Here is a 72,089-nt window from a genome sequence, read left to right on the forward strand (position 1 = left end):
AAATCATTTTCAAATGCATCATCCTTAGGTAAAAACGAAGATCTGTGATGGAGATCCTCCCATGGTAGATCATCTACACTTAGGATTTCGCGAAGTTGTTCGTCAGATGACACGACTTCGGGAAACGCTATCCGTTCTAAGGTTGAGGTGAAAAGTGACTCTTCACTGACCACATTCATTTGGTCGATTTCGGTTGAATGCGAGTCGGTAAAAGACATGACAGCTTCATAAGCAATTTCATATGGACTCAAAGGCATAGCATCACCGAATGAGTCTATCTCAGAGTCAGATGGGACAATCCAAGGATCGTCATAAACAATGTTTTCTGATGTAATCATATGAATTGTCGCAAATGAAGGGTCTACGTTGAGTGGAGGGAGAGGAAAAGTTCCCAGTAAACCAGAATCCTTAACTAAACCTACACCAACGTCCCTATAAGGGATTGTCGTCTTACTGACATGCTGGATACTCTCTGAAGAGGCTGGGTCGGATGAAAAGTATGTCAGCTGATCAATAGTCACGATCTTACCGTTATGTGGAAACTTGATTATTCTGAAGACCGATGAAACAACCGCTGTCATAGCATATGACCAACTTCGACCCAAAAGAAGGTTGTAGTCTAGAGGGGCATCAACCACTTCCACATCCAGACTAACGGTTTTACCTTCTACCCCTATGGGCAATTCTTGTAGAATACCAAACGGACGAAACCCACGGCCGTCAAAGGCCTTAAGGATGGTGGGGGATTGGTTCAACGAAGGAGAACCAAGGGATCTCCAACATTGAATCGACATAATACACGTAGAAGCTCCCTCATCAATCACAGTCCGATGAATAGGTCTGTTTTTTACTATCACTGGAATTTGGAAAGCCATTTGATGGGGGAGACGCGGTGTACTATTTTCTAGATCGAAGATCATTAGATTTGGATCCTGAACATCAACAGCTCCGATAGCCGACAAAAGCAATTTTCGTTGTGCTGGACATGATTGCAGCACTTCTAATGCCGACATTGCTGAGGGTGAAACAGCTAAGTCCTCAACAATGTTGTAATTCTGGGCTGCTCTCGCATGTGGATTGAAAGCAGACCTTCGAAGTACACCCTTGGCGGGCGGCTTAATCACTAAGTCTGGGTTAGGTTTTTCGATCTGTAGTGGATCGGAACCAGGAGCTGAGGTTGATGGGTTAGAGTGAGAAGATTCTGCTTCCTTACCATCAACAGGATTCTTACTACCATAATCTTGCGATCGAGTCGCAATCCTCACATGAGACATCATCAAAATGGGTTCTTCATTGGCATTCGAAGAAGAACCTATCATCTTATTCTCCTGCTCCGGAAATGGATTTTTTAACACAGCAGGAGTGGGAGCACCTTTGACTATTTTCACAACGTCGGCCCGATGAGGGCAATCTCTCGTAAAATGATCCTCTTCACAAATAAGACAAGGATATCGAGGTTTGCGCTTTTCGTCATTGGTTTCCGACTTTTCTGTTTTCTCCTTCGGAGCCTTGTCTGCTTTAGCCTTCTTCTTTCCTTTCTTCTTTCCACCGTTTTTTGATTTGGCTGTAGATGTTTCTACAGCGTGAATATCGGCGGTAAGTTCAGGAGGAGAAGACTCTCCTGTCGGAGAATCAGGCAAAGTGATAATTGGAGTATTCGAAGCCTTGGAAGACTTCTTCTTATTCTTCGTAGTCACGATACCAATCATACCATCAGCGGCATGAGATCCCGAAGGAGCAGCAGCGATTTGATTCGACTTTGGAAGATCCGGAATCTTCTCGTGTAATGTACCCGACTGAGTGTAAACTAAGTCAAGGTATTGTGCCTGAGCAATGACTTGCTACTCAGTAACTACTCCGGCCTTAGCTACATCTTCAGTAATCTTCGGTAATAATGATTTGACAAACCATTCAGCTAAGATTTGGTCTGGGATAAAAACTTTCACTAACCTCCTACGACGTCTCCACTCATGAATGTGATCAGAAATATACGTGGACGTCGATTGTTTTAGTGAAGTTAATAACTCCGTGCCGTTATCGTATCTGACCGGCAACTGAAAGTGAGTTAAGAACGACGTAGCTAACTGACTAAAGTTGTAAAAAGAGGCCCGTGGTAACTCAATGTACCACTTGGCCGCAAGACCAATGAGTGTACGTTGAAAAAGACGTAAGCGGATGGAATCATCTGAGATAGAATTCGAAGCACACCAGAGGTGGTAAGTCATCACATGATTGGACGGATCCTCTCCAGAATTACCTTCAAACTTGGGTATATCACTGGGCAACTTGTTTGGCATTGGCGGCCAAAACGGAAGATATTGAATTGGATCGTTCGTTAGGCGCGTCAAGTCTGGTAAATCCAAAGTTGCGATAAACGGTAACTGTCGGTTAGGATCTCTAAAACTCTGGGCCACAATACCAGCCCCAGGAGGAGGATATCCAGGATAACTAGGAACAGGAGTCGCATTTGGGATATTATATCCTCCTGGAAAACCAGGATTAACCGGACCGTACTGGGGTTGTTGAGGTTGTTGATAAGTATACCCAGGATACGGTTGATACTGGTAAACCGGTTGTTGGACAGCTTGCCCATGTTGATACTGTCCCTGGTACGGAGGTTGAACAAATTGAGGTTGAGTAGTAACAACCGTACTTATACCAGGCTGACCTATAGGCATCTGGACCATGGTTTGAATCGTAGATCCAGACAACGGTAAAGATGTCTGAGGTGTGGTAACAGGGACAGTAGAAACTGGAGCCGTCGATACTCCAGAAGTAAGTATGGTAGATGTAGCGGTAGTTGCCGCAGCCATTTGAGATGGAGTGCTAGGTGCAATTGGCGGCTGAGTAACTACCGAAGTTACAGAAGTTTGAACATTTGTCTGGACAGGTTGCGGTTGCTGGGTTGGACCAGAAACTACGGGTTGTCCAGCTTGAGGAATCATCTGTACACTTGGCTGCAACACCTGTTGACCCTGTGATGGATCCCATACTAACATTCCAGGGTATTGACCCGTAACAGGTTGAGGATACTGAGATCCATAACCGGATTGAGGGTAGGATTGATAATTGTAAGGTGCAGTTCCCATACTTGGAACATATGACTGACCTTGAGGCGGTTGATAACCTTGACTCGAGTATTGACCTTGAGGTTGATAACCTTGAGGTAAATACTGATACTGGGGTGACCTTGACCTTGAGGTTGGTACCCTTGAGGTTGATAACTTTGGGGTTGATACCCTTGAGGTTGCCATCCTTGAGGTTGCCATCCTTGAGGTTGATATTGATACTGAGGTTGACTCTGGGGTACATATTGAGGCTGGGGTTGACCTTGAGGCGCGTATTGCACCATAGGTGCATACTGACTTTGAGGTTGCCCCCCAGACACGATTTGTGTACCTTGAGGTTGCCCCCCAGGCGTTAACTGCGGTTGCCCCCCAGGCGGTAATTGGCCACCTTGAGGTTGAGAAACGGGAACTGAACCTGACATCATGTAAATGTCTCCTACACCCAATGGTACATTACCACTGTTTCCAATTAATAACCCACGATCAACGGATTGAGGAGATGCCCCCGCAAAGGTACCAGAAAGAGATTGATATCCAGTGGGAACAGAAGGACCGTCGTGTAAAAAAGATTCAGGACTTTGAGTAAACACGGACGACTGACCAGTCATATTTACAGGAGTGTAAATACCTCTAGGTGGAAAAGGAGTACGAGGTGGAGAAAAACCTACCCCTGAGTTGTCCAAATAATTGGTTAACGAAACGTACCAAGTAGTACTTCTAGGAGGACTGTAAAAGATGGATTCACGCTCCCTTAGATCAATAGTAAGTTGACCTTCAAGGTTAGAGACACCTATATCCTCCTCTGGAGCAAGTTCTTCTATAGCAATCAAACCAGTAGGAAGATTTTCAGTGATAATTCTTTCTATTCTTGGTGAATCTGGAACACTAGAAGTTGGAGTAACAGGTTCGAAAATTTCAGGTTCCTCACCTGTTTCACTGGCAGATGAAAAACTACCAGCAAGCTCGGAAACTGTAACAGCTTCGGGATTATAACCTGTCTCTAAACTTTGGTAATCTGGATGGACTACCAAGGAAGATTCTCCCTCTTCAGGTGAACCTACTCTACTGTCACTAGGAGGAGTTACAAGGACCTTAAACCTTCTAAATTACCCGGGTCGTCTCGAGGAGGTGATCCCCTAAGTCTACGGGATCTTCTCAACAATTCGGCCACAGAAACAACTTCAGGAGACTGGCCCCGAAGTCTACGGGACTGTCTCGGTAATTCCGCCACAATTAAAGATTTTTAACTACAACACACGAAAACAAAGTAAAAATTTCAAATCAAACCACCTAAAGTCTTCTAAAGAAGCAAACAAATTTGAAGCACACGCCTAAAAAATCTAGAGCGTCAAACCAAACACAAACAGTAGTCTTCCGGACCAAAAGCGCTAGTTGGTGATGAAATCCAACCTCGCTGGATTCAGTACAGAAATGGCGGGTGGAACAGTTACCCCGGCAACCTGCTTAATGAATAGACCGGCACAAGTTCCTCCACTTTAACCGTCTCGAAGTGAAGTGAACCCCCCGGAAAATCCAAGTGAGTATAACCGACGTCTGCTCCAGGTACAGTGGGACCTTCCCTCCACCGTCACCTCGGTAGAACCCTAAAGATTATGGTCACTAAAGTTACCAATCACAACAATTACACCTGGGGGAACAGTCTAAACTCCGACAACATGCAAGGGCAGAGTAACAAGCTCAATCCCCTTACCGGCTCCTTGACAGTAATCCAAGGTTTACCGATAAGTGACCCTGGCTCCTCGACAATGGTTAATCCGAGGTTTACCGTTTTTAATACGTACTGTCTGGCGTCGTTCCCAACGAGGGGGGAATGATCCCCTCACTGGTTCGGACACGAGCTCGTGCTTCTCCTTTAAGAGGAGCTTTCCCAGAATGCAATTGAAACAATTGGATTTATTCTACTCAAGATAAACTATCTGTTTGGTTTTGTAGTCTTGGAGAGTTAAGCACTCACCTACTCCAAGACCCTAGCCTAAGCTATGTTGGTGTTTCAGAGCCCTAGAAAAATAAAAATTACTAGATTGATTTTAATTTAAGCGTTACTTTTAAGGTTGTTTCTTAAGTCAAAAGGTGATGGAAGTGAAACCAGCGGTGTGTTGACTCGACTCGAAACCACTACAAAATGCACCTAGGATGATTTACCCACTACTTTACTTTTTCGATGAATTGCTTAACTAAAAAGTTGAGAGAATGCACTTTTTATAAAAGCAACTTCTTAATTAAGGACAATCAAAGAAACAATTCGTTTGTCTTTTCCAAGCATAAAAAAATGACCACTCTTTACTTGCACGAAAAAACTCTTTTTCTCTTTCAAAAACAAAAAGCTACTTGAAACAAGACTTTTAAAGAAGATGTTTTTGTATTTTTCCTATTTAACGAAAAACATAAATCTACTTTAATAAAAATCAATTGCAAACTATGAGATCTATGAAAATTCACTCAAAAAAACAAAACAAATCAAAAGGAAATTACCCTAATTAATCCTAATGAGGCAAAGCCAACAATGATTATTCTAAGGTGTTTTACTTGATCATAATCAAATCAAGGACTAGCTTATTGCAGAACCAAAAACTAGTCAAAACAAAACTCTAATCTTTTTGTTCTTTTGTAAAATGGAAATCAACACTTTATAAACAAGTAATTCGAAATTTGACCCAAAAGACAACTTAAATGGCAAGCTGCTCACACAAGGAGACTTTACGACAGGCCCGACTTCTAAGAAGGCTGACAAACCAGAGAGATCTAAGGTTGGACAACTTTCTACCGTCAAAGTCACTACAGGACCTATTCAAAAATCAAACCCTAGGCCTAAACTTCGTTGAAATCCACTAAAACACTCAAAGCTCACAAAACAAGTTCAGGTGAAAAATTTGACAAGGTACTAAAGGATCTGGGCAGAAAACACTAAGAAAAAACAAAATCTAAAAGCAATTAAAGCAAAAATGGAGTTTTCCTAAATTCTACAGGAAGACGCAGGAAACCCGTTATAACAGGCGCGGGCCCGCTCTGTGCAAACGGCAACAGCACGTCCAAAGACGCACTGTGCAGCACTCAGAGGGTGCGTCTCTCTGGAAAAGTTAAGAAAAACCAAATCTAACTAAATCTAAAGCTAAGCCACCCAAATACTAATTCTCACAGTCAAAAACCAGAAAATAAAAATGATTTTCTCAGAGCAAAGTTCACACAAAGGAAAAGACTTTCTCATTAATGGATTCCCCAGTGGAGTCGCCAATTTGTCGTGGCGGAAAAAGTCGTTTGTGCGGACACAACGGACCTCCCTAGGAGTCTAAACTCTCTAGCGACAAACAAGACAAAATGGAGTGATCTTTCTCTAAATATACCTTTTAAAACATGAAAACTACAAGTGTTTAGGCTTACCTTATTCCAAAACGCTGTTGTTGTAGTCCGTCCTTGCCGATCCGGATGAGCTCCTCCTTCACATCAATTCTGCAACCACAAACAATCAAACAATTACCAAGCACTTGCATCTCATATAATAAAACATATATTCAACATGCAGACCAAGGAACACATGAAATAACTCATTAACACAAGCTATTGAGAAAAATAAACCAGTTTGTATTAATAACGAAACAAAGAAACTCTTACAACCTGGCCTTGGTGTTGTGCAAGTTCCTCCCAGGGTCCATCAAGGGTTTTCCTCTACTTTGACAAAGCCCACCCACTTCCAAGTAGAATCAAGCAAAGACAATCTCTCCTCACAAGGTTCTAAATGGGAGTCCTAATTCCTGCAGCATTTACCCAAAGAAAATGTATAGCTTCAACCTCTCCTCCCTCTGGCTCAATGCCTTTATTTATAGTGCTGTAAAGAGGTTATTCAGGTCCACCATCAATGGGATAATCCCCTCTTTGGGTGGGATAGCTCCCTTATTGATGGGATAAGTTCCCCCTAAATAGAGATACATGAACCAACTGGAGGCGCATCCATTTCATCAAACCGACCTCTAGAAAGTTCTAGAAGTAACCACAAGTAACTTTTTTAAGATGAAACTTGCGCATTTTGCCTTTTACAGAAGGACGCACCTGTCCTTTGACATACAGAGCGTCCAAAGACGCAGACTTTGTGAACATTGTGAGCGTCCCCGCAGCTAAGGCTTGAGAGAACCTGCGTCCCCAGAGATAAACACATTTTTTGCAAGACTTTCTCTCTTCTTTGAGTTTGAGATGGATAGCAGAGGCATAAGACTTGCCTAAAAAGGGTAGTATGACTGTTGATTTGAGCCATACTAACTGTAAGTAGTCATGGTGACATTTTTTAGTGTAACAGTGTCTAGGGTGCACAAAGGTGCAGAGTACACCTCATATTCTTCTCCTTCCTCCAACCAAAGTGGTAAGTCATGCTCTAATAAGGGTTGGGCAGGAGGGTACAGGACTAGCTGCTTGGACATAGGACCATTTTTGATGGTCATGTTTCCTGCACGGCAGCTTATGTAAGCATCTGCAGTGGCTAACCAAGGCCTTCCCAAAATGAGAGGGTATCCAGTAAGCTTTGCCTTTGGTTGCAGAACCAAGAAGTCTGCAGGGTACTCCCAAGAGTCAACAGAGATCAAGACATCCTCTACGATCCCTTCGAGAGTCACGGTGGAGCGATTTGCTAGTTGTAGGACTGTCGAGGTCTTTCTCAGGGAACCCTGAAGGTTGAGTTTGAGCATGGTATCTCTGGTCATCACATTAATGGCAGCCCCCAGATCAATCAATGTGTGAGGTCTGATGGTGCCATTGATGTGTACATCCACTACAGGACTCCCAGGATCTAGATACTTTGGGCAGATGACCTGCCCTAACATAAGATCAGACAGTTGTCCTATGACATTGATGGTTGAATCATCTCTTTTTCGCCTGCCTGGGTGTCTGAAACACTTTTCCTTAACCAATTTGTTGTATATCGGTACATATTTGATGGCTTGGAGAAGTGGTATTCTCACGCACAACTGTTTGAGTTCCCCCAGAATCTCATCCTCCTCTGAGTTGGGTTGTGTGGTGGTCGTAAGTCTCTCAGGAAAGGGTGGAATAGCCTTTGGTTCACTTTCCTGTTTATCTTCCTCGTCCTCTGGGGGAAGAGGTTGACGATCCGGGAGAGTCTTCCCCGATCGCAGATTGATCTCCTGGATCTCCACAGCATATGTAGGGCATGATGTTTCCCCAGTATATACCTGTTGGGCCTGTCTGTTGTTGGGGTTCGGGTTCGGTTGAGCAGGCATTTGGGGCTGCCTTGGAGGAGCAGGAGGTAATGGTTGTGGTTGAGCTGGTGGTGGAGGCAAAATGGCAGGAGGAGTATTGTACTGGGGCCTCCACCCCGGTTGAGGTGCATTCCACTGAGGTTGTGGCTGGGCATGTGAGTGAAACGAAAGAGTAGTGGGCTGAGTATGGTACTGAGGTGGGTAAGACCATGGAGGAGGTATAGACCAGGAAGGATGAATAGGGGGTCCCCAGGAAGGCATAGGAGCAGATTGGTTGGGGCTGTAATAGGTTTGGGGTGTCCCTTGCATCCCCTGTTGGTAAGGTCTAAGTCCATGTGGCCTTCTTTGGTTGAGGAAATAGAGAGGTTCAGTGGGCGCTTCTGTCCCTTGATACATGGCTTTAAGCCCAGGTAAGGTTGGACACTGGTTTGTGGGGTGGTCCTCCTCACAGACAAAACATACCTCAACCGAATGTAATGGGCACTCATTCTTAGGGTGTTTCCTTGTACACCTAGGGCAGAAAATAGCCAAAGCCCTCTCAGCTTCCTCTTTCTTCTGCTAGATTCAGAATGTATCAAGTTGCATGGTGATGGTCTGTCTCACCTCACTCTTGAGATCCTCTAATTGATTTGCAAACTCATGTTTGGAGAAAGGAATACCAGCTGAGAGGGGGTTTCCTCTACCTCTTTTTCGGGCTGCCCTAGAGTGGTTTCTAAACACAGTCTTTATGTCCTCATAAGGCAGTTGGTAAATATCTCCTCCAACTAGCATGTGAAGGGTATCTAAGAGGTCTTCAGGGACTCCTCAGAGCAGGACCAACTTGAGGGATTCAGGGTCAAGTGTGCACCTGGCCCATTTATAGCTGAGTTGGAACCTTTCCTCGTAATCTTCTAAAGACTCATCATTCCCCATGGTCATCCGAAAGATTTCTCCCTTGGTTTCCTTGGACCTACAGTAGTCCCGATATTTGGTATTGAAAGCTTGCTGCATCTGGGCCCAAGTGGTGATACTATTCCCAGGTAAGCCCATGAACCTGCGTAATGCTGCATCCTTAAGGGTAGAGGGGAAGAGTTTCAGTTTTTGCTCATCCTCGGTATAGTCATAGGTTCGACAAAGGACGGCAAACTCAAACAGGAAGGTATCAGGGTCTTCAGTAGTCAGTCCATGGAAATGAGGTAAAGCGGAGGGACTGATGTTCTTCATTTTCATGTCTCCATTGGTCTCTCGGATGGGGAATGCACCTTCAATTCTCTCATCTTCTCCCCTATTGTCAGCCATAGCTTCAGATCGAGTGGTCTCTAACTCTTCTTCTGCTATAGGATCTTCGTATATCTCAGGAGGTTCACGTATAGGTTCTTCTGGATCACTGTCACCAAAGAAGAGAGAAGGGTAACTTAGTGATGTGGTGGGGGTGTTGGGTAAGAATTTGCCTGTTTTATCTCGGTTTCTACGAGGCATGAAATGAAAAGACTTCTGATTGCTTTTGTTTTTTTCTTCTGGTACCTGCAAAACTAAAACAGATTGAACTGCAACTAACTATCTTGCTGAAATGGAAATGCGGAATTGAAATGAAAGCATGAAAGAACTAATCTATTTTGCTCAAATGAAATTGCAGAAACGAAATGCTAAGCTACGCTTGCAGAATTGAAATGCTAATCTACACTTGCAAAAATGAAATTGCGGAATTGAAATGTTAATCTATGAAAGTAGGAAATGTCTATACTACTTTTGCAGAAAGGCAATTGCAGAATGGAAATGAAATACTACTTAGCAGAAGGCGAGAGTAGGAAAGTAGAATAAAAGCAACAATCACTAATACTCTGACGCTTCCCCGGCAACGGCGCCAAAAAGGATGGTGGGCTCCAGTATTGTAGCAATCATGCTACAACTCCTGGAGCTTCCTTCTCTAATTTTATCAACCCGGTAGTTCGTAACAAACTTGGAAGCGACGGTGCTGTATGCACAAGTACTAGCTCTTGTCGCAGCTGTCACTTGGTCAGCTGGCACAAGTCCGCTAGGGGCTCAAGCCAACTTCTATGAGCTCTCAGAAGAAGCTTTTTAACTGATGGACAAAAGCTAACTCAAAGGAAGCTAATCTATTTGCAAAAAGGAACTGAAAGCCAACAAGAAACGCAAACCCTAATTCTGCCAACTAGTCCTACTGATGCAAAGGTGGGAATGCAAATTACTGAAAGAGATGCCATTACTTCTAGGAAGGTGAGGTGCATGTGTCTAGACTACTTTGATCTGAAGAGAACACTTTTTGTATTTTTGTTTCAATTTGTTGGAATTATTATGCATGTGCTTCTAACTGGATCTTTACTGTGCAGGGGTAGATCAAGGGGGGAAATGCTTGGAAGAGGTCAGGAAGGCTCAGAGAGGGTCTAAGGAGTCCCTAACATCCTTTCAGAGAGTTCCACAAAGTTTGGATGCCAAGCAACCGTGTTTATGAGCTTCTACAGGAAGTCTGCAGGGGTTCTACAGGATGTTTCAGAACTTCTACAGGATGTTCAGTAATTCCTACAGGATGTTCTACAATCGGATTTTTGGGTGATGGGTGAGTGGAAGAGGCTGCATGGGTGGATAGGGAGGTAGGAGAGGGATTTGTAATGCCTTAGTGACAGAGAGATGAGATGATGAGGGGGTGTGCTAAGCTGGTTTGTCTAAAGGAGGGTAGAGGGAATGGAAGGCCGAAAAGGTAGAATAACGAGGGTAATAGAATAGTTGAGAGACAAGGGGTCTAGTTGGGAGATGAGTAGTTGGCCTGGGCACGACTTAGAAGGACAAGAGAGTGAGGGAGTAGCGCTGCACAGTGTAAACGAAACAAATCATCCACGTCCTGCACATAACCGAAATATTATTAACCTATTCTAACTGTTTAATAAACCAATGAACAACAACGTTATTTCTAAGGAGAATCATGCATGGTACCAAAACAAAGAAACATTCCAAGAGATCTGAACGCATGGACACTTCTACAAACGAAAATATTACACCACAGATTGCATGAACGTGTAAACCAATGGTTTTGGTGGGTAGCACTGTCTGCAATTCCAGCCCCTAGAAAGAGGTGAAAATGAGTGTGCAAGCAACCCTTTTCTGGAACCTTTATCAACTCTAATCTCTTCAATTTATTCTAAACAGCTAAAGTAACTCTATCTTCTACCAATGACCTACTTAACCACACCAAGAAATCTGATTCAACAACTGTGTTTCAAATGCATGTAGATAAAAACCATAATGCTGAAAGAAAGATAACAATACAAAGGAAGGAGGCCTTAGGCTCTCAGGTTGGGCCCAACCCGAGAGCTATGGCTCCTTTAAGAACTCAGAACTGAACTCAAATCTGCCTGCTTTCCATTAAAAGATAATAATCATAAGTCAAATAACATGCCAATAATGGCTACAAAAGAGTAAAACAAAGCTAGCAGCTCATAGTCCAGAATGTGCAACAAGGTTTCAAAAGTCCTTTTCGAAGGCTAAAGCCTCATCATTTATACATCACGAGGCCCCAAGCTGGCCTCCGAAATCAGTGGGACTTGGCTGACCAAACTAGGAGTGAACTGCTGCTTCCTCAAAATCTGTTTGGCTGCCTTCTAGATCCGGTTGTGGTGGCTGTCAGAGTTCGGAGTTGGGGGTGAAAATCCCGAGGAAGGCCATTTAATGCTGTGGACAACCTTCCTACGAATCCTCAACCCCATCTTGGCTGTCTCCTAGCCCTCATCTGTGTGGTTTTGCTCCATTAAATGTCAAAAAACCTGAAATAAGCATGTGTTAGCCACCTAGGAATAGTGACTGCCCTTATTCGTACAAATGACATAAATACACTAAAAAATGATGCATAAGTTATGAAAAATGAAGGGTTGATCAAGGGTAGTTAGGCCAAATGAGCCCAAAATGTTACCAAATTTGGGGCTCATCAAGGTTATCAAGTCAAATGCCCTTATTTTTTACCTTGTTAATCCATCCCTCCTCAAATCTAACTCTACTAAAAAAATCCAATGGTAAGGTATATATATAACCATACTTACCATGAAGGTAATTCTTGGTGCCATCACCCATTATTGCAGCAAAGGGATGTTTTTTATACATTAATATGTATAATTGTATGTGCATATCTTGTGTGAGAGTGCAACCATACTAACAATGGCTATTAAGCCACTCTTGTTCATGGCCTATACACCCAGAATACAAGGTTGAATGAATATATACTCAAGCATAGGGTTGAGAAGTAAAAGTACTACTCTAACAATCTTGAATATGCAAGTTGGAAATGCATTCCATGTTTGCTAAAAAATGAAAGGTTTGGAGATGCCATTATCAAGGATGCAATAGCCAACTTTAGTCAAGCTCAAAATATGGCTACTAGAGATAAATATTTGCTATTATAGATATATTTTAAGGGTAAGAAAATGAAGTTTTATTAATATGATAATGATTTTAGTTGTTCTATAATAGAGAAATTATATCGATTTAAAATTATTAAGTATTGAATTATTTTAGTTTTATATCTATATATATATATATATATATATATAGATATATATATATATATATATATATATATATATATATATATATTAACCTTATTTTTTTTTGTTGAATTAAGTGTTAGACCTTGTATTTAAATTGATAATACAACCATATTACAAAATGTACAAAAGAGATGAGGGCCACCTATAGCCTAGGAAACCTAGCCTAAGGCCCACTTTTCGGGTCTAGGGCTTGCAAAAACATGACAATGCAGCCAAAAAAGATAATCGGAAGCCTGGACCATTCAATCTATCATCAGAGATCTAATGGTCATTAATGATATCAGGCCATTAACAAGCACTCCCTTTAACTCTTGAATCGGACCCGATGAGCCTATAGAGACCGCTCTATAAAAATTTCGGGTCCGTTTTGGCTGATAACCCTCGCGCATGTAATCCGCCCAAAATCCACCAAATGCATGCGATTCCCACCAATCTGCGTAGCTTGCTTGTTGTTTAACACTGCTTTCGGACCCGAAGCTTGATAAAGCTACTGTTAAAGTTGATTTCAAGTCTGATTGGCTTGGTAACCATCTTACTGTTTGCAATGTGGAATTGATACGGTTGCTCCTATTTTTCCTACCTGCTCGTACTTTAACCAAGCTCCTTGCATAGCCAATGAAAAGGCTTTCTGTAACATGATTCAAATTCATGTAAATACTTTTGCTATTAATTAACACTAGCTCAAACTTGGGATTATAGAATTCTGGGCACATATTCTGGCCTAAGGACCGGCCATTCTTTTCATTTCTATCCCTAAACTGTTGTTTCATGTGGACTAACCTTCAAATGTTTCCTGAAGACTACAAACTGCTAGTATCCCCTACTCTGATAAAGCTCCCAGTCCATGTTCGCTTGTCTGAGACACTCTTCCCTCAATCTACCCTAGGGGATCTCTATCCATTTATATTTATTGTTGCTTTTAGCACAGAGTACGCCTTCATTAGCTAAGATGTCTGCTAATTTGTTGGTTGTTCAACGCACATGAGTGAAACTCAGGGTTTTCATGTTCTACAAGTGGGATTGAATCCTTTGATAGATTTGCAGAAGCCTCCAATGTCTCGAAACTTTTTCCAGAGCTGAGCCATACAAAATTCTCTTGCCTGAATCGATAATCAATTCGGAATTGGCTTCAATTATAATTTTATGAATATTTGAGTCCCTCAGGATTTCTAAGCATTGCTCCAGGGCCATGAGCTCTGCCATATTGTTTGTGGCTTTCCTCAAATTACTATGAAAGATGATTTTTATACAACCCTTTTCATCAGTTATCACTCCTCCATAACCAGCCATGAGTGAGTTTCCTTTTGAGGCCCCATCAATACTACATTTCAGAAAACCTTGAAGAGGGGGGGGGGGGGGGGGGGGTGCGGTTGTTGCTAGAAATCCTTATCAGCAATTATATGAATTTCATTTTTGTTTTTACCCTTTGGGGTGAGCCCCTGCATACCCAACTGAATTAGTCTCTACACATCAGTATCTTTATGTTGGTTCTCAGGGGGGTTTTTAATGAGAGTTCCTACCGTCTCATTAAGCTGTCTTAAAATCTGTTCCATGATGCACTGGGAAGAACCTTTCCTGTTTTTGAATATTCTGTTGTTGCATTCTTTCTAGATATCCCATATTAGAAAGCTTGGAGCTAAAGCCCAAGCTTTGTTGACTATTTCATTATCAGAGAAATTTTTCCTCCACTTCTTTAAGGTGCTGGTAATACTCCCCATGTCTCTGTCTGTTTGTCTGAATATTGAGGCAATCCGATTCTGCAATGTGGATGTGAATGGACAGAGGTTGAGAAGGTGATCCATAGTTTCTTCTTGTACTTCACATAGCTAGCATTTAGATGGACCAGCTACCCCTCTTTTCCTTAGTTTTTCCCAGGTTAGAATTCTTTTATCTTGTACTAACCACATGAAAAGTTTGATCTTTATCCAGCTTTGGTTCTGCCATAGGTCCTTCCATACCCAATTAGGGTTTGGAAAGTCAAGCCCAATGGCTATGCACTTAGCCTCTTTGAGGTTAAAGTTGCCTTCATTGTTATTGCCCCATCTTAGCAGGTTTGAATCTGCTGATGTCAAAATATTTCTCTGTTCTAGGACAGCTGTTAGAGCTTCTGCCTATACCTTCAAGGAGGAGTCATTGCTGTGTTCCAAGCCCTTCCATATCCTCCATTTTCCTTCACCTTTTTCCTGATCCTAGAAGTCATTTAATCTGAATAGCTTTTTGTTGTCAATATCATTCTTGAGATTTGCAAATTCTTCTCTTAACAATTTGGGTTCCTGTTGCCACTTATCCTCCCAAAACCATGCAAGCTTTCCATCTCTAATTTCCTAGAAACTGTGTTTCTGAACAATGTATCTATTCTCCCAAGCTTTGTTCGAAATGTGGGTGCCTTTGATGATCCCAAACATTCTAATGTGATCCCTGTCTTGCCAATTATTTGCATATTTCTGTTTCCAAATTTGGGCCCAAGGGGAAGCTAAATCTTTTAGCCATCTCCACCATAGTTTTGCCCCCAAAACTTTGTTTAGCACTTCAGGATCATCCAGTCCCAAACCTCCATGTGACTTAGGTTTACAGATCTTTTCCCAGGCTACCAAGGCCCATTTTTTTCTCTTCCCCTTTGCCCCAAAGAAAATATCTTTGGATATTTCTGCATAGTTGCATGACTCCTTTAGGAGCTGGAAGGGCTGAAAACATAAAGATGGGGACAATTTGTAAGACAACTTTTGTGAGCACTAGTTGTCCTGCTAAGTTCAAATACCTACTTGTCCATTTCCGTATTTTGTCTTGTAGCTTATTAATCACAGGCTCCTAAACCATCATGCTTAGAGGTTTGTCAGTTAGCGGTACTCCCAGATATTTGGAGGGTAGCATATCTCTTTAAAAGCCTAGAATTCTAGATATATTTCTCTGAATAGCAATGTCAGTATTAAAAAGAAAATATCTTTTTTGGTAAGGCTTACCTCTGTGCTCGTAGCCATTGCAAAGTCTTTCAGGATTTGTTTGTAGGCTACAACTTCCCTAACCAAAGGTGTTCCTTGTAGCATAATATCATCCACAAATTGTTGATGGGTCAAAGCATCTCCGTTCATGGTGAGTTTGAGACCCTGGATTTTACCTTCTGCTTTGGTAGATTTGATAGCTTTGCCTAGCCCTTCCATCATGAGAATAAAGAGGAAGGGTGAGAGAGGATCTCCTTGTCTGAGACCTCTCGTCGGATTAAAGGGCTTGGATGGTGAACCATTTACCAGGATTGAAAAACTAGAGGTAGTTACAAGGGCCATCACCCATCTTACCTAGTTATGGTCAAATCCATATGCTATAAGAACTCTCCTTATGTAAGCCCAACTTATCTTATCATAAGCCTTTTCTAGTTCAAGTTGCATAATCATTCCCGCTTTCGTATTACTTATAAGTGAGTGAACCAGCTCATGTGCTTGAATGATATTGTTTAGAATTTGTCTGCCTTCCAAAAACCCAGTTTGTTCCTCAGATACGAGAGTTGGGAGAAGGGGTTTAAGCCTGTTGGCAATAATTTTGGAAATTATTTTATACACCACATTGCATAACACTTTTGGTTTGAATCTGTCTGGTGTCATAGCATTATCCTGTTTTGGAATTAAGGATATGAAAGAGGTATTGAGCACCTTCAAAACAGTTCTCTTTTTTCTCGAGTCCTCCACTACATCAAGGATATCCTGCTTGATTATTCTCCAAAATGCTTTAAATAAGTCAACATTAAAACCATCTGGACCTGGTGCCTTCCCATTTTGCATTTCTTTGATGACTTCGTTGACCTCCTCTTCATTCACAGGCCTATTTAGATTGTAATTGTCTTCTCATGTCACAAGCTTAGGAATGTGCTTTGTAAAGTCACTGATGAATTGTGATCTGTCCAAGAGAGTTTCCTTTACGATGCCTTGGAAATGTTTAACTAGCTCAACTTCTATTTCTTTGTGGGTATCGAGTTGATTCCCTTGAGAATCTTTGACTTTTGAGATCCTGTTATGAGACTTGTGATCCATGGTAGATTTGTGAAAAAAAACTTGTGTTCCTTTCTCCTTCTTTTAACCATTGTACCCTTGATTTCTGTTTCCAGAATATCTCCTCTTGTTTGCATAATTCTTCCCATTCCTGTTGATGGTAGTCAGCTTGTTCCTTTCTTTCCCCGTTGAAGCCATCTGTAATGAGGATCTGGTTAATTGCATGTAGCTTTTGTTTTGCCACTTTTTTGGCTTCAAAAATGTTGCGAAGCTCATTCTTATTCCTATCTTTAAGCCTGACTTTGATATGTTTCAATCTTTTATGGAGGAGGAAAATTTTAGTGCCTTGAACTTGCATATCCTCTGTCCACCATTTTTCAATATTGCTGATAAAGTCCAAATGGGTGAGCCAAATGTTTTCAAACCTGAAAGGTCTTCTTCATGGGGTTCCTATAAATGATGCTTCAAGTTGAATAGGCCAATGATTCGAGCGACCAAAAGGGAGTATCATCACTGATAGGTCAAGACCTGTTAGGATAAGGTCCTCCGAGATAATAAATCTGTCTAGTTTTGAGGCCACCTGAGACTCTCCTCCCCTTTTGTTATTCCAAGTAAAGATGCCATTACTTGTCTCTGTGTCTACTAGCCTCATATTGTTTATAAAATTCTGAAATGCTATGGAGTCTCTGCCTACTGATTTGGTTCCACCTTTTTTTTCTGACAGTTGCCTAATCATATTAAAGTCCCCTCCCAAAATCCAGGGGATGCTCGAATGTGTGTCTCTTAGATCCTCCAGTGAAGTAAGAAGTCTCAGTTTGTCTTCATGCTTCTGTGGACCATAAACACTTGTGATTAAATAAACTTCCTTGTCCCCCAAAGGTTGAATAACCACTGATAAGTAGTTCCTAGATGCTTTAGCATCTAGGATTCCTATTTTCTAAGGTTTCCATAGTGTGAGAATTCCTCCTGTTGTTCTGTCTGCTTTGACTTCTAGATATTCATATTTAGTCAGCTATTTGTTGTGAATTTCTCTTATTTTTTCTACTGAAATTTTTTTTTCTACTGAAATTTTTTTTTCTCTTATTTGCTGTGAATCATAACTGGTTTTTCTTATTTCATTCTATTGCTAAGATTCCTTTGCTTCCTTTTACTCCCTAGACCCCTAATATTCCATGTTGTGAGCTTCATTAAGAAATATTTTTAAATGAGTAACTAGTTAGGTCTTTCATCTTACCTGAGTTGATCATGAGTTTTCCACACTCTATCAGCAGCTCACTCTATTTTTTCCTACCTCTTTTCCTGCTTGGGTTCCTAGGAGCTAGTCCCAATGCTACCTTCATTATTTTCACCCCTTCGTTGTCCTGACTATCATGGTTTCTTTTGACTCCCGAACCTTTTGCCTGAGTTCTCAATAGGAACAACTGTTGCACTTTGTTGAACTCCTCTTGTGGTAGCGAATCCATTTCTTTGGTGGTTCCCTGCTCCAGGAACTTTTCCATATTTAGATGCTCCCTATCAAGAATATCCTGTAGTTCATGATCCTCTATTCCCACCTCACTCAGGGTCATCTCTTGGTCCCTATCAAGTTCCATAGTGTTCAGCAGATCCTCCTTTTGTTGGTTTTTGTCATGTATGTCCTACATACTCTCTTCCTTTTCCTTCTCCATAGGGCTTACCTCCATAGTTTGAATTATGTTATCGTGCTCCTCTTCTTCTTCTAGTACCTTGTACCTATTCTAACTTAGCTGCTTTTCCTTTGGTACTTTCTCCCTCATTTACCTATGTTTCCCACTTTGCTAAAGCTTTCAGTTTCTTTCCCTGAGGTAGCTTTAGTTCTGCTTTCCATTTTGTTTAAGGGACAATCCCTGAATAGATGTCCATGTTCATGGCACTTGCGGCATATGAAAGGAACATGCTCATAGTCCACCGCTTGTACCCATTCTTCATCAAAAACTTCCAAAATTACTTCATCCGGTAGAGCTCTAGAGAGGTCCATCTCTATGCAAATCCGGGCAAAGGAAGTATACTTTCCTCGCCTAGTGGCCTTTGATATTTTAACAAAGTGCCATAGTTTATTTCCTATTGCTTTTAATGATTCTGGCTACTAATAATCTACTGGTAAGGAGTAGAGCCTTACCCAAACCAGGACCGAAGTGAATGTCTCACGCTTCAGGACAAAATTCATTACCCAAGGCCGCATATAGAGGCCTGCAACAACATAGAAGTAGGGCCCTCCTTCAAACACCCTGTCTTTATCCTCAATGTTCGTAAAAACTACAGTGAAGAAACCCTTTGATCCAAGGTGCAAATCTATATCCCCCTTAGGTTTCCAATGATTCTTTATCCATGCCTGTAAAGCCTTCTCTGTTGGCCATAACCCCATGAATTTACAAATGACTGCGTAAGTCGCCATGTGTTCCCTATGCGCCTGTAGCGCTGGATCACTTAACACCACTCTGGGTGTGATAGTTGCCCTAGGCTTACACGGTCCAGTTCGATTTCTGGTATCCGCATTCTGATTTTCTCCTTCTATTCTTTTTTCTTTTCTGACTTCTTCCTGTGTATTTTCCTGCCCCTGTGTACCTCTGTTGTCCTGTTTCCCTCCTCCTAAAATTCTGGTTTCAACCTCCAGAGGTTTCTTGAATCGATTGGAGACTGCCTGACTGTAGGAGGTAGTGGAACCCCGCACCCCCCTCCACCCCTCTCTCGCCTCTCCATGATGCCCAACACTTAACTTCTGCTGCAAACCCTAGCTCTCTCTGCTAAAAAAAAGTGAAGCGAAGCCCCTGTGTACTTTTGTTTTCCTATTTCCCTCCTCCTAAAACTCTGGTTTCAACCTTTAGAGGTTTCTTGAATCGATTGGAAACTGCCTGACTGTAGGAGGGAGTGGAACCCCCCTTCTTGCCTCTCCATGGTGCCCAATGCTTAACTTCTACTGTGAACCCTAGCTCTCTCTAATAAAAAAAAGGTGAAGCAAAAAAGATATATATATTAACCTTAACCTTAGAAAACAAAAGTTTATTAAAAAAATATTATTTAAATTTTTTAATTGATTTTTAAAATTTATCCAATAACTTTCAAAATCTAAAAAAAACATAAACCAATTATATTTTTAAGAATTTAAGAATATAATTTTGATATATAAAATTATAATTGTAAAAATTTGATACATAAGATTATCTAAAAGAATAATCACATTGTAATTAGGAACTCTGTGCTTCAAACTTTGATCTAGAACACAATCAAATTGAGCTTAAATTTAGGGAATAAAACTTTACTGAAAAATAATCAGATTGAATAATAGATCTCCGACATCATTTGAACCATTAAAAAGGTGTAAAATTCTAACCTGAAGCATTATTATTTTATCTTAATTTCCTGAACGATTTTGATAAAGCTTTCCAGGATACCTCTCATGACCGCATAGCTGGCCATCATAAATAATCTTAAAATAAACAGTACAGAGATCACGTGAAACACGTAGATTCGTGGGTTATCCCGAAGAAATGTCTTTCATCAATATTTGCTTATTTTAAAGTCGGTTAGAATATGGAGAAACAATATTTGTTAATTATAATTTTTTATTAGAATATGGAGAAATAATATTTGGTTAATTATATTTTTTTATTTAAAATATAATTTTAAATGTATAGATAAATTTAGTTTTGTGAAAAAAATGTGAAGGGTTAAAAAATTAATAATTGCAATTTTTAATTTTTAATTAAATTTTAAATAAATTTATAAAAAATAATTGCAAAAAACTTCCAAAATTTTAAGGAGGTACACAGCGATTGAATTAGTGCAGGGAAGGCGAGCCATATTTCCCATGCTATCGGGCCATTAATGAAGGGCGGGTATATATGCCCGCCGTTCGATTTCGACCTTAGCAAAATCGAACAGTGGGCATATACACCCGCCGTTCATTAATGACCCGATAGCATGGGATTTATTGGTCCCCACATGTATTTTTGCTATAGCTGGCGGATACTTTTGACCGTCCAAAGGAATGTTACGACGGTGATAACGGTATCATAGGTTTGAACTTTGAAGTCCATGATGTGGAAGATGGATACTTTTTCGTCATTGGTTGATGTAAGCGCATATTCCTATGATTACGTCATTGGTTGATGTAAGCGCATATTCCTATGATTACGTGCGAATCCAGCTCAGCATCTCTCTTTTCTTGTGCGTGTTGCGTCGGGAAATGACTTAGAATATGCTATTTTTCTTTTAATTTGTTGGGGGGTAATGTTGGTCTTTGATCAGTAGGGTGAATGGTTGGGATTAGAGTTTGTATCATTATAGATTTATTTGAAGGGTTACAATTAGAGTTATTAATATGTGCGGGAGTATATGTTTATCGTTGAATAATAAAAGTATAGGTTTATTGTTGAATAATGTATTTGTTTTAATTTAATAGTAGATATATATTGTTTTAGTGTATTTATAGTTTAATAGATTTGGAAATATTGATCGTTTATTTGAAGTTATCAAATTTCTTCACGTGTAAATTTTTCTAAAGTATAAAATATAATGTGATATTTTTCATTGTTTAATTTGTATTTTTGAATGCTAAGTACAGTATATATAGGACCAAATAAATGTTCTAACCATAAAACTTTATTTTTTTGTGATATATACATAATTTTTTAAAAATGATATATATATATATATATATATATATATATATAAAAGAAGAGTTTATGCGTAAAATCACATGTAGAAAACCTTTGTCCACGCGTTTCAAACGCGTCGACAAAGGTTTCTACATGTGATTTATGCATAAACTCTTCTTAAAAATGTTATGGATTACAAAAGCCTCAATTCAACAATATACATATAATCAACATTAAAATATTTTACAAATATAAATGAATTTTTTTTTACTAATATATTTTTAAGTATATGTAAATATTAATTCATAATAAAATATTTTATAATAATCCACATTGAATTTTTTTATATAACATTAAAATATTTAAATGTAAACTAAAATATTTAAATATTATTATTATTATAGTTATATATATTTAAATAAATTATAATATATAATTTGTTAGAATCTATTTTAAAATTAAAAATTCAAAATAAAATAGACTAAAATAAAAATAAAAATTAAATGATTTGATTTTGGTTTTGATCTTATAACATTTACTTGTTTTCATTTTTCAATTAATCTTTTTCCTTATCCTGGTCTTGATGATGAACTTAAATTTAGATTCGAAATGTGATTTTTCTGAAAAAAATTTAAAATATTTTATTTTCACAATTTTTTCTTTTATATATAAATTTTATATGAGCATAAATATTTAAATATTTTTGAAAAATATAAAATTTAAACCTTTTCATCACAATTTTTTTTGAATTACTTTACATTTATTTATTTATTAATTTTTATTTTATTTTTATTTTTATTTTAAAAAATAAAAAACAAAAAAATTTATACATCCTCTCATACCAAATTATACCAAATTAACAAGAATAAAAAGCGTCTCACCCAAGCATTCAAACCTGTTGGCCCAAAGAAAAAAAGGCATCCTTGGGACGAGTCAATTCCAGAGAGAGATATATAGCATATCAGGAAATCTAATCTCACCTTTATTACCTTACCGTCCAAGCTAAGAAAAGTGGCCTACCCCTAATTAATTCCAGCTCTCCCCCACACATACAGCAGTATCACTAAATATTACATATTTGTTTCCAGTTGTATGCATAGGCCGAACTGCTTTCAGACCCAACCTGTGGAAAACGCCTCCACCTCAGACCCCAATAAGCGTGGCCCATAATCAAAGCTCCTGCCCACTGCGTCATTTTCGTGGCCGCGATTCCTTGCCCTGGTGATGGCCCGTGTTTACAGGCTTCTCATTTACTTGTGCATGGACTACGCCATCGTTCTGCTGTCCCTCGTGCTCTGCACCCTCTTACGGGAGATATTCTTGTTGCCGTTGCTCGTGGCGGCGGTCGTCGCCCCGTGCGTGTTGTATTCCGAACAAACCCATCTTGCCATGATCCTCAACCTGAGCTTAGCGCGGGGGCAAGTGTTGGCCATGGGTCTAATGTTCCTCGCGATCTGCAGCTTCTCCCGGGAGCTCATCTCGTTGCTCTTGCTGCTGGCGGCGGCCGTCTTCTGGTACGTATTGTACTTGTCACAGAGGCTTCTGCCCCAGATCTTCAACTGGCGGCGCTAGCCTGGTTGGGTATGCTCACAACCCCGGTGCTCCTGCTCACGGGGTATAAGGAGATCATCTTCGTCTCACTTGCAGTGGGGTTTGCGATCGTTGTCCTCGACGCAGCGTTGCAGGGGTGCGACTACCTCGTTTAGAGTTCACGCCCACATCTCATTCCCTTCAAATTAGGGTAAATTCACGCCGACATATCATTCCCTTCAAATTAGGGTAAGCGTGTCTTGAGTTATTCCCTGAATATTGTATTTTATTACCGCCTAGTCACAGGTGGAGAAATTGTTTGGAAAGTTATGGAAATTCTGATTATATTTAGAAAAAATCTGGTAAGGAAGAATTGCTTGGAAAGTTATAGAAATTTCGGTTATATTTAGAAAAATCTGGTAAAGATTTTTGAAAATCCAAGTTATAGTTGTTAAATTTCCAAATTTTAGGTGTTTTAGAGGTTTTTTATGGTGCTGAACCCATTTCCACCGATTCAAAGATTGCCTCTACAAGATTTTTTAAATTTTTTTACCAGGATTCCGACCACTTTTGGCCACAATTCCTCTGCCTGACTCCTTTTATTACATATCGATTTATTCAATTCAGTTTATTTTTACGAATATAAAATTGAATATCGTATTTATTTTTTCAATGCACAAGGTCCATTAATTCAGTTTCACGTTAACCTTGTTTTTAATACTTAAAAAAAAATTAATAATTTGATTTTTATTTAAATTAAAAACTGAAATTACACTTATTTTGTGTTTTAATCAGTAAAAAAATGTTATTGTCGAAATATAAACATTTGTTTTTTAATCAGTAAAAAAATGTTATTGTCGACATATAAACTTGCGAATATAATTTTAAGTTTAAATATAAAAGAACCAAAAATTATTTTATATGAAATTTTATAAAATTGTTTTATAATGATTATGGAAGATTAGAGGGTTTTTTAAAATTGTTTTTAATTTTAATTTTAATTATTGATTTCTATTAAAGTGAAGATGGGTTGACTATTAAGGGATCATATTAATTAGTGATTTATTCAGAGGGAGAGGTGTGAATATCTTTTTCGTGTAAACCTTTATTAGAATGCACAGCTTTTTATCTCAACAAATTTGATTTTTTTTATTGGAGCTTTAATAGAATTGAGGTTAAATGGATTTATGTATTGGTTGAATAGGGAAGGAATAATATATTTTCAGTTTTGAAAAACCTAGTTTTAAAATGTTTTAATAATAAGAATTTTTATTTTCACTTTCTTTATATAATATATATATGGTTCATGTTGAAACATTTCAGTCTTTATATAATATATATATGGTTCAGGTTGAAACATTTCAGTTTAAATGGAAATATAAATATTTTATTTATGGTGTATAATGTTTATATTGAAATATTTTTTTATCATTAATATAATTTTAAATTTATGTTTCTCTTAAATGGATATGAATCACTTTTGAATTTGGGAGTTAGAAGGTGTCTCATAGTATTCATTTTAGATAGTCTATATTTTGAGTTTACAACAAGGCTTATCATCAAAACAAGAAAAAGCAAAAAAAAAATAATTAAATAGTGAAAATGCTCATTGAAAAATAATGCACTTAAATTAAACTTTTGTATTAAAATTATATATGTATATCTATATAAAGTGGTATATTAATTTTTGATTTTTTTTTATAATATAAAAATGCTTTAAAAGTGTATTAAAAGAATTTTCATAAATATATATAAATATATATAATTTGAATACTTAATCATTTACTTTGAATACATTAATATATTTAAATAAATTAACTACATTAATATATTTGAAATAATTTTAAATATATAATATATTAATATATTTAGATTAAGTTAAAGTTGATATAAGTTGAATAATAATGAAGTAATCAAATTTTTAACTAAAATGTATCTGGAATATATTTATTTTATTTATTTAAAATTTTTAATTGTTAATATATTGATTGTATTAATATATTACAAAAAAATTAATCTTTATTGTATAATTAATATTATTAATGGAGTTAATGGCTATTGTTTGTTAAATTATGGATTTGAAGGGTTAGAGGTGGTTAGTGATGCAGGAGTGCTAAATGGTTGGCAATTGTATCTTTGTGTGAGCAGGGGTGTTAGGGCCATGAGTTGAGTAAGGCACGACCATGTGCGACGGGTTCTTGAACTCGATTATGTACAGTGGTGGGAAGACTTTCTCGATTTTTTGTGACGGACGTGCTCATGTGCAATGGGCAGGCACACCCTTATGTGCGATGAGTCATGTGGAGAGCGCATTGGTTAAAGGTGACGGGCGCGCACGCGCCCATGGCAACCAGTGAGATCGATGAGCGCTCGATGAGACATGTGAAAGGTGTGCGACGACAGAGGGCGACACGGGCAACCCGTAGATGGAAAGTGCAATGATTTGGCAAGTGCGAAGAGGGAAAGTTTATAGGCCGTCTAGGAAGTGTGATGGGTGGAGGTCGACTAGACAAAGTGGACCCGACAGATATATTGGAGTGGCTGGGTCGACATGTATAATGGGCAGGTCGACCCATACTTGGGTGGACAGTCGTGTCACTTGGATGTGGTAGTGTGGGTATATATAAACACTTGGAGACGACATTCAAGGCGATGAAGGATCCAATTGGGGAACTTGTTTTGAAGTTTCGTAGGATTTTGGACAAGCAAGGGAGACATAAGAAGAAGAACCGAAGATTGGGCAAGTTGTAGGCCGAATGGGTGCAAGAACCGGCAAGCGGGTAGTCTAAACGACCTGAGGTTGCGGCAGGGTGACCCAACCCGGGTGAGTTGATTACCCGAGGGCACAGCAGGGCCACTCGAACCGGGTGAGTTGAATGACTTGACGGTGCTGAAGGGTGGCCCAACTTGGGTGAGTTGCATGACAGGCAGGATTGAATGACCGACATGGCTGAATGACTGACAAAGGTGACCGACAGGCAGGGCTGAATGATTGACAGAGATGAACGACCGACATGGTTGAACAATAGTGAAACTGCAAAATCATTCTGATGTAAGGAAACTTGGGGTTTCCTCATAACTTGTGTAGGAAATAGGCAGTCGAGTAGCTACAAGGTTGTGACATGACACTTGGTGGATTGTGTAGGCCAAGGGATTTGGTAGCACATGAGTGTTGTAAACTTGTAATTGTAAGATATTGTACATTACAGTTGTATATTATACTGCAAACTTTACAAGAGTTTCCCCTCCGAATTATATGTGCGTTATACTGATATGGTTTATAATTTTCGCTGCTTAATGACGATGAATGTTAATTGAAGTAAATGTTATTTCACTGCATTGATAAGAACACTTGATTGGAAAATTGGCTAAGTGTTGGAGTTAGGTGTAGACCATACACTCTAGTATTCGTCAAAAGAAAAAGTGTAGTGGTGTTGCACCTGCCTATGTGTGGTTGAAAGACTACCACTGGGATAAGGGTGTGACAGATGGTACTAGAGCTCTTTCCGCAAAGCTTTGTAGATTGAAGATTTGAAGCATAAATACGATGGCAGGGTTACAGTTGGTATTGAAGCTTGGACACTTTGGATTTGAACCAAGTGCGACATGTTGAGCAAGGGTAAAGCATTATGCTTGGGCCAAGTTGAACAATAATATATGAAAATTTTGGAAGAATATCATGGGAGGCTCTAGCTGACCTTATACAAATTAAGGCGTATGAAAAAAGAGAACCCACAGATTTGAGATGAACTTCAGGTCTTGGAAAGAAACGTTGAAGAAGAGCCTCTTCGACTTGGTTGGGCAATGGAGTAGGATGTAGCTGCAAATTGCGATGAAGAAGAAGAATTTGTGATATATGAGGATGTTGTTGCTGTGGCAACGATGGAGGAAGAACTTGGTGTGATGACACTTGACCAAGTTGGACCAAGATCGTACATATTGCAAACATTAATGGATGGAGGCACTCACACAGAGGAGCCTCATGATGAAGTAATTATTATTGTTACTTGTGTTTCATTGAAGCTTTTGGAGGATGGGCCATATGCAGGGATGAGAAGAGGGAGTTTTTCAATGCAATGGACAACCTTACCATGGATGACTACGATGAGACCTTGTGTTTTGATGAAGCAAGGAACATTGATTGTTGCAAAACTCGTTGGGGCAATTTGTGACCTTATGATAGAAGGTGCAAATTATCATGACAAGGGAGGAACACGATGATGATTGCGGAGGATCAATCGTGCTTTATCCATACGGAGAATTGGCTAAGTGCCGGACATGACTCATCGGCATATTAGAGAGGACACACCGAAGTTTTGATGATATGATGCTTGGGTGGACTTCTTCTTGGTTGTGACCAAGAGGAAGACTTGGTGGACCTTTAATGGGCGAGGAAAAAATTATGGAAGGAACCTGTGACATGATATGATATGATGTGATATGTGATTTGAGTGATCGAGGGCACTAAACCTGGTTAAAGACGAAGATGTAATGACCGATGTTGTAATGAGTCTACTCAAATAGACAACATGGGCAACTTGAGTCATGGACTTCAAGTTGGATAGATGGAGCATGGCAGACTTCTTGTAGGGGTTTATGCAAAAGCATTTATAGAGATGTCATTTATGGGCATCCAATGAGGAGTGACAAGGTAGGGATGTTGTATAGATAGACTTGATGGTGCGACACAGAGAGATTTTACGCATGAGCTGATGAAGATGTAGTGCAGATTTGTACAACAAGGCCATGGACTAATTGGTTTTGTGAGAAGCCTATGGAAGTATCCATACTGCATGGAGGGAAGATGCATATTGCAGTGGAACTTAAGACTGAGACATGTATGCTTTCCGAAGGTGTTGGTTGGCGATGATGCATAGGTGTTCATGAGGACTTGAGAGAGTTGCAACTAGTGGAGACTTCATGTTATGGTGGTCTTGAAGTATCTGTTCATTAAGGAGATGAGGTCATAGGTGTACGTAAATTTGATGTAGTATGGGATGCATACCTTTGGGCACATTTATGGGGTGTGTTCAGAGGGAGTGACTTGATGGATGTGATCGAAACGAGACACTTTGGAGTTGATGGAGTTACAACGATGGAGATGCCTTGGTAGTAGAACTTGGGAATGAGTTGAGTTGATGAGACTTCACCTCTTTTGATAGACACGGTGGCTGATTGGTTTATGACCATAGGTAGCACAAGGATGATGAGGTAGTTGTAGACTTACCCCTTTGACAGGTTTGAGGGATGGCATATTGAAGATGAGATGGAGGTTGCTTCATGGACCTGGATATGGCACATTGAAAATTGGTTTGGTGAGAGGATCTTTTCATTTTGAGGAGATGAACCTCACACATATAAATGATGATGCTTGGATAGATACAACTGATTGATATACAACACATCAACACCAACAGCATGGACAACATGTTGCATACAAGATGGAGACTACTTCATGGACTTGGGCATGGCTTACTTTACACTTTGATAGATATGGGATAGATTCTTGATTGAGTTGATGTTGTGATAGGATGCTAGAGAAATGAATGACAATAGCATGAAGGTGCATTCTCATGGTTTGAGCGTGATAGCTGGACTGGTCACCCAACTATTTCAAGTCGTGAGGGTCGATAGTAAACTGAGATATGTTTGAGTTGAGATGGAGTATCATGGCAGTAGTTTGCATGATTAGAATACTTGATGGGCTGACACGATATATGTTGCAGTGATAGCATGTAGCTTGAGTTGGAGGGATCAACCTTCCATGGTGGGGCAGCATGTGGAGATTGCGATGGATGTGGTTGATGATCATGGATTGATGAGACTTTCCCATTTGATGGAGTCATGAGCCTTGATGGTTTGTGCGATGATGGATCAAAGGTGGGCAACATGGACATTTTGGAAATGTTGGAGCTAGCAACACTTTGCAATGATATATGATGGAGTTTTCGAGGACGAAAACCTTATTTAGAGTGGGGGAGAATGTCAGGCCCACGAGTTGAGTCGAGCACGCCCATGTGCAGTGGGTGCCTGAACTTGGTTATGTTCAAGAGTGGGAAGAATTTCTCGGTTTTGTGCGATGGGCAAGTGCGCCCCTATTTCCAATGCATCGGTTAAAGGTGACGGGTGAGACCCATGAGTGCTAAGTGAGACGTGCGGAAAATGTGCAACGACGGAGGGCATCACGGGTGACCCGTGTGACCCACATATGGAAAGTGCGACGAGTTGGCAAGTGCAACGAGGGTGATTTCATAGGCTGCCTAGGAAGTGTGACGGGTGAAGGCCGAATTGAAAAAGTGGACCCCACAGATATATTGGGGTGGCTAGGCCAATGTGTAGAATGGGTTGGCCAAACCATACTTGAGTGGATGGTCGTGCCACTTGCATGTGGTAGTGTGGGTATATATACACGCTTGGAGAGGACGTTCAAGGGGAAATTGCTCTGAAGTTTGTAGGAGTTTGGATGAGCAATGGAGACATAAGGAGATGAACCAAAGGTCGGGCGAGTTGTAGGCTGAACAGGTGTAGGAACTGGTAGGCGGGAAATCCAAATGACCCAAGTGCGCGACAGGGCGACCCGACTTGGGCGAGATAAACGACCCTAGGGCATGACAGGGCGACCCAACCCGAGTGAGATGAACAACTCGAGGGTGCGACAAGGTGACCCGACCCAGGTGAGATGAACGATCGACAGCATTGGCCGACCGATAGGGCCAAACGACTGGCAGAGCTGAATGACCAGCAAAGCCAAACGACCGGCATGGCTGAACAATAATGACACTGTAGAATTATTTTGAGGCAAGGAAACTTGGGGTTTCCTGATAACTTTTGTAGGAAATAGGCAGCTGACTAGCTACAAGGTTGTGACACGACACTTGGTGGATTGTGTATGCCAAGGGAGTTGGTAGTACATGACTGATGTAAATTTGTTTTTAAGATATTGTACATTACAGTTGTATATTATCTTGAGCAGACTTTACATGAGTTCCCCCTCCCTAGAATATGTGTGTTATAATTGTATGGTTTATAATTTTCGCTGCATAATGATAATGAATGTTAATTGAAGTAAATTTCATTCCAATGCATTGATAAGAACACTTGATTGGAAAATTGGCTATGTTGAAGTTAGGCATAGTCCATACACTCTAGTATTGGTGAAAAGAAAAAGTGTAGTGGTGTTGCACCCGCCTATGTGTTGTTGAAAGACTACCACTGAGATAGGGGTGTGACAAGGGGGATCCAACTTTTGCTAACTTCAATCCCATTGTCTTTGTATCACTCTCTCTCTTTATATGAAATTGTCGTATTTATTTATTCTATAATAGAACTGGAAATACTATATTTCAAATATTTTTACAATAGATACTGGATATATATATATATTTCAAATATATATTTATATATATATATATATATATATATATATATATATATATATATATATATGATCTAGATTGAAATATTTTCTAAACATGTTTCTTACTTTATATTAAAAATTTGATGAATTACATATTATAAAATTTTGGACATTGAATTAATTTATTTATGGTCAACCTTAAATATATGAACTTGATATTGAAATATATTAATTAACATGGATATTCATTTTTTTTTCAAATCATATTAAAATATTATTAAAAAGTAAAGAATTTCACATCTTCATAAAAATATAATTTTCTTCTTCTTTTAATTTTCAATCATTGAATCTATTGAAATATTAAGTGGTTTGTAATATTAATAATGCTTTTAATTAAAATTAACCAATATGTATATATATGTTTTGTTTTACTATAGATAACATTGTTTTATTTAGTGAATATTTTATTTATTTTTTAAAAGGAACATGTCTCAACTTTAGTTTGTGAATAAACAGAATTACACATCTCTCTCATACAGGCTTGGACATTTCCCCTCTCGACCTAATAGAGATAATACGTAATATCTTTATCCCTAGAATTAGACATCATGTATTTAATAATATAAAATTTATTATTGATTAATATGTCAATTTAATTCGACGAGTCGAGCTGAGATTTAGTTAGGATTGAACAATTTTTTAGAGCTACACCTATCATGCTACAGGAAGAGGTTGGTTGTGGTGTGTCCATTATGACGAATATATTTGAGATCAATGGGAAATATTTGCTATGCAAGATATGGGAACATATGCAGGTTGAAGAAATGTGTATCAATTTGATCCTACAACAATTGTGACCTCCAAAGTACCATTCAATGGATAGATTCATTGCTAGAGTGTATCATTATTGGAATGTGACCGTGCAATGGAGACTGACATGATGAATCGTATCTTTGTTGGAGCCTGGAGCTTATTGTGGTGACGTTTGAGCATGTAGTGCAGAGTTTGAAGTTGTGTCAAAGCCAAATGTTGAGGTCATTCTAAAATAAAATGATATGTGTGGTAAATCAAATACTACTGGTCCAACCTTCCAACCTTGTAGAGATTTGTTGTGGCTACCTGTGCAGATGAATAGTCGAAATATCACAGTTTGAAGAGAGGTAAGTATCCATGTTTTCCTTCTTGAAAGAAAACATCACATAATTTTTTTTTGAAAGTATCCATGAATCATTTGAATAAAAGGAATGCATATGAATATCGTTTGCATAAAATATTATCCACGTTGTTTTCTTCGAAAGATTGCATGGTAAATGATAAATTAACTGTTCTAATCTTTTGGGAAAAAATGCATATGAATCTCTTGCATAAAATATAAGTAACCATGTTATTCCTTAAAAGATTACAAATGAATTCTTGTGCATGGAATGATAAGAGTCAATATTATTTTCTTGAAAACTTGCATATGAATTTTGTGCATGAAAGTGGTAAGAATCAGGGTTATTTTTCTTGAAAGGTTGCATATGGATCTTGTGCATACAAAGATAAGAATCCATGCTACTTTTCTTGAAAAATATATGTGTTTGTATACACAGAAGTAATGGCTATCATATTATATTTCTTGGAAAATAAATATGTATTTTCATGCACAAAAGAATAACTATTATAGTAGAGAATTATGTGTTTATATGCACAAAGATAATGACTGTTGGGTTAGTTTCTTTCAGATAAATATTATGTATTTGCATGCACAAATATACCAACTAATGTGCTAGTTTCATTTAAAAGAATATTTGGGTATTTGTAGAGGTTTTTTTTTTTGAAACAAGTTTTTCTTATGCAAAGAACATAATAGCAGTTGTGGTGTTTAGCTCATGGAAATATGTCCCTCTTCTTGTGCGAAGAGATAGGGATAACCATGGTGATTCTTTTAAACATTACTATGATAACCATGGTGATTCTTTAAAATATTACAGCCTTCTTGAGAGAATGGGTACATATGCATGCCTTGGTAATCTTATGTACTTTAATTTACACATGTGAGATTTGGATCGATATACTTGTGTCATAGTCATACACATATAAATATCAATCGACAGGTTTTGGTAGCTATGTGATTTCAATTAATGCATTTGCGGTGTTAATAAAATAGACATATATTGATACTTTGTATATATTTCATTTATGCACATGAATGGATGTTTTAAGCATAACTAGTAAAAGAAATTTATTTGGTTTGATAAATATTCTGATGTCAGATTTTGCTGACATTAGTAATTGCAGGAATGGATTGTGACTTATGAAAAGGATGGATTATATTTAACATTATGGCATATAATGTACTAATGGCCCATGCAGATTGAAGGATTAACAAACATAGGATAATCCACTATAGGGAACAACCACGCCAAAAAGACACAATGCTTGAGGAATTTAGGGGGCATGTAAATGATATCATGATTAATGTAATGACCTCTAGCTAGTTATGTTGAATTTAAGATGACATTTCTTTGTATATTTTTTAACAATGGCCTAGGGATGGTCTCCCTCATTTCCATTATGTGAGGGGTGAATGCCCTCATGAAAGGTTTAATAAAATAAATGTTTGTAGTTTTTCCCTACGTGGTTTCACCGGTATATCAATTTCCATTTATGTGTTTCCTACTTTGTTGCTTTGATGATATTGCTACCTTGCATGACAATGGCATTTATATGATCAAATTTGTGATTAACTAGCCTAATTAAATGAACAATAATAATGAGGTAACGTTACAACAAGGAGTTTTATGTTAATACGATGTAAAAATGATTTTTATGTTATGATACTTGTTATACTCCATTTCTAAAGTTACATTAGTAATGATGATAATTGTATCTGATGGTCAATTAAGGAATATGGAATAAGTGATTGGAAATTTTACATGTTAGTAAATCCAACATAAATTTTTTAATCCTATGTATTTTTACACAAGGTTTACTAAGGGATGTTACAAGTGGTATTAGAGCAAAAGGTTGTAGCACTAGCACCTTTTGGGAATCTATAAGCAGGGAAGAAGTAGAGGTATGATGCTTTTGTATATAAGATCAGTTATGATTCTAATGAAAATTACATGGCAACATATGCATTAGATTTCATTTTACATGAGATGCATGATGGTGTTAATAACCATATTGAAGAATGATAAGTGTAATGTTTTTTCTAAGGAATAACTATGCTCAAAACATTTGATTCTTTATACAGATAAAAGACAATAAAATTTTTGTTGCATTGTTTGTAGCTAAATCATGAACAATTTTGAATACTCACAATGTAATTAGTGATGGTATGGATTAACTACCAAACTTTGCATTCACACTCTTATGATAATGTTTAATGGTTCATTTCAAAAAAATGATTACAGTTACAATGTACTACTTATAAGAAAAGAATGAATGCATGCATTGTTTTGTGTGATAGAGAGAGAATGTAGAAGGTGGGGGTTGTCCTTGAAGATTACAATAGAATGTTTTAAAATAAATTGAAAGAACACCTTGAAATGTTGAAACTAAAGAATGAGTCAAGTAGTAGGTCTTGACTATCATGAAAACTTGTTGATTGAGTCTGATCGTGGATTTTGATTGGGTTATGATGATTAGTAGCATTGATTATTTAGTATATTGCACTACCTTTCATGAATTAATATTTCATGACAACATTGTTATTAATTCCAATGTTAATATATTTTAGGTGATCAATTGACAAACTATATTGGAATATGCATCATTCAATTCTTAATTTAGGATTATTGTTAAAATGGTAAACAATGTGATCCTCATGGATTATTCTTATGGTAAGAAGAAGTTGTTTGAATTTGGGGTTTATTGGCTTCTAAATTGTTACCATATGTGTTATTGAAACTCATTGAGTAATAATGGTGAATTAGTGTTTTTGTATGAGTAAATTTTTGTATAAGATTTTGTGCATAATAATAGAGTATACAAGAAACTACAATTATTACGGAAGTGGATACTTGTTTAACAATTCATACACATGACTATCAGTTCTTGAACATTACAAATAACTTCAATCATGATAACAATAGAGTCTCTAAAAGTGAATGATAAATAGAAATGCATTGTTATAATAAGACATAAAGGAAAAGGATTGTGGCCTTTCATATCATAAATAATAATTGATAGGATGAGGGAAACCAAGATTATTCGATTGTTTAATAATGTACTAAAATGCATGAGATGAAATAGATGATGTATTTTCAAGCAACTTAACAATAGAAATAATAGTAATAAGATGTTGTTTATTACATTGTTTGTTCAAATTTTACATCTCTACAACTTGATGATTTAATGATGATGTTAACTGATATGCATCATATATCTAATAAATATGTTAATTTCATGCCTTAGTAATTCATCTTGTGTGTGTAAGTAGTGCGTTGACATTACATATTAAACCTAATTAGTTAACTCTGTTGTGGAAATGTGGTGTCTTCATTTTCATTGCTAAACAAAAATCTGAATAGTATTTTGAATTTGTTGGCATTACTAATTTGTTTAATCAAGGAAAGTCTATGTGATTAACTTCAATTTAGTAATGTTACATAATGATTGTTGATTAAATACATATACATAAATTAAATTTCATTTTTCATGGATTAGAATTATGGAAATGCCAATGATTAAGATTTTATTCCCTTAATTGTTGTTTTGTAAAACAACGTCATGGAAGCTTGGCTTCAATTTTATTATATATAGTTTAGAAGAGGTATTCTAATTCTCTATGCTTACTCATAATGCATGGAGATGGTTTATGAAAAAAAAACCACACCAATACCTTTCTAGATTATTAAAATCTTGAGAACATTGAAGCATGTGCAAAGTAAAAATGACAAGATATTTTGTAAATACGAGTATTTTGTAGAAGGTACAGTTTTATCAAAAGCAGTTGTGACTAATGTTTCTATTGTGATTAAACAAGGGTAGCTTAATAGAAACATATCAATGCCACTAAAGCTCTAGTAGCATGGAATATAAGAACCAATGAAAGGTAAAACATTGCAATGTGATTTACAATTACAAATTATAATGTTTACTATTATGATATGCAAGATTGTGCGTAGAAAATATAGTAATGTTTATTCTAAATTGCATGTTGTTTATTATATAGAAAATTTGAAATCAACACCACTCATGTGACATGAGATGTTAGTCATGTTTTTCTATAAAATTTACTTTTAAATACTTTGAGGCCCATGTTGAGGTCAAATATGAACACATGATGTACATAAATGTTCTTTCTTCTTTAATATTAATATGCATATTGTTAGCCATGTAAATTGCAGTGGGAAATGGTGCTAAAGAGAATTTCACATCCCAGATAGTTATAGGACAGTTGGGAAAGGCCCAAGGATGGCTAGGGGCAGAGGTAATTGCATGCCCGAATATCCTCTCCCATGAGATAGTTGATCTTAGTAAGGGAAAAGGGTTGGCTAAGAAGGTGAGAGGGGAAAATCCCGAGGCAACCCTCTTGGTCTTAGAGCCTATCAGAGGAAGCCCAAAAGAGGTATTTTTTGAACTAAAATTCCTCAAGATAAGACATTGTCATAGGAATATGAAGGGCGTTGCCAAGAAGAATCCTGTGTTGGACCAAGTTTGGTCATTTTCAAGGAATTTTCTTGGACGTGAAATTGGCTCAATTTGGTTGGTGAAAACCGGTTCTCATTAGATGGGAGGAGCACTCTTTTTCCCACTATGGTTTTCGTGGAAAATGAAGTTAACTAACCAAGTAAGTGATTTGCTAAAATGAATTTTTGGCATGATTGTGTAAGATTTTTTTTTTTACGTCGTCAGAGGAAAGGAGCCTAGTGCTCAGGAAAGAACTACCTAAAGTGTAGTCCCACTATTATATTATGAGTATTTCTCATGTCTTTAGCAAGGGCTAACACAATATGAACTTTGTGCAGTTATGATAACTTTGATCATTTCGATGAATAGAGAACTAGGTGCTCTTTAAGTACTTGTAGAAGTACTGAGATAAAAATATCACCAGAAATTGCATAAATAATTGATAGTTGAAAATGTTGTGATTAAAATTAATGTGATTATGACTAAGTGATACTAATTGGATTTGTTGGTCATATACTATGGGGTGCTTTCCATGAAGGTTGATAAACTACACTAGGTGCTTACTGTTGGGTTGATAAACCACTCTTAGAGTGCTTGCCACAACTAATAACACCACTTGTAATTAAAATGATTTCGTGAAGTGGTTATCATTTCCAATATTATTGACAAATAATAATAAGTTTTATAAATACTTTGTTTTTGTTTTCTTTCCAAAATTAAATAATGGCTAAATGGTTGAAAGTAAAAATTGAATATTTTGTAGTTGTAAATGTTTATGATTATTGATAAAACATTATTGATTTTACTTATTAGTATTTCTTGAAATAAAATCTTTCATTTTGAAGGGGAAAGATCCCCTTTTGGTTGTTCTAAGATAAATGTCATGATTGAAATATGATCTAAAAAGTAGATTGCAAGAGATAAAAGAAATCTAAATAAAAATACAAAATCTAAATAAAAATACAAAGTTCAAGTGGGAAATAAAGACTATGAAAAAACATAATAATGATGAAAGAAGAAAGAGATGGACACCGAGGATAATGTTATCTTTAAGGGATGAAGTATGTGATATATCTATCCCTAGAATTAGATGTCATGGATTTAGTAATATAAAATTTATTATTAATTAATATGTCAATTTATTTCAAGCGGTGGGGCCGAGATTTATTTAGGGTTGGACGATTCTTTGAAGCTATACCCATCATGATACAAGTAGAGGCTGTTTGTGTTGTTTCCACTATGATGGATAAAGCTAAGATCAATGGGTAATATTTACTATGTGGGATCTAGCTGTATCGATGTGATCCTGCAAAGATTGTGACTTGCAATGTACCATTGATTTCTATAAAAAAAATGGCCAAATTTTATGAAAATAATACCAAAATTTCCTTGAACAAATTTACTGCTTATTAAACAAAATTTCGCAAATTTCGAAGAAACTTCCATACATGTATTTTCCCTAGTATAGGTGGTGGATGCTTTTGACCGTCCAAAGTAAATGTTACGAACTTTGAAGTCCATGATGTGGAAGATGGATACTTTTTCGTCATCGGTTGATGTAAGCGCATATTCTTATGATTACGTGCGAATCCAGCTCAGCGTTTTCTTTTCTTTTGCGTGTTGCGTCGGGACATGACTTAGAATATGCTCTTCTTCTTTTTATTGTTGGGGTAATGTTGGTCTTTGATCATTAGGTTGAATGGTTGGGATTAGAGTTTCTATCATTATAGATTTATTTGAAGGGTTAGAATTATTTATTAGGTTAATGAGTTATTAATATGTGCGGGAGTATGGGAGTATATGAGTATATGTTTATGGTAAATTTAATAGTAGATAGATATATTGTTTTAGTGTATTTACAATTTAATAAATTTGGAAATATGATCGTTTATTTGAAATCATTAAATTTCTTCACGTGTAAATTTTTCTAATGTACAAAATATAATATGTTATTTTTCATCATTTAATTTGTATTTTTGAATGCTAAATAGAGTGTATATAGGACCAAATAAATGTTCTAATCATAAAACTTTATTTTTTTGTGATATATACATAATTTTTTAAAAATGATATATAATATGATGATGATGATAATGATGATGGTTAACTGTTCAGTGAGACATTAAAATATTTACAAATATGTACATCTAGACATTTTATCATGTCAATTAAAATGATTTTTTTTTACTAATATATTTTTAAGTATATGTAAATATTAATTCATAATAAAATATTTTATAATAATCCACATTGAATTTTTTTTATACAACATTAAAATATTTAAATATAGACTAAAATATTTAAATATTAATATTATTATAGTTATATATATTTAAATAAATTATAATATATAATTTGTTAGAATCTATTTTAAAATTAAAAATAAAATAGACTAAAATAAAAATAAAAATTAAATGATTTGATTTTGGTTTTGATCTTATAACATTCACTTGTTTTAACCGTTCAATTGATCTTTCTCCTTATCCTTTGACGATGAACCTAAATTTAGATTAGAAAAGTGATTTTTCTAAAAGATTTTAACAATTAAAATATATTATTTTAACAATTTTTTCTCTATATATAAATATATACAAATTTTATATAGACATAAATATTTAAATATTTTTAAAAAATATAAAATTTTAATCATAATTTTATTTTTATTTTTTTATTTTAAATTACTTTACATTTATCTTTTATTAATTTTTATTTTCTATTTTTATTTTAAAAAATAACAAACAAAAAATACTTATACATCCTCTCATACCAAATTATACCCGCCTTAATAATAATAAAAAGCGTCTCAGTCAAGCATTCAAACCTGTTGGTCCAAAGAAAAAAAGGCATCCTTGGACGACTCAATTTTAGAGAAAAAGATATATAGCATATCAGGAAATCTAATCTCACCTTTATTACCTTACCTTCCAAGCTAAGAAAAGTGGCCTTCCCCTAATTAATATATATTTGTTTCCAGTTGTATGAATAGGCCGAACTGCTCTCAGGCCCAACCTGTGGAAAACGCCTCCACCTCAGACCCCAATAAGCGTGGCCCATAATCAAAGCTCCTGCCCACTGCCTCATTTTCGTGGCCGCGATTCCTCGCCCTGGTGATGGCCCGTGTTTACAGGCTTCTCATTTACTTGCGCATGGACTACGCCATCGTTCTGCTGTCCCTCGTGCTCTGCACCCTCTTACGGGAAATATTCCTGTTCCCGTTGCTCGTGGCGGCGGTCGTCGCCCCGTGCGTGTTGTATTCCGAACAAACCCATCTCGCCATGATCCTCAACCTGGGCTTAGCGCGGGGGCAAGTGTTGGCCATGGGTCTGCTGTTCCTCGCGATCTGCAGCTTCTCCCGGGAGCTCATCTCGTTGCTCTTGCTGCTGGCGGCGGTCGTCTTCTGGTACGTATTGTACTTGTCACAGAGGCTTCTGCCCCAGATCTTAAACTGGGCGGCGCTAGCCTGGTTGGGTATGCTCACAACCCCGGTGCTCCTGCTCACGGGGTATAAAGAGATCGTCTTCGTATCACTTGCTGTGGGGTTTGCGATCGTTGTCGTCGACGCAGCGTTGCATGGGTTGGCCTACCTCGTTTAGAATTCACGCCCACATCTCATTCCCCTCAAATTATGGTAAGCGTATATTGAGTTCTTCCTTGGATATTGTATTTTATTACATATTGGTTTATTCAATTCACTTTATTTTTACAAATATAAAATTAAATATCGTATTTATTTTTTCAATGCACAAGGCCCATCAATTCAATTTTACGTTAACTTTGTTTTTAATACTTTTAAAAAGTAATTTAATAATTTGATTTTTAATTAAATTAAAACCTGAAATTACGCTTATTTTGTGTTTTAATCCGTAAAAAAATGTTATTGTCGAAATATAAACATGCGAATATAGTTTTATTTTAAGTATAAAAGAACCGCAAATTATTTTATATGAAATCTTATAAAAGTGTTTTATAATGATTATAGAAGATTAGAGGGGTTTTTAAAATTGTTTTTAATGTTAATTAAAGCATAATGGATCATATTAATTAGTGATTTATTCAGAGGGAGGTGTGAATTTCTTTTTCGTGTAAACCTTTATTACAATGCACAACTTTTTATCTCAATAAATTTGATTATTTATTATTATTATTTCTTTTTATGGAGCTTAATAGATTTTAGGTTAAATGGATTTATGTAGAGGTTGAATAGGGAAGGAATAATATATCTTCAGTTTGAAAAACCTAGTCTTAAAATATTTTAATAATAAAATTTTTTTATTTTATTTTTTAAATTTCACTTTCTTTATATAATACATATATGGTTGATGTTAGAAACATTTTAGTTTAAATAGAAATATAAATATTTTATTTATGGTGTACAATGTTTATATTGAAGTGTTTATTTGTCATTAATATAGGTTTGAATATATATTTCTTTTAAATGGATATGAATCACACTTGAACTTGGGAATCAGAAGGTTTCTCATAGTAGTCAATTTGGATCTCAAAACCTATTATCAAAATAGGGAAAAGCAAAAAAAATTAAATAGTGACAATACTCGTTGAAAAAATAATGCACTTAAAATAAACTTTTTTATTAAATATATATAAGGTTGTATATTAATTTTGATTTTTTTATAATGTAAAAATGCTTTAAAAGTGTATTAAAAGAATTTTCTAAATATATAAAACTTGAATATTTAATTATTTATTTTAAATACATTAATATATTTAAATAAATTAACTACATTAATAGATTCGAAATATATAATATATCCCAATAAAATGTGAGTAGTTTAATATATTTGGATTAAGTTAATAGTCAAAATAAGTTAAATAGTTAATTATTTATTTTAAATATATTAAATATTTAAATTATATATATATATATAAATAAAAGTGTAAATGATTAATATATTTAAATAAATTAAATATATTAATATATTTGAAATAGATTTAAATATATAATACATTTAAGTGAAATGTAAGTAGATTAATATATTTGGATTAAGTTAGAGTTGATATAAGTTGAATAATAATGAAGTAATCAAAATTTTAATTAAAATGTATCTCGAATATATTTATTTTATTTATTTACATTTTTTAATTGTGAATATATTGATTATATATATATATATATATATATGTTTATTGTACAATTAATATTATTCATAGATTTAATGGCGATTGTTTGTTTAATTATGGATTTTAAGGGTTAGAGATGGTTAGTGATGCAGGAGTGATAAATAGTTGGAGTTTGCATTTTTGTGTGAGCAGGGGTGTGGGCCACGAGTTGAGTAGGGCACGCCCATGTGCGACGGGTTCTTGAACTCGATTATGTATAGTGGTGGGAAGAATTTCTCAGTTTTGTGTGATGGACGCGCTCATGCGCAATGGGCAGGCACACCCCTATGTGCGATGAGTCGTGCAGAGAGCGCATTGGTTAAATGCGACAGGCGTGCGCGTGCCCATAGTGGCCGACAAGATCGATGAGTGCTCGATGAGACGTGCGAAAGGTGTGCGATGAAAGAGGGCAACACAAGCAACTCGTAGATGGAAAGTGCGATGAGTTGGCAAGTGCGACGAGGGCAAGTTTATAGGCCACCTAGGAAGTGTGATGGGTGGAGGCCGACTTGACAAAGCAGGCCTGACAGATATATTGGAGTGGCTGGTTCAACGTGTATAATGGGCAGGCCAACGCATACTTGGGTGGACAGCCGTGTCACTTGGATGTGGTAGTGTGGGTATATATAAACACTTGGAGACAACATTCAAGACAATGAAGGATCCAGGTGGGGAACTTGTTTTGAAGTTTCGTAGGAGTTTGGACAAGCAAGGGAGACATAAGAAGACGAACCGAAGATTGGGCGAGTTGCAGGCCGAATGGGTGCAAGAACTGGTAGGTAGGCAGTCTGAACAGCCTAAGGGTGCAGCACGGTGACCCAACTCGGGTGAGCGGAATGACCCGAGTTCGCAGCAGGGTAACCTAAACCAGGTGAGTTAAATGACTTGACGGTGCAGAAGGGCGACTTGACTTGGGTGAGCTGCATGACGGGCAGGACTGAATGACCGACAGGGCTGAATGACCAACAAAGGTGACCGACAGGCAAGGCTGAATGATCGACAAAGATGAATGACTCACATGACTGAACAATAGTGAAAATGCAAAATTGTTCTGATGTAAGGAAACTTGGGGTTTCCTCATAACTTGTGTAGGCAATAAGCAGTCGAGTAGCTACAAGATTGTGACATGACACTTGGTGGATTGTGTAGGCCAAGGGATTTGGTAGCACATGACTATTGTAAACTTGTAATTGTAAGATACTGTACATTACAATTGTATATTACACTGGGCAGACTTTACAAGAGTTTCCCCTCCAAAGTATATGTGTGTTATACTTGTATGATTTATAATTTCCGCTTCTTAATGATGATGAATGTTAATTGAAGTAAATGTTATTTCACTGCATTGATAAGAACACTTGATTGGAAAATTGGCTAAGTGTTGGAGTTAGGCGTAGACCATACACTCTAGTATTCGTCAAAAGAAAAAGTGTAGTGGTGTTGCACCCGCCTATGTGTGGTTGAAACACTACCACCGGGATAGGGGTGTGACAGATGGTATCAGAGCTCTTTTCGCAAAGCTTTGTAGATTGAAGATTTGAAACACAAATAAGACGGCAGGGTTGCAGTTGGTATTGAAGCTTGGACACTTGGGATTTGAGCCACGTGTGACAGGTTGAGAAAGGGCGAAGCATTATGCTTGGGCCAAGTTGAACAACAACATATGAAAAGTTTGGAAGAATATCACGGGAGGCTCTAGCTGACCTTATACAAATTGAGGTGTATGAGAAAAGAGAACCCACAGATTTGAGATGAACTTCAGGTCTTGGAAAGAAACGTTGAAGAAGAGCCTCTTTGACTTGGTTGGGAAATGGAGTAGGATATAGCTGCAGATTGCAATGAAGAAGAAGAAGTTGTGATATATGAGGATGTTGTAGGCGTGACAACGATGGAGGAAGAACTTGGTGTGATGAAACTTGACCAAGTTGGACCAGGATCATACATATTGAAAACATTAATGGATGGAGGCACTCACATAAAGGAGCCTCATGATGAAGTAATTATTATTGTTACTTGTGTTTAATTGAAGCTTTTGGAGGATGGGCCATATGCAACGATGAGAAAAGGGAAATTTTCAATGCAATGGATAACCTCACCATGGATGACTATGATGAGATGTTGTGTTTTGATGAAGCAAGGAACATTGATTGTCACAGAGCTTGTTGGGGCGATTTGTGACCTTATGTCAGAAGGTGCAAATTATCATGACAAGGGAGGAACATGATGATCATTGCAGAGGGTCAGTCATGCTTTAGCCATATGGAGAATTGGCTAAGTGCTTGACATGACTCATGGATAGATTAGAGAGGACACACCAAAGTTTTGATGATATGATACTTGGGTGGACTTCTTGTTGGTTGTGACCAAGATGAAGACTTAGTGGACCTTTAGTGGGGGAGGAAAAAGTTATGGAAGGAACCTATGACATGAAATGATTGATGTGATATGTGATTTGAGTGACGGAGGGCACTAAATTTGGTTGAAGATGAAGATGTGATGACCGATGTTGTGATAAGTCTACTCAGATAGACAACATGGGCAACCTGAGTCATGGACATCAAGTTGGATAGATGGAGTATGGCAAACTTCTTGTAGGGGAATTATGGAAAAGCACTTATAGAGATGTCGCTTATGGGCATCTAATGAGGAGTGAAAAGGTAGGGATGTTGTATGGATAGACTTGCTAGTGTGACACAGAGACATTTTACGCATGAGCCGATGGAGATGTTGTGCACATTTCTGCAACAAGGCCATGGACTAATTGGTTTTGTGAGAAGGCTATCGATTATCCATACTGCATGGAGGGAAGATGTATATTGCAGTGGAACTTGAGACTGAGAAATGTATGCTTTCCGAAGGTGTTGGTTGGCGATGATGCAAAGGTGTTCATGAGGACTTGAGAGAGATGCAGCTAGTGGAGACTCCATGTTATGGTGGTCTTGGATATCTAATTCATCAAGGAGATGAGGTCGTAGGTGTACCTAAATTTGATGCAGTATGGGATGCATACCTTTGGCCACATTTATGGGGTGTGTTAAGAGGGAGTGACTTGATGGATGTGATCGAAACGAGACACTTTGGAGTTGAAGGAGTTACAACGATGGAGATGCCTTGGTGGTAGAACTTGGGCATGAGTTGAGTTGATGAGACTTCACCTCTTTTGATAAACATGGTGGTTGATTGGTTTATGACCATAGGTAGCACATGGATGATGAGGTAGTTGTAGACTTTCCCCTTTAACAGGTTTGAGGGATGGCATATTGCAGATGAGATGGAGGTTGCTTCATGGACCTAGATATGGCACATTGAGCATTGGTTTGATGAGAGGATATTTTCATTTTGAGGAGATGAACCTGACACATATGGATGATGATGCTTGTATACATACGACTAATTGATATACAACACGTCGACACCAACAAATGGATAACATGTTGCAGACGAGATGGAGACTACTTCATGGACTTGGGCATGGCTTACTTTACACTTTGATTGAGATGAGATATATTCTTGATCAAGTTGATGTTGTGATAGGATGCTGGAGAAATGAATGACGATATCATGAGAAGGTTCATGCTCATGGTTTGAGCATGACAGTTGGACTGATCACCCCACTATTTCAAGTCGTGAGGGTCGATAGTAAACTGACATACGTTTGAGTTGAGGTGGAGTATCATGGTAGTAGTCCGCATGATTATAATACATGATGGGTCGACATGATATATGTTGCAGTGATAGCATGTAGCTTGAGTTGGAGGGATCGATCTTCCATGGTGGGGAAGCATGTGGAGTTTGCGACGAATGTGGTTGATGATCATAGATTGATGAGAATTTCCCATTTGATGGAGTCATGAGACTTGATGGTTTGTGCGATGATGGAGCAAAGGTGGGCAACATGGACATTTTTGAAATGTTGGAGCTAGCAACACTTTGCGATGATATATGATGGAGTTGTCGAGGACAGCAACCTTATTTAGAGTGGGGGAGAATTTCAGGCACACTAGCTGAGTAGGGCACACCCATGTGCGGCGAGCGCCTGAACTTGGTTATGTTCAATAGTGGGAAGAATTTCTCGGTTTTGTGCGATAGGCAGGTGTGTCCCTATGTCTGACGCGTCGTGCAGAGAGCGCATCAGTTAAAGGCAGCGGGCAAGACCTATGAGTGCCCAGTGTGACGTGCAGAAGATGTGCAATGATGGAGGGCGTCATGGGTGACCCATTTGACCCACAAATGGAAAGTGTGACGAGTTGGCAAGTGTAATGAGGGCGATTTCATAGGCTACCTAGGAAGTGTGATGGGTGAAGGCCGACTTGAAAAAGTGGACTCGATAGATATATTGGGGTGGCTAGGCTGACGTGTAGAATGGGTTGGTGAAACCATACTTGAGTGGATGGTCGTGTCACTTACATGTGGTAATGTGGGTATATATACACACTTGGAGAGGATGTTCAAGGGGAGCTTGCTCTAAAGTTTCGTAAGAGTTTGGATGAGCAATGGAGACATAAGGAGATGAACCAAAGGTTGAGTGAGTTGTAGACTGAACAGGTGTAGGAACCGATAGGCAGGTAGTCTGAATGACCCGAGTGCACGAAAGGGCGACCTGACTTGGGTGAGATAAACGACCCTTGGGCATGACAGGGCGATCTGACCCAAGTGAGATGAACAACCCAAGGGTGCAACAGGGCGACCCGACATGGGTGAGCTGAATGACCAATAGCACTAACCGATTGAAAGGGCCAAAAGACCATTAGGGCTGAACGACCGGCAGGGCCGAACGACTGGCAGAGCCGAATGACCAGCAGAGCCGAATGACTGGTATGGCCGAACAATAGTGACGCTGCAAAATTGTTTTGAGGCAAGGAAACTTGGGGTTTCCTGATAACTTGTGTAGGAAATAGGCAGCTGAGTAGCTGCAAGGTTGTGACACGACACTTGGTGGATTGTGTATGCCAAGGAAGTTTGTAGCACATGACTATTGTAAACTTGTAATTGCAAGATATTGTACATTATAGTTGTATATTATCTTGGGCAGACTTTACCAAGAGTTCCCCCTCCCTAGTTTATGTGTGTTATAATTGTATGGTTTATAATTTTTGCTGCATAATGATGATGAATGTTAATTGAAGTTAATTTTATTCCGCTGCATTGATAAGAACACTTGATTGGAAAATTGGCTAAGTGTTGGAGTTACGCATATTCCATACACTCTAGTATTGGTGAAAAGAAAAATTGTAGTGGTGTCGCACCCGCCTATGTGTTGTTGAAAGACTACCACTAGGATAGGGGCGTGACAAGGGGGGATCCAACTTCTGCTAACTTCAATCCCATTATCTCTGTATCACTCTCTCTATATATGAAATTGTCATTTTTATTTATCTCTATAATAGAACTGGAAATATTATATTTCAAATAGTTTTACAATATATATATGATCTAGATTGAAATATTTTCTAAACGTGTTTCTTACTTTATATTAAAAAATTGATGAATTACATATTATTAAATTTTGGACATTGAATTAATTTATTTATTGTCAACCTTAAATATATGAACTTGATATTCAAATATATTAATTAACATGAATATTCAAACATTTTTTTTAAATCATATTAAATTATTATTAAAAAGTAAAGAATTTCACATCTTCATAAAATATAATTTTCTTCTTCTTTTAATTTTCAATCACTTAATATATTGAATTATTAAGCGGTTTGTAATATTAATAATGATTTTAATGAAAATTAACCAATATGTATATATATATATATATATATATAGATATATATATATATATATATATATATATATATATATATATATATATATATATATATGTATGTTTTGTTTTACTATAGTTAACATTGTTTTATTTAGTGAATATTTTATTTATATTTTAAAAGGAACATGTCTCAACTTTAGTTTGTGAACAAACAGAATTACACATCTCTCTCATATAGGCTTGGACATTTCCCCTCTCGACCCAATAACGATAATATGTAATACCTTTATCCCTAGAATTAGACATCATGTATATAATAATATAAAATTTATTATTGATTAATATGTAAATTTAATTTGACAAGTTGAGCCGAGATTCAGTTAGGATTGAACAGTTTTTTAGAGCTACACCTCTCATGCTACAATAAGAGGTTGGTTGTGTTGTGTCCATTATGACGGATATAGCTGAGATCAATGGGAAATATTTGCTATGCAAGATATGGAAATGTATGCAAGTTGAAGAAATGTGTATCGATTTGATCCTACAACAATTGTGACCTCCAAAGTACCATTCAGTGGATAGATTCATTGCTAGAGTGTATCATTATTCGAATGTGACCATGCCATGGAGACTGACATGATCTATAATATCATTGTTGGAGCCTGGAGCTTATTGTGGTGACATTTGAGCCTGTAGTGTAGAGTTTGAAGTTGTGTCAAACCCAATGTTGAATTCATTCTAAAATAAAATGGTATGTGTGGTAAATCAAATATTAGTGGTCCAACCTTCCAACCTTGCAGAGATTTGTTGTGGCTACCCGTGCAGATGAATAGTTGAAATATCGCAGTTTGAAGAAAGGTAAGTATCCATGTTTTTCTTCTTAAAAAAAAACATTACATACAATTTTTTTGAAAGTATCCATGAATCATTTGAATAAGAGGAATGCATATGAATATCGTTTGCATAAAATATTAACCACGTCGTTTTCTTGGAAAGACTTCATGGTAAATGATAAATTAACTGTGCTAATCTTTTGGAAAAAAATTCATATGAATCTCTTGCATAAAATATAAGTAACCATGTTATTCCTTGAAAGATTACAAATGAATTCTTGTGCATGGAATGATAAGAGTCAATATTATTTTCTTGAAAACTTGCATATGAATTTTGTGCATGAAAGTGGTAAGAATCAGAGTTATTTTTCTTGAAAGATTGCATATGGATCCTGTTCATACAGAGATAAGATTCCATGTTAATTTTCTTGAAAAATGTGTTTGTAACACAGAAGTAATGGCTATCATATTATATTTCTTGCAAAATAAATATGTATTTGCATGCCCAAAAGAATAACTATTATAATAGAGAATTATGTGTTTATATGCACAAATATAATGACTATTGGGTTAGTTTCTTTCAGATAAATATTATGTATTTGCATGCACAAAGATACCAACAAATGTGCTAGTTTCGTTTAAAAGAATATTTGGGTATTTGCGAAGGTTTTTTTTTGGAAACAAGTTTTTCTTATGCAAAGAACATGATAGCAGTTGTGGTGTTTAGCTCATGGAAATATGTCCCTCTTTTTGTGCGAAGAGTTAGGGATAACCATGGTGATTCTTTTAAACATTACTATGATAACCATGGTGATTCTTTAAAATATTACAGTCTTCTTGTGAGAATGGGTAGATTTTCATGCCTTGGTAATCTTATGTACTTTAATTTACGCATGTGAGATTTGGATCGATATACTTGTGTCATAGTCATACACATATAAATATCAATCGACATGTTTTGGTAGCTATGTGATTTCAAATAATTCTTTTGCGGTGTCAATAAAAGAGGCATGTATCGATACTTTGTATATATTTCATTTATCAACATGAATGGATGTTTGAAGCATAAGTAGTAGAAGAAATTTATTTTGTTTGATAAATATTTTGATGTCAAATTTTGTTGACATTAGTAATTGCAAGAATGGATTGTGACTTATGCAAAAGATGGATTATTTTAACATTATGGCATATAATGTACTAATGGCCCATGCAGATTGAGGGATTAGCAAACACAGGATAATCCACTATAGGGAACAACCACGCCACAAAGACACAGTGCTTGAGGAATTTAAGGGGCGTGTAAATGTTATCGTGATTAATGTAATGACCTCTAGCTAGTTATGCTGAATTTAAGATGACAGTTCTTTGTAAATATTTTAACATTGGTCTAGGGATGGTATCCCTCATTTCCATTATGTGAGGGGTGAATGCCCTTACGAAAGATTTAATAAAATAACTATTTGTTGTTTTTTCCCTACATGGTTTCACGGGTATATCAGTTTCCATTTATGTGTTTCCTACTTTGTTGCTTTGATGATATTGCTACCTTGCATGACAATGACATTTACATGATCAAATTTGTGATTAACTAGCCTAATTAAATGAACAATAATAATGATGTAACGTTACAACAAGGAGTTTTATGTTAATACAATGTAACAATGATTGTTACGTTATGATACTTGTTATATTCCATTTCTAAAGTTACATTAGTAATGATGATAGTTGTATCTAATGATCAATTAAGGAATATGGAATAAGTGATTGGAAATTTTACATGGTAGTAAATCCAACATAAATTTTTTAATCCTATGTATTTTTACACAAGGTTTACTGAGGGATGTTACAAGTGGTATCAGAGCAATAGGTTGTAGCACTAGCACCTTTTGGGAATCTATAAGTAGAGAAGAAGTAGAGGTATGATGCTTTTGTATATAAGATTAGTTATGATTCTAATGAAAATTACATGGAAGCATATGCATTAGATTTCATTTTACATGAGATGAATGATGGTGTTAATAACCATATTGAAGAATGATAAGTGTAATGTTTTTCTAAGGATTAACTATGCTCAAGACATTTGAGTCTTTATACAAATAGAGGACAATAAAATTTTTCTTGCATTGTTTATAGCTAAATCATGAACAATTTTGAATACTCACAGTGTAGTTTGTGAGGGTATGGATTAACTACCAAACTTTTCATGCACACTCTTATGATAATTTTTAATGGTTCATTTAAAAAAAATTGATTAGAATTACAATGCACTACTTATAAGAAAAGAATGAATGCATGCATTGTTTTGTGTGATAGAGAAAGAATGTAGAAGGTGGGGTTTGTCCTTGAAGAGTACAATAGAATGTTTTGAAATAAATTGAAAGAAAACCTTTGAATGTTGAAACTAAACAATGAGTTAAGTAGTAGGTCTTGACTATCATGAAAAATTGTCAATTAAGTCTGATCGTGGATTTTGATTGGGTTATGATGATTAGTAGCATTGATTATTTAGTATATTATAATATCTTTCATGAATTAATATTTCATGACAACATTGTTAGTAATTACAATGTTAATATATTGTAGGTGATCAATTAACAAACTATATTGGAATATGCATCATTCAGTTCTTAATTTAGGATTATTGTTAAAATGGTAAACAATGTGATCCTCGTGGATTATTCTTATGGTAAGAATAAGTTGTTTCAATTTGGGGTTTATTGGCTTCTAAATTGTTACCATATGTGTTGTTGAAACTCATTGAGTAATAATGGTGAATTACTGTTTTTGTATGAGTAAACTTTTGTATAAGATTTTATGAATAATAATAGAGTATACAAGAAATTACAATGATTATAGAGGTGGATACTTGTTTAACAATGCATACACATGACTATCAGTTCTTGAACATTACAAATAACTTCAATCATGATAACAATAGAGTCTCTAAAAGTGATTGATAAATAGAAATGCATTGTTATAATAAGACATAAAGGAAAATGATTGTGGCCTTTCATATGAACATGCATAAATAATAATTGATAGGATGAGGGAAACCAAGATTATTCGATAGTTTAATAATGTACTAAAATGCATGAGATGAAATAGATGATGTATGTTCAAGCAACTTAACGATAGAAATAATAGTAATGAGATGTTGTTTATTACATTGTCTGTTCAAATTTTACAGCTCTACAACTTGATGATTTAATGATGGTGTTAATCGATATGCATCATATATCTAATAAATATGTTAATTTCATCCTTTATAAATTCATCTTGTGTGTGTAAATAATGTGTTGACATTACATATTAAACCTAATTAGTTAACTCCATTATGTTGTGGAAATATGGTGTCTTCATTTTCATCGCTAAACAAAAAACTAGATAGTGGGGGTGATTTTAGGGGCGAATGTTCGCCCTTTGGTGAAATTAAGGGGTTTTAAATTTTTAGTGGGCGAATATTTTGTATCATAGTACATTTTTACAAATCACCTCAAATAGCCCACCTTATTTTAAGGGAGAGGGTAAAAAAGGTAAATTTAGCCCTTGAAATTAGGAGTTACAACCTTCCATTCACCCATTTTCAAGAATAGGTTTTATTTAAGTGAATCCATTCGCTCATTTTCAAGAATATGTTTTATTTAAGTGAATCCTATGGGCCAAAGGCCCAAATACCATATTTATAAAAGAGGTATGGTAAATTAATAAAAATATAAATAAATGAGAGGTATGGTAAATAAATAAAGCATTTTTTATATTTACTCCATAAGTCACCTTATATACATGCAAGGGTGTAAACAAATAAAAATATAAGTAAAGTGGAGGTATGGTAAATAAATAAAACGTCTTTTTATACTTACTCAAAAGGTATGGTAAATAAATAAACATATAAATAAACTAGACACATGGTAAATAAATAAAATCTCTTTTTATATTTAGTCCATAACCCTCGTTCTATTTATGAAGGCTCCAGAAAGAGGTTTTATTTAAGTGAATCCTATGGGCCAAATACCATATTTGTAAAAGAGGTATGGTAAATTAATAAAAATATAAATAAGCGAGAGGTATGGTAAACAAATAAAATAATTTTTCATATTTACTCCTTAAGTCACCTTGTATTTATGAATGGTATGGTAAATTAATAAAAATATAAATAAATGAGAGATATGGTAAACAAATAAAACATTTTTTTATATTTACTCCATAAGTCACCTTATTTATACTATGGGACAAATACCATGGACTAGATTGTTATTAATACCATGCAAAAAAACATTATTAACCCTAATATTAGTATTAATAAAAATAAAAATGGCACATGGTATTGACCCATGGTATTCACCAAAATGGCACATGGTATTGACCCATGGTATTCACCAAAATGGCACATGGTATTGACCCATGGTATTCACTTGGAATGTAGCCTATTTAAATGGGGGAATTAAGCCAGAATTGATCCATCTTTACTCTGGATCTACTAACCCCCGAGAGGTATCAAATATTGTGATATGAAAACTAGCATAGAGTGAAAAAATATTTGATCCGATGAAGAGTAAAAATGGATGTTGTAATTTAATGTGTGTTAAACATTTAAGCTTAGTTAAAATAAAAAATAAAATAAAAATCAACTATTAATTTTATTAATTTTTATAAATTACTAATAGTAATTTTTAAGCTCCAGGTTTATGATTACCCATGGTATTGACCCATGGTATTCATGTGAGCATAGACTATTTAAAGGGGAAATTCTATCTTAGATCCATCTTAATTCTGGGTCTACCAAGTGATCAGAGGGATAAATAGATTTCATCCCCCTAAGAGTGGTAGATGTGGAGTTAAGATGGATATAGCTCGGTTTTTATGATAATGAAGATATTAAATAGACTTAGGAAATTATATTGTAAAAACATCTTAAGGTGAATGGTTAAAGCATAGACATTGGACATGTATATTTGTATACTTCTGTTTTAAACTGAAACAAATCTAGGGCTAAAATGAATGGATTGATTGCACTAGTCATCCTTCTATAACTTTCCAACATATGTTGGAGTAAACAGATTGTAATTTGGGTAATTTCTCTAATTGCAAACGGGGACATACTTGTGTATTGGCAAGGTGGTTACGAGGTCCCTAGAAGTGGAGTAAACAGATTGTAATTTGGGTAATTTTTCTAATTGCAAACAGGAACATACTTGTGTATTGGCAAGGTGGTTACGAGGTCCCTAGAAGTGATGAATTTGAATTTTTCTTGGTTTTATATATAGTATTAGGTTTTTTCTCATGCTTTCTGTGAATGGCACGGGTGAATGTTATCCTACACCCACTAGGTTATCGATATGTAATTTTGGTAATTTTGATTTCAAAAGATATTTTAAAGAAATGCAATGATTTCATTTGTGTATTCAATAAACACAAGATTTTATAATTGAGTAAAATATTCGCCATGCTTGGTGAGAGATTCGCCAAAAAATTATATATACATATCATATTATTGATAACATCGCCTTCCATTTTTCCTATATACCATGGAGATTCACCCATTTATTATACATGTAAATTTAGCGGGGGTTCTTAAAATTTTCCCTGCTAGATATTATTTTGAATATGTTGGCATTACTAATTTGTTTAATCAAGGAAAGTCTATGTGATTAACTTCAATTTAGTAATGTTACATAATGATTGTTGATTAAATACACATGCATAAATGAAATTTCATTTTTCATGAATTAGAACTATGGGAATGCCAATGATTAAGATCCTATTCCCTTAATTGTTGTTTTGTAAAATAGCTTCATGGAAACTTGGTTTCAATTTTACTATATATATTCTGGAAGAGGTATTCTAATTCTCTATACTTACTCATAATGCATGGAAATGGTTTATGAAAAAACAACCACAGCAATACCTTTCTAGATTGTTAAAATCTTGAGAACATTGATGCATGTGCAAAGTAAAAATGACAAGATATTTTGTAAATACCAGTATTTTGTAGAAGGTATAGTTTTATCAAAAGAAATTGTGACTAATGTTTCTATTGTGGTTAAACATGGGTAGCTTAATAGAAGCATATTAATGCCACTAAAGCTCTAGTAGCATGGAATATAAGAACCAATGAAAGGTAAAACATTGCAATGTGATTTACAATTACAAATTATAATGTTTATTGTTATGATATGCAAGATTGTGTGTAGAAAATATAGTAATGTTTATTCTAAATTGCATGTTGTTTATTATATGGAAAATTTGAAATTAACACCACTCATGTGACATGAGATGTTAGTCACGTTTTTCTATAAAATTTACTTTTAAATACGTTGAGGTCCATGCTGAGGGTCAAATATGAACACATGATGTACATAAATGTTCTTTCTTATTTAATATTAATGTGCAATTGTTAGCCATGTAAATTGCAGTGGGAAATGGTGCTAAAGAGTATTCACATCCCAGATAGTTATAGGACAATTGGGAAAGGCCCAAGGATGGCCAGGGGCAAAGGTAATTGCATGCCCAAATATCCTCTCCCTTGAGATAGTTGATCTTAGTAAGGGAAAAGGGTTGGCTAAGAAGGTGAGAGGGGATAATCCCGAGGCAACCCTCTTGGTCTTGAACCTTATCAGAGGAGGTCAAAAGAGGTATTTTTTGAACTAAAATTCCTCAACATAAGACATTGTCATAGGAATATGAAGGACGCTACCAAGAAGAATCCTGTGTTGGACCAAGTTTGGTCATTGTTAAGGAATTTTCTTGGATGTGAAATTGGCTCAATTTGGTTGGTGAAAAATGGATCTCATTAGATGGGAGGAGCACTATTTTTCCCACTATGGGTTTCATGGAAAACAAAGTTAACTAACCAAGTAAGTGATGTGTTAAAAGGAATTTTCGGCATGATTGTGTAAGATTTTTTTTTACATCCTCAGAGGAAAGGAGGCTAGTGCTCAGGAAAGAACTACCTAAAGTGTAGTCCCTTTATTATATTACGAGTCTTTTTTATGTCTTTAGCAAGGGCTAACACAATATGCACTTTGTGCAGTTATGATAACTTTGATCATTTCGATGAATAGAGAGCTAGGTGCTCTTTAAGTACTTGTAGAAGTACAAAGATAAAAATATCACCAGAAATTGCATAAATAATTGATAGTTGAAAATTTTGTTATTAAAATTAATTTGATTATGACTAAGCGATACTATTTGGATTTGTGGGTCATATAGTATTGGGTGCTTTCCATGAAGGTTGATAAACCACTCTTAGAGTGCTTGCCACAACTAATAAAACCACTTGTAATTAAAATTATTCAGCGAAGTGGTTATGATTTCCAATATTATTGACAAACAACAATAAGTCTTATAAATACTTTGTTTTTGTTTTCTTTCCAAAATTAAATATTGGGTAAATGATTGAAAGTAAAAATTGAATATTTTTGTAGTTGTATTATTGATAGAACATTCTTTATTTAACTTATTAGTATTTCTTGGAATTAAATCCTTCATTTTGAAGGGGAAGGATCCCCTTTTGGTTGTTCTAAGATAAATGTCATGATTGAAATATGATCTAAAAAGTAGATTGCAAGAGATAAAAGAAATCTAAATAAAAATACAAAGTTCAAGTGGGAAATAAAGAGTATGAAAAAACATAATAATGATGAAAGAAGAAAGAGATGGACACCAAGGATAATGTTATCTTTAAGGGTTGGAGTATGTGATATGTCTATCCCTAGAATTAGATATCATGGATTTAGTAATATAAAATTTATTATTGATTAATATGTCAATTTAATTCAAGCGGTTGGGCCAAGATTTATTGAGGGTTGAACGATTCTTTGAAGCTATGCCCATCATGATACAAGTAGAGGTTTTTTTTTTGTGTCCATTATGATGGATAACACTAAGATCAATGGGTAATATTTACTATGTGGGATCTAGCAACAAATGCAGGTTTATGAAATGTGTATCGATGTGATCCTGCAAAGATTGTGACTTGCAATGTACCATTGATTTGACAGGTTCATTAATAGAGCATATCATTATTACAGTGCGATTGTACGGTGGAGTTGACCATGATATAATGTATCATCTCTAGAGAATGGATCTTGTTGTGGTGATATTGGAGCTTATAGTGTAGAGTTTGAAGTTCATTTGAAGCTGAATGTTTAAGTTGTACTGAAATAAAATGATATGCGTTGAAAATCAAACACTAATGGTCATTCCTTCTAGACTTGTAGAGATTTTTTGTGGCTACAAATGCAGATGAATAGTCAAACCATCATAGTTTGATGAGAGATAAGTATCCACACTATTCTTCTTGAAAGAAAATATTTCATACGTATATTTTGAAAGTATCCCTGAATTATATGCATAAAAATAATGCACATGAATATGATTTTCATAAAACATTAGCCACATTGTTTCTTGAAAATACTATATGGAAAAGATAAATTAACTGTGCTAATCTTTTGGAAAACAATGCATATTATTCTCTTACATAAAATATAAGTAACCATGTTATTTTTTGATAGATTACATATGAATCCTTGTCCATGGAATGATAAGAGTCAAGATTGTTTTCTTGAAAATTTGTTTATTAATTTTGTGAGAGAAAGTAGTATGGATCAAGGTTATTCTTCTTGAAAGGTTACATATGCATCTTGTGCATGCAAAGATAAGAATCCATGCTAGTTTTATTGAAAAAGATTATGTATATATATACACAGAAGTAATGGTTATCATGCTATATTTCTTGGAAAAGAAACATGTATTTACATGCAAAAAAGAATGACTATTGTATTAGGAAATATGTGTTTATATGCACAAAGATAATGACTATTGGGTTAGTTTATTTTGGATAAATATTATGTATTTTCATGCACAAAGATAACAACTATTGTGCTAGTTTTCTTTAAAATGGAAAATGTGGTCCTATGCAAAGAAAATAATAGAAGTTGTAGTGTTTAACTCATGGATTGAAATCCCTCTTCTTGTGCAAAGAGATAGTGATAACAATGGTGATACTTTTAAATATTACTATGATAACCATGGTTATTCTTTAAAATATCATTGTCTTCTTCTGTGAATGGGAAGATATGCATACCTTAGCAATCTTATGTACTTTACTTTATACATGGAAGATTTGGATGGATATACGTGCATCATAGCCATACACACATAAAGGCAAATAAACATGTTTTGGTAGTTATGCATTTTCAATTAATGCATTTGCGATGTCAATAAAAGAGGCATGTATTGATACTTTGTATACATTTTATTTATGCACATGAACGGATGTTTGAAGCATAACCAGTAAATATTTATTATTTGGTTTGATAATTGTTTTGATATCAAAGTTTTCTCATGGTAGTAATTACAGGAAATAATTGTGATTTATGCAAAGGATGGATTATATTTAACATTATGGAAGGAAATGAACTAATGGCCCATAGATTGAAGGATTAACAAAGACAAGATAATTCACTATGGAGAACAACTTGGCCACAAATACACAGTGGTCGAGGAAATAGGGGTGGGGAGGGGTGGGTAAATGATATCATGATTAATGTAATGGGCTCTAGCTAGTTATGTTGAATTTAAGATGATATTTCTTTGTAAAAATTTTAACAATGGTTAAAGGATGGGCTCGCCTTACTACCATTGAGTGAGGGGTGGACAGTTCGTCACAATAGATCTGATAATATTATATTAAAAATATGAGATTCTACACTATTACAATTTTATTTAATTTCTAGATATGTAGATCTTGTTATAATTAGTGCATGCATGTCAAAGTAAATTATGTAGAAAAGAAGAGAACGAAACAATAAGATCACACACATATAAGACACAAAATTTGCTCTATGGGAAACCCTTTCGGGAGAAAACCTAGCTGGAAGTTAAGGCCGCTTCGCTCTCTTTTACTTTCTGGAAATATGGCTATAGATACAAATAAGTAATGTTTGTGGCCCGTGCGCTGCCACAGTGCGCAAACCCTCTATGTGCGCTCTACCTCCTATCTCTACTAGCTATATTTTCTCATCTATGGAACAAATTTTCTCGAAAGAATGGAATGCCTCTTCCTCCTAGTGGCCTGGTTATAACTCAACCCAATAGCCCACTAATGGTTTAGTTTGACTACATAAGTTGTTAACTATATTTGCAAAAAAGACTCTTCTAGAGTCTTCTACATCAAAAAATGTGGCTAGCCCATTTTTCATGAATAATGGGGGTCTGACGCTACATCCTCCTGAATTATAGGTTTGCAAATATGAAGGTCAACTTCTAAGTGGCATAACTTTTGCATACGGACTCTGATTGATGAAATTCTTGCGCCGTTCGAAATATTTTTGTGTTTAGAATAGCATGAAAAAGTGTGGTGCTTAGGAGACAGAATTTTACTATAAAAAAAAATTCATTTGATGCCTAAAAATGCTCCTAGAAGGTTCAGACCTCGTTTCGCCAATCTGGGTCCCGCCGGTGAAAACAGTCTCATAAGTTGATTTCTCCACTTCCACTCCAAATGGATCGGGATGGATGAAAAACAATATAATGCTCCAATTTAGATAAAAGACACTTGATAAAGTAAACATTTGCTAGTTTTTCCCTACGAGGTTTCTATTGTGTTTTTTTATGATATTACTACCTTGCATGATGATTACATTTATATTATTAAATATGTGATTAACTAGCCTAATTAAATGAATAATAGTAATGATGTAAGTTACAATTGGGAGCTTTATGTTAATATGATGCAACAATAATTGTTACATTATGAGACTTGTTATTCCATTACTAAAGTTACTTTATGCAATGACGATGATTGTATCTAAAGAGTAAGTGATTGAAAATTTTACATGTTAGTAAATACTATAAAAAGAGTTCTAATCCTATGTATTTTTACACGAGGTTTACCAAGGATGTTACATAATAATAAAAATAGTATTACATCATAATTTAAGGAAAACTTGTACAATAATAAAGTGTAAGATGAAAAAATCAAATTAAGATATTATAAGGAGGTGATCTACCTAAATTTCTAAAACAAAAAATATTTCCCTTTTGATTAATATCAAAAAGAAAATAGACATTATTAAAATAAAACACATTTTCATGATCTTCATAATGAAATTTGGATTTTCCAACTACCAAAATATCATGGGATGAAAGAGCCTATTGCCTCTAATGATACTAAGAGGTTAAATTTATATTTTAAAATATTTGTCACATTGTTAACTTTCTTGACTATAAGTCCCAAAAACTATAGTGACATTGTAATTAATATTTGTCTTAAAGTTTCAAAAACCATTAAGGTTATATTATAAATTAACCATCATATTCTTCATCATTATTTGTTAATTTTATTTCAATTACAATGACTATAGTTTTTAATTTCCATATAATCATATGCAAAGACTATTTTTTCATATAGATAAAATATATAATCACCAAACACTTAGGATATATATATATATATATATATATATATATATATATATTTCTTTTTGAGTGCAAAATATGAGAAAATATTTATATATAAAAATTTCATTCTTCTTAACCTTTAAATAAATTAAAATAGATTTATACTCATTTTTAATAATATTATTTATATTTGTATAAATGTAACATCCACACACAAACTCATTTTTAATTTTATTCAAACTATGATAATACATATAAATTTGTTTATTTAATTACTTAGTGTGATTTGCATAATATATATTTTTTTCTAAATAAAGCTAATCTATTCACATTAAAGGGGTACCATTACATCATGAACGAAGTCTAAAGCAACTGCCCAGAAGGAGAGGCAGATAGGAACAAAAAAATTGCCCAAGACAGAGAATTTGGACGAGACCTTGTAATCCAATCCCACACAGGGGAACCAGAGATGACCTTCTGGACATTACAGAGCTTACTGATATTCCAAAAAACTTGCATTTGAACCCTAGCTTATCAGCATTAACAAAAATTATTAGCAGTGACAAAAATTTTCCCTCTATAATGGGCCGCATGACCTGAAACAAAGCAACAGATAAAGAACTAAGCATCAGGAAGCTCTTCCACGATTCTGCACCAGCCGAAGTCAAGCGGATCCCAAGCACAAGCAGCATCATTCTCAGACGAACCTTGGGCCGCTGGCTCCATCACCATATCAATAACATTGCTCGCTGGAACCTTCGCAGCCTACACAGAGACTGAACCAGGACCCTCCTGATGAGAGCTAGAACCTCCCACCTCCTGGGATTCCTCAAGAAAGAACACCGAAACATGAGCAGTAATCCTGGGACGATTCAAGGAGCAATTGAAAGTGAAAATTACAGAGCCAAAAGAGGGCGAGGACGAGGAGTCTGGAGGACGGGGCTCAGGGTAATGGCTGGGCAGATGAAGATGCCCTCTCCCACTGCGAGTGCGAGGGTAATGGCCAGAAGTGAAATCACTGGAGAGGGAGGGAGAACTGGAGGTCGGGCTAGAGGGCGCCCGCCTCTGAGTGCCTCTGTGACATCTCATCCTATGGCACCGAAAGGGCATTACGAAAGCGACAGCTATGCTGTGGGAACAAGACCAAACAATTACAGTAACAAAACATTGGCAAATCAAATGTTCAACCAGACGAAAGCCCAATGCCTTAGAGAAAATCCAAGGAACTGGCGGAGGCAGCACCGCGGGTCTATTAGAGCAAGCATCCACCAGGCCATACCCCGAACAACAAGACATAAGAGGCTCCAGAGTGATCCCATGGTGGAGGCTAGATTTATTACTCTCATTCTTGCCTCGAATTGCACCTGCCATTACTATGGCATTCAAGAGACCTGAGGTCCAGAGCAGATCAGAGCGTGCGGAGGTGAAAATCAAGACAAAAGACAAGTTGGTAGTATCAAAGTCGCTTGCAGTGAAGCCGTTAAACGTTGCGATACCCAAATGCCAAGGATCATTTGTCATCCGGCTATAATCTTTGTTGTACAGGGCGGGCAGGTGGAATTCAAGATCGCTCCACCCCTGTTCCATCACGTTAATCCTCTGGCGAGTCACCCACATCCGGGGGTGATTTACATAATCTTAATGATAACTAATAGATATATTGAAAAGAAATAGTAATTTTATATCATATATATATATATATATAATTAAATATTTTCAAATATCATTGTTAGACATTATAGACATGAATCATTATTATTTTAATATGATATACATATTATGATTTATAGAATTCCAATATAATAAATTGAAATAAACATACTCAGTGTTTCTATTATTTTATAGTTTTGTAACTTTATTATTATTTTTTAAAATAATATTTTATTTAAAAAAAACTACATTATATATCTTATAAAGTTAAAATAATAATATTTATAAATAATTTTTTTGGTTTAAAATAATTTTTTTGGTTTAAAATAGATATTGGTTAATTTTTTATTTTAATTATTTTTTAAATACTACCCATAAAAAATATAATTCAACTTAATCCCATATAAAATACAGAAAAATAAATATTATATTTAAAATATTATATAATTTGCTTATTAAATCTAAAATAATATTAAATTATATATAGTATTTAACATAATATTCAATTTTATATTTGTGTTGAGGGTGAAGGAAAATGCGTGAATAATCGTAAATGATATTTCCTTTACTATTTTATTTATTTTTTAAAATTTTTGTTATTTAAAAAAATAGTTATATAATATTACAAACATTAATAGGGAAGTCATATAGTATTATTCTTATTTTAAAAGGAATTTTCACCACCTGCCTTTAGGAGGAAAAGGGGACAAAATTTTGTTCCATGTGAAAAGCTTAAACCTAATCTATCCTTACAATCATAAATATAAATAAAATTTAAAAGTATAATTAAATAAAAATAAAAACTAAATATAAATAAAATCTAAAAATATAATTAAATAGAGATAAAAAATAAATATAAATAAAATCTAAAAGTATAATTAAATAGAGATAAAAACTAAAAGTACCACTAATTTCCCCATTGGAGAGTATAATTTCTTCGTTGAAGTTTTTTCGATATAAGTATTTTTAAAAGTTAATTAGCTAATACATTCAACATGTGAGAAAATGATATTATTCCCTAGCTGATTAACCCGAAATTTTATGATTAATTTATGATTAACCCGATCAATAACAACTTTATAATCCTGCATTGCTTATATTCATAGGAAACCCATATAAGTGGCTTAAATAAAACCAATAAAGTGACAAATTCCACTTTGTTGGATTTTTTGTCCACAATGCGTACTGATAGGAAAGTAATGAATTCACATATAAAAGTCTAACCTCAGAATTGATTTTTCTTTTTTGCTTGGGATAATTGTGAAATATTTGGATAAATTTTGAAATATTTAAAAAAGCTTTTACAAAGCAAAAACCTTAGCATAATATTATAAAATAATATTATTATTTTTTTATATGTTTCAAAATTTATTAAATATTATATTAATTTTATAATAAATAATTACTTTTGGTAATCTTGTTTTTAGACTTTATTGAAGTAAATACTTCAGTGTAAGATACTATATGGAAACACATCCCTGACATCATAGCAATTTACAATAGTGTTATTTCCAAACACTCTTCCAAATAGCAAATAATCTTATGTAAGCCCAATAATTATCTAAGAAAATCTACGGAATTTTACTGTTATAGGTAGGTTTATCAAAACAGTAAATGTCTTTAAATTAGATGTGTGATTTTTTTTCCTTAATATGATGGTAGAAGCATTTGAATCTTATTTTTAGGGTGGAAATAGGTTTATTACCATCAAATATTCCAAAAGCACTTAAAATTTTGAAGTTTGACAGCTATATCTAAAATTTCCAAAAAAAATTGTCCAAAAAACCCATTATTTTCTAAACCAATTTGCTAATTTCTTAACTACCCTCAACCTAACAACCTAACCTACCTTTTTAAAGACATTATCTTAAAATACAAGACAATCATTATCATAAATAATCTTTAAATAAACACATTGTAATTAAAGTACATGGGCTGAAAATTCTTCTTCAAAACCCTAATACATTTAAATTGAAAACTATAACCAAAATTTTCAAAATTTTCTACCAAAAATTTTCAAATAAATTATTTGGTAGGTTTTTAAGACTACGCGAATACATTTTATCAATAATGAATTCAACATTTGCTTCGTACAATATATTCTGTCGCTTTGGGTCTGGTCAAGTTGGTGCACGGCAGATACTAAAGTGGTCGTCCATAGAATATAATGAAATGATAAGTTTTGAGCGAGGAACTTTGTGGAAACAATGGATTATTGCAGGTTTACAGAGATATTTTTTCATTTCACTATTCCTAACTTTATTACTTAGAAGTACGATTTTCGAGGGAATCTACCTTTGTGCATGCCCAATACCTGGTCGATGTAAGTGCAGATTCTTACTGTGACGTGAGGAATTTAGGTCAGCATAGAAAAAGCTATGAAGTGCATATATATTCAATATTGTCTACAAATATTAAACACGGATATAATCTAAAAACTAAATTTACAACATTTAAATTACCATTTCTTTAATTAATTTAATTTTTTCTATCCTTTAATACAATTACTTAAACTCGTAAATTTTTATTTTTATTTATTTATTATTTTATTTTATTTTATTTTTTTATTTTTTTCTAAATAAGTCTACTTCTATATTGATACAAAAATTGTTACACCGAGGCCATGGCCTCGTGAAAGCTAGCCCAATGATGCGGCATGTTTACAAAGCATAGCTGAACAAAAATCAAAAAAATACCCTACTGAGTATTGTCTTGAAGGACTGCAAGTGACCTGATCATAACTATTACAAAAAGTCAAAAAAACCCCAATGATGTGCTTGGAACTGAAAATTAAATCGGCGCCATACAACATCTGAAACAAGATGACTAATCCATGGCAAGTAAACCGAGAAACACTGCCTGGAACCAAATCTGAGTGCAAACTTCAGAAGCAACTGAGACTACAACCGAGACCAAAAACCATAGGCAAGCAGAGTGCTTCCCGCGTGGGGGAAACCGGCGATTGTAGCGGAGCGCTTATACTGACTGTGAAGAAGGTGATGAATGAAAGTCCTCATGCAAACTGAATTCCAAAAAAACCATAGAGCACAAACCTGTTTAAACATCATGAGAAGTATCGGGCTGCTCTTCGATGATGCGGCAACCAAAATTGTAATCTTCTTCGTCATCAGAGGGGTGGCCCTTTTGGCCTGTAGAGCCGCCACCATGCGGGACCCTCGGGCTCGCCTTATCATTCATGATCTGGGATTCCATGCCCTTGCCCGAGCTTGGGGCCTTGCTCTACTCGTAGTTCATGTGAAAGGGGCCATGTCTGCCTGCCGCAAGCCTTTCCGTAGTCACTCCAGGGGAAAAAACTTCCTGACCAGCATTAATCTCGCTCAACTCTATGGTAATAGAATCCATGAAGGAGAAATTTCCATGAGTGCAGGGGAATTGAGGCCTAGCGGAATTAGTCGCAGAGCTTGCTGCCAAATTGTGCAGACCTCTGCCCCTTCCCCCCCCCCACTCCTTGTAACTGGATACCGGCCCATACTGAAGTTTGAACCAAAAGACGAGGAGTCCATCGTGGAGGAGGAGGCCTGGCGGCCCATTTGCCCCCTGGAGCTGCCTCTCCTGCAGCTCATCCTTTGGCAGATTTTCGACATAACCGGAAGAGAAGGGAGATCCTGGCGGCCTGCTAAACTATGGAGGCAGAAAAAGATTAGAACAAGCTTGGCTTTAACACCTAGATGGGCGAAAGGGAGAGCAGACGTCAAGTAGCTAGCGGATTTGCAAGTATGGCAGTGAGAAGCCTGAGGCATTAACCATGAATCCACCCATCGAACCGGAGCCCAGAGAGTTCCCGTGATGGTGTGAGAATGGATCTTTGCAGCTGCAAAGGAGGGACTAGAGCGCAAAGGAGGAGCACGAATGAGACAGATTGAGGGCAACATGATCAGGTAATGGACGGACCAGAGAGGAGGGACAGGCTACAATAAATCAACATTGAATTTGATCTCAGGGGAATTAAAGATCAGTACCGTGAGAGGCCAAGAGGCAGTGGAGATGAGCTACGCGCCCACCCATGTTGCTTCCCACGTACCAGTACAACATTCAGACACCTGGATCTGGGAGAGATAGATCTTGTTGAACCAGGAGAGTGCAGTCACATTTGAGTTGTATATCATTGGAATTGTTCAATGGACCAGAGAAGAATGGGAGCTGCTGATTGGCCCCTTGATTAGCCAGTCTGTCTGCTACCTTATTAGCTGTTCGCTGGATGTGCTTGAAGGAAATACTGCGTGGAATTTTGAGACATTCTTCAATTTGTTCTAGCCTGCTTAGAAGCCTCCAGCTTGAAGCAATTTTTGCTCCTGAGGATCCCGATTGTATCCTGATAGCAGCTTCTATTAGAATTTGTGAATCCCCTTCTACCTCTAGAGGGAGCAAGTTTTCTATTTCTGCTATGCGTATACCTTGCCATAAGCTTTCAAGCTCGACTGCGTTGTTGGTATCTCTACCCAACGATCCATGATAAATATGAAAAACAAAGCCTTCCGCATTTCTAAAGATTTAGCCATATCCAACTGGCCCAGGATTGCCCTTAGCCGCTCCGTCAAAGTTCATCTTGTAAGGGTAGATAGCAGGGGGAGACCAGAATTGAGCAGATGCAGATTGAATTAGGGTACTGGATTTGTTATGATCTATAGAAGAGAGATCTAGGTTCCAGTTAGCGAGAATAAGGCGTTCCTAGGGTAAAACTGGCATATCTGAATCTTGCCATTGTATGAGAGCTAGAGTTTCTTAAATATTCTACTTGAGAAGAATCCAGAGAGTATCAAGAGGCGAACTATGGTTTTTGAAGATCCTGTTGTTTCTTTCCTTCCAAATGATCCAGTAGACGAAGCCTGGGAGGAGGTTCCAGAGGGCATTGAGTAGAGGACTTTGGAAAGGATGCCGAGGCCAGTTCCTGATGGTATTTACGATGTCTCCCTCTCTTCTACCAGTTCTTCTATTACACTGTGTTGTTCTCTCCCATATTTGAGCTGCTAATGGGCAAGTATCCAGGAGATGCTTAATGGTCTTTGAATGAAGATTGCAGTTGGAACATCTGGAAGGCCCAATAAATCCTCGCTTTTGTAAGTTATCCCATGTGAGGATCCTTTGTTTGCTTAGTAGCCAAAGGAAAGTGGAGACCTTAGGCCAGATGTTTGGTTGCCAAACTTGGTCCCATAGTTGATCCTTTACATTCTGCATGGGTTGATGGAGGATTTGATATGCTTCCTTGGTAGTAAACATGCCCTTGGTAGAATATCCCCATCGCACTTGGTCCTTCTGATCCGAAAGTTTGATTTTCCTGAGTTTGAGCTCTTGATCAATCTCATCGTAGGTTTCCTCCTGCCAATTGGCCTGCCATGTGTTTGCTGGTCTCCAAAGATGAAAACCTTGGGGAGATAGTTGTTGCCAGAATTGATGGACACTTGGTCATTTTGCTACATGGTTGCTTGCCACATAGGTTTGTGAAAGAGGGAGGCGAGTTTGGGTAATTGTTGCCAGGAATCCTCCCAAAATCTTGTAGTGGTGCCTGAGTGGATTTCCCAAAAACTGTGCGCTTGAATAAAGGCGCTATGTTGCTTGGCAGCATTCCAAATCAGCGACCCAGGGGTGGTAGAACTGAATCGGATTAGCTCCTCCTTTGAACTTCCTGGAGCATATTTGGCCTGCCAGAGACAACCCCAAGGAGAGTACGGTTTAGATATCCAATTCCACCATATGCGCGCACCCATGATGTTGTTGTTGTGAAGGGGATCCCTCAGACCTAACCCCCCAGCTGATTTCGGAAGACAGACCTCCGTCCATTTGACCAGAGCCCATTTTCTGTTGTGGCCCGAGGAGCCCCAGAGAAAATTTCTTTGAAGATTGCGTATGTTTTTAATAACCCATTTCGAGGTAGCCAAGATTGAGAACAAATACAGAGGCATGGCTTGGAGAACAGATTTGATTAGGATAATCCTGCTTGCAATGTTGAGAGAGCGGTAAGTCCAGGAGGAGAGCCTGGTTTCTAAGTTGTCAAGGAGGTTTCTCCATGAAGCATGTTTGATGGTAGAGTCAAACAGGGGAGCTCCCAAATATTTCGAAGGAAGCTTGGCTATAGTAAAGCCCAAAATCCTGGCTATATTTCTCTGTGTGAGAATAGGAGTGTGGAAGAAAAAGAGATGGGATTTGGAAGCATTGATGGTGGTGCCAAAGGCTTCTGAGAAGAGATTGAGCAGGCGTTTAAATTCAAAAGCCTCTTGAACTGACGGATGGCCAAAGAGCATATTATTGTCAAAAAACTGTTGGTTAGTGATGGGGGATTGACCATGCAGCGAAATGCCCTTTAAAGAGTGGGAGTTGGAGGCAGAATGAAGAAGGAGGCTTAGTCCTTCTACCATGAGAACAAAAAGGAACGGGGAAAGAGGATCTCCTTGACGAATACCCCAAGAAGGCTGAAATGGAGGGGAAGGGGAGCAATTTAGGAGGATGGAAAAGCATGGGGATGAAATAAGATTCATTATCCATTGCATCCATGTAGCATTGAAGCCGAATGCAAGTAAGATGTGTTTAATATAAGTCCAACTGAGCTTGTCAAATGCTTTGGAGAGATCTAGTTTGAGAATCATACCTGGTTTTTTCAGTATCTTGAGGGAGTGGATAACTTTGTGGGAGAAAATGATGCCATCCAGAATCTGACGCCCTTCGACGTAGCCTGTCTGCTTTGGCGAAATGAGTAGAGGGAGAAGAGGTTTGAGCCTATTCGCCACAACTTTAGATATGAGCTTGTAGATAATATTACATAGTGCAATCGGCCTATATTTATCAGGTGTATTAGATTCTTCCACTTTAGGAACGAGCACTATGAAGGTCGTGTTTAAGGAAGGAAGGACCCAGTGCATTGATCGCGATTCATCCACGAGCTCCCAGACCTCTTTTTTGATGTGCTCCCAGAAGGCATGAAAGAAATTGATGGTGAATTCGTCAGGTCCGGGTGCTTTACCATCCTTAAGTTGGGGCATTGCGTCCTCCACCTCCTGCATAGAAATAGGCTGGAGAAGTCTATTGTTATGATCCGCATTAATGATTTTAGGAATATGCTGCGTTATAGTTTGTATAGCTTGATTTCTACAACCCAGTTGTTCCTTGAGAATGTCCTGAAAGTAATCTTGAAATTCCTGTGCTACGTCCTCATGCACCTCCAAACGCTCCCCTTGCTGATTGTTGATGAAAGTGACGTTGTTGTGCATTCTCCTTTGAATGATTGACCTATGAAAGAATTTAGTATTATTCTCCCCTTCTTTAATCCATCTGATCGTGGATTAAACAAATTTACTGCTTATTAAACAAAATTTCACAAATTTCGAAGAAACTTCCATCCATGTATTTTCCCTATAGGTGGCGGATACTTTTGACCGTCAAAAGTAAATGTTACGACGATGATAATGGTATCATAGGTTTGAACTTTGAAGTCCATGATGTGGAAGATGGATACTTTTTCGTCATCGGTTGATGTAAGCACATATTCTTATGATTACGCGCGAATCCAGCTCAGCATCTTTCTTTTCTTTTGCGTGTTGCGTCGAGACATGACTTAGAATATGCTCTTCTTCTTTTTATTGTTGGGGTAATGTTGGTCTTTGATCAGTAGGTTGAATGGTTGGGATTAGAGTTTGTATCATTATAGATTTATTTGAACGGTTAGAATTATTTATTAGGTTAATGAGTTATTAATATGTGCGGGAGTACATGTTTATTGTTGAATAATGTATTTGTTTTAATTTAATGGTAGATATATATTGCTTTAGTGTATTTATAGTTTAATAAATTTGGAAATATTGATTCTCTATATGAAGTTATTAGTCATCAAATTTTTTCACGTGTAAATTTTTCTAAAGTACAAAATATAATGTGTTATTTTTTATTGTTCAATTTGTATTTTTAAATGCTGTATATAGGACCAAATAAATGTTTTAACCATAAAAAATTATTTTTTTGGTGATATATACATAATTTTTTAAAAATGATATATAATATATATATAGTCAACATTAAAATATTTTACAAATATGTTCCTCTAGACATTTTATCATGCCAATTAAAATGTTTTTTTTTTTTTACTAATATATTTTTAAGTATATGTAAATATTAATTCATAATAAAATATTTTATAATAATCCACATTGAATTTTTTTATACAACATTAAAATATTTAAATATAGACTAAAATATGTAAATATTAATATTATTATAGTTATATATATTTAAATAAATTGTAATATATAATTTGTTAGAATCTATTTTAAAATTAAAAATTCAAAATAAAATAGACTAAAATAAAAGTAAAGATTAAATGAGTCGATTTTGGTTTTGATCTTATAACATTCACTTGTTTTAACTGTTAAATTAATCTTCTTCTTCTTCTTCTTCTTCTTTTTTTTTTTTTTTTTTTTTTTTTCAGACAGGAAAAATTATCATAGATTTATATTCAGATAATATAAAGATCTACATTACATTGTTTCGGGACAGTGAGAGCTGCCCATAACCAACACAATGTATGGAATGGATTTGACCGTTTCAGGAAAAACAGAGACAAAAAAGCTACACATGTATTCAAAAGTTTAGTTACTACACCTTCTGAGAACAGGGATTAAAACACAATAAGTCACATTTCTATGGTGCTGAAGATCAATGAACTGGCTTTCTAAGCAATAGAAAGGAGTCACATTCCCTTGATATCTTTTCAATTAATCTTTCTCCTTACCTTGGTCATGTTTTGATGATGAACCTAGATTTAGATTTGAAATGTGATTTTTCCGGAAGATTTTAACAATTAAAATATTTTATTTTAACAATTTTTTTCAATATATAAATATATATGAATTTTATATGGACATAAATATTTAAATATTTTTGAAAAATATAAGATTTAAACATCTTAATCACAATTTTATTTTATTTTATTTGATTTTTTTATTTTGAAATACTTTACATTTATATTTTTATTAATTTTTATTTTCTATTTTTATTTAAAAAAAACAAACTAAAAAAAATTATACATCCTCTCGTACCAAATTATACCGGCCTTAACAAGAATAAAAAGTGTCTCACCCAAGCATTCAAACCTGTTGGTCCAAAGAAAAAAAGGCATCCTTGGATGAGTCAATTTTAGAGAGAAAGATATATGGCATATCAGGAAATCTAATCTCACCTTTATTAGGAAATCTAATCTCACTTTTATTACCTTAGCTTCCAAGCTAAGAAAAGTGGGCTACCCCTAAATAATTCGATATCTCCCTCACACATACAACAATATCACCAAATATTTGTATATACATATTTGTTTCCAGTTGTATGCATAGGATGAACTGCTCTCAGGCCCAACCTGTAGAAAATGCCTCCACCTCAGAATCCAATAAGCATGGCCCATAATCAGCTCCTGCCCACTGCCTCATTTTCGTGGTCACGATTCCTCGCCCTGGTGATGGCGAGTGTTTACAGGCCCCTCATTTACTTGTGCATGGACTACGCCATTGTTCTGATGTCCCACGTGCTCTACACCCTCTTACGAGAAATATTCATGTTCCCTTTGCTCGTGGCGGCGGTCGTCGCCCCGTGTGTGTTGTATTCCGAACAAACCCATCTCGCCATGATCCTCAGCTTGGGCTTAGCGCAGTGGCAAGTGTTGGCCATAATTCAACATTGTTTTCTAGCATTTGAGAAATAATCTTGACCATAATCTTCATATTGATAGAGACTTCGAAGCTTATTAACAACCATACCCTTAGCATAAAAATCATACACAATTTGGCTAACTGTGTTTGATAATGGCCACTCTTTCTATTCTTCTTATTTACATCCTAGGGTTGATTCTTGGCTATCATACTTTTAGTTTTGATCATCATCCACATTATAAACATGATCGTATATAATCATATAAACAATGAGGGTTTATTCTGAAGGCATATTGGGTCAATTAAATGTGAGTTTTCTTCATCTCCTAATATTCATCAACTTAATTTAGTTGTGCTTGAGATGATTCCTCAATCATGTAACAAGAAGGGCTGCCACCCGCTGGCTTAATGCTAACTCTAAGGGAATCCAAAAATGCAAATTGTAAATATACACCCCTCTTTGCACTAAAATAAGACATTTGATTCTTCCAATCCCCCTTTGGATTGAAGAGAGCTCTCTTTTCATTCTCCTTCTTATTACCATTTAGACAACCATCAAAGACCTCGTGAATATGGCCCTCATTGACACATTCAACATGTTCGTCTATTGACTACTCTGTATTAAGTAAATAGCATGCAAGAGTAAGTTTGTTGCAATTGACATCAGAATTATATGGTATATGTGGTGTTGGAGGAGGTCTTACAACTTGGTCTTTGTGCCCCATTCTTCATCATAATGCTCATTTTGGTAAAAGGCTTCTAGAATAATAACATTTGAGGGTGGAAAGTCTCGAATGTTGGGCATATTCATCCTCATTCTCAACAAGGCTAGTAGTTCCATGGTCCTAAAGTACTCATCAGGAATGTAACTATTTGGATCTGCAAAAATATCTTCTAAAGAAACACCACCTTTATGAGAACATTTGGGCAAAATTTTATTTTCTTTAAAATTCTTGATTGTATTTCATGAGAAAAATTTGTTGACTCTTCATTTCATTCGTTATTTACCCCAAGTCAATTTCCTAAACTTCTGAAGGAGAGGAAGATGACTACATCTTCATCTTATTCAAGAAACCCATCATTCTCACAAAAATAACAGGATTGCGCAGTAAGCTGATATTGTTCAGATTCTTGAATCTCCTCCTCAGAAAGAAAATTAAGTTTTTGTCTCCTCACATCAAAGTCCCCATGCGCTCTTCTTGGTTAGTAAGGGACGACAACTCACAAGCCATTTTTAATGCGTCCTGATTCCAGTAATTTTTGAGTTACCATATGAGAATTCCTTGCCTAATTCTACTATTTTTTCTCACCACAAGTAGTAGGAAATTGCATTCAACCAGACAAAGGTTTATTCCTTGGTGGAGTTGACAGGAAATATTTACCTATGTTTCCAAAAATATAACAATATTATACACATAAAAGGAAATAAGAATGGCATGAGAACGCTCTCCTTTCCCTCAAGATTGTTCCCATAAACATTTTTATCTTCCCAAGGAGAAAAACTCTCCCTGGCAACTATTCCAATTTAGATTTTTCCCATCTATCAATTTTCTCCAATGCTTGCTTAGGTGATTGTTAAGCAAAATCTAGCTCAAGAATTAAGATGATTTCTCTATTAAAGAGGGAAATCCAATTCCAAAGATTTCACTTGGTTAACTGGTCTATTGTCTAGGAACCCAAATCTCATGGTGGGCTTGGAATTAAGATTCTAGCAATGGGTGCTAAACTCCTATGAAGACTAGTGTCACCGAAGTATGAATGGTGGAAAAAGGTTTTGCAGTTGCACAAAAAA

Source organism: Pinus tabuliformis, chromosome 4_2 (assembly GCF_031772625.1).
Source record: "Pinus tabuliformis cultivar Carrire ecotype Pingquan chromosome 4_2, CPIR1, whole genome shotgun sequence".
Taxonomy (NCBI): domain Eukaryota; kingdom Viridiplantae; phylum Streptophyta; class Pinopsida; order Pinales; family Pinaceae; genus Pinus; species Pinus tabuliformis.